This window comes from Triticum aestivum, chromosome 3D (assembly GCF_018294505.1).
Source record: "Triticum aestivum cultivar Chinese Spring chromosome 3D, IWGSC CS RefSeq v2.1, whole genome shotgun sequence".
In the NCBI taxonomy this organism is placed as follows: domain Eukaryota; kingdom Viridiplantae; phylum Streptophyta; class Magnoliopsida; order Poales; family Poaceae; genus Triticum; species Triticum aestivum.
Window position 1 is genome coordinate 104,280,263 of NC_057802.1, and position 72,089 is coordinate 104,352,351.

Consider the following 72,089-nt stretch of genomic DNA (forward strand, 5'->3'; position numbering starts at 1 on the left):
TCTTGGATGCCTTGTTGATGAAGATGGGCCATACGGCCTGCTGGCTTAGCCACGCCGTGGGCCGCAGGCAGGCAAGTCTGGGGACCCCCGTTCCCAGAACGCCGACAGGTGGGTTACCTGACTGGATCCGAGTAGAACATAGATGTGGTTGAATCTGTGGTTGCGGTGGCGGCGGTTTGAGATGCCGGTAGGGGGAGGCGCGAGGGAGGGCGGGGGGGATACTGAGGGGAAGGGGATGTGGTGGGAGGAATAAATTCTGAAATCGCGCGCCTAATGAAAATTTTGGTGCGAAACTTGAAACTTGGGCGGGGGAAACACACAACACAGACGAAGCGCGTAAAATATTCGTGTGCGAGAAAAAAGAAAGTTGGCAGATCCCGTCTCCAAAAAAATGTACACGTGTACTTTATTTTTTTGGGTCAATGGTACGCCTGGTTTATTAGGAAATATCGCACAGGTAACTGACTTATGGATCATTAACGCAAAAACGCAGACGGGTACGGCATAGAAACCGTGTGTTTTGTGATCTTCTAATGGTTAACGCAAAAAAACGCATACGGGCACACATGCTAATCAACGCTCAAAGCCCTCAAAGGATGCTCTTACTGACATTGTACGTTAATACTACAAACTTAAAGTACTACTGGTAATTTGCTCTAATACTACAAACTTAAACTACTTCTCACATGCTGCCATCAGGGCATGCTGGCCAGACGTCGGCGTTCTCCTTCCCGGCCTTGTAGGCGGCAGCCCACCATGCTTTGATCTCCGCCAAGCTCTCCTCACCACGGTGTGCGGCCTCTTTTTTCTTGCGGCGGCGGGACTCTCTTTTCTTGACTGCTTTCTGCCTTTTCGGCTCCTTTTGTGCGGCTTTGGCCGCCTCTAGATCCACCACCCATTCGGCCATGGCAGCCTCAAAGTCCGCCCATGTAACTGTCTGGCCGCCGGCGGCGATGAAATCGGTGCGGCGAGATGCCATCGCTTCCTTAACATGTGTGCGGTCACGGGCGGCGAGGAACGCGGCACGCTGGTAAGCCATCGGTTCCTTACTAGCTACTGTGCACCGCGGTGCCATGGACGACGCCTGGAGAGAGCTCTGGGACGGAGGGGCCGGGCAGCCGTACAATGCGATGGTATTCAAAGCTCAACCACAAACGACAACAGAAATTTGGCTTCCCTTACAATTTTGCTCGTTCATTATCGCACACGGTTCATCTCTGTCGCTTCCGGAAACAGTGTGTGCTGAGCCTATTGTGTGTTGCGTTATGATTGGCCGGAACCCCAGCCACGCGGATCACGCGTGTGCACCGTTGGATGCGCCGCGATCGAACGGCAATCCACGTCCCTCACATCACACCCGTGCGCCTGTAGCTGGATTGGATTTATATGCGCTAAATGCCTAGAAAATGCACATAATCCCCTAAATATGGTAAATGAGCCCGGAAAAATGCCAAATTTGAACACGGTGCTTTGCAGGGTGTATGTTCGTCGTAGAAAAAAACTCCAGGGCAAAGAACGAAGAAAATTTGGATTCCCCTTCAATCTTGAGGATTTCCCTTTCGAAAGCATGGAACTTCCTCCGTGATGGTTCGATTTATGAAGGGCGTGCATGACAACATAAGCCAAACCTTCTCAAATTTGTAGCAGGGCATGGTGAGGTCATACCATGGCACCATGCCAGGCGTCATGTTTTTAAGTATTTATTTCATTTTTTCTATAGTTGAAAACCCAACAAACAAACATTTGTGGTTGACTATTGCCACACATTTCATCAAAATATCTATCCATTATTCCTTGTGAAAGGCATGGGAATTTACTAAATGGCACGAGCATGGTTTTCTAGGCCGTTCTTGTGGACCCTTTCATGCATCGATTGTTTGAACTTGAATTATGCGCATTAATGCCTAAGAAATGCACATAATGCCCTAAATATGGCAAATGAACCCGGAAAAGTGCCAAATATGAAAACGGTGATTTACAGGTTGTATGTTCATCGTAGAAAAAAAACTAGTGGACAAAGGACAAAGGAAATTTGAACCCCCTTCAATCTTTGTGATTTCCCCCTTGAAACCATGAAACTTCCTCGGTGATGGTTCGATTTATGAAAGGCGCGCATCACCACATAGGGAAAACATTATCCAATTTTTACCAGGGCATGGTGAGGCCATACCATGGCACCACCCCAGGCGTCATGTTTCCAACCATGTGTTTCATTTTTTGTATAGTTGTTAACCGAGTAAATGACGCGTTTATGGTTGACTATTGCCACACATTTCCTTGAAATATCTACCCATTCCTTGTAAAAGGCATGAGATGTGCTAAATAACACGATCATGTTTTTCCAGAAAATTCTTGTGCACCTTTTCATGCATCGATTGTTTGAATTTGAATTATGTCCATTAATGCCTAGAAAATGCACATAATCCCTAAATATGGTAAGTGAGCCCGGAAAAATGAAAAATTTGAACATGTTGCATTTGAGGCGGTATGTTGATCGTTGGAAAAAAACTGAATGACAAACTAGGACGGAAATTAGGATTCCCCTTCAATCTTGGGGATTTTCCCTCTCGAAAGCATGGAACTTCCTCGGTGATGGTTCGATTTATGAAGGGCGTGCATGACGACATAAGCCAAACCTTCTCAAAATTTTACGAGGGCATGGTGAGGTCATACCATGATACCATGCCAGGCGTCATGTTTTTTAAGCATTTATTCATTTTTTTCTATAGTTGAAAACCCAACAAACAAACATTTGTGGTTGACTATTGCCACACATTTCAACAAAATATCTATCCATTATTCCTTGTGAAAGGCATGGGAATTTACTAAATGGCACGAGCATGGTTTTCTAGGCCGTTCTTGTGGACCCTTTCATGCATCGATTGTTTGAACTTGAATTATGCGCATTAATGCCTAAGAAATGCACATAATGCCCTAAATATGGCAAATGAACCCGGAAAAGTGCCAAATTTGAACACGGTGATTTACAGGTTGTATGTTCATCGTAGAAAAAAAACTCGTGGACAAAGGACAAAGGAAATTTGAACCCCCTTCAATCTTTGTGATTTCCCCCTTGAAACCATGAAACTTCCTCGGTGATGGTTCGATTTATGAAAGGCGCGCATCACCACATAGGGAAAACATTATCCAATTTTTACCAGGGCATGGTGAGGCCATACCATGGCACCACCCCAGGCGTCATGTTTCCAACCATGTGTTTCATTTTTTGTATAGTTGTTAACCGAGTAAACGACGCGTTTATGGTTGACTATTGCCACACATTTCCTTGAAATATCTACCCATTCCTTGTAAAAGGCATGAGATGTGCTAAATAACACGATCATGTTTTTCCAGAAAATTCTTGTGCACCTTTTCATGCATCGATTGTTTGAATTTGAATTATGTCCATTAATGCCTAGAAAATGCACATAATCCCCTAAATATGGTAAATGAGCCTGGAAATCAAATTTGAACACGTTGCATTTGAGGCGGTATGTTGATCGTTGAAAAAAAACTGAATGACAAACTAGGACGGAAATTTGGATTCCCCTTCAATGTTGGTGATTTCCCTCTCGAAAGCATTGAACTTCCTCGGTGATGGTTCGATTTATGAAGGGCGTGCATGACGACATAAGCCAAACCTTCTCAAATTTTTACCAGGGCATGGTGAGGACATACCATGGCACCATGCCAGGCATCATGTTTTTTTAGCATTTATTTCATTTTTTCTATAGTTGAAAACCTAACAAACACACATTTGTGGTTGACTATTGCCACACATTTTAACGAAATACCTATCCATTATTCCTTGTGAAAGGCATGGGAATTTACTAAATGGCACGAGCATGGTTTTTTAGGCCGTTCTTGTGGACCCTTTCATGTATCGATTGTTTGAACTTGAATTATGCACATTAATGCCTACGAAATGCACATAATCCCCTAAATATGGCAAATGAACCCGGAAAAGTGCCAAATTTGAACACGATGATTTGTAGGTTGTATGTTCATCATAGAAAAAAAACTCGTGGACAAAGGACAAAGGAAATTTGGATCCCCCTTCAATCGTGGTGATTTCCCCCTCGAAACCATGAAACTTCATCGGATGATGGTTCGTTTTATGAAAGGCGCGCATGACAACATTTTTACCAGGGCACGGTGAGGTCATACCATGGCACCACACCAGGCGTCATGTTTTTTCAAGCATATATTTCATTTTTGTATAGTTGTTAACATAGTAAATATCTGCCCATTCCTTGGAAAAGGCATGAGAATGTACTAAATAGCACGAGCATGGTTTTCCAGACCGTTCTTCTGCACCTTTTCATGCACCGATTGTTCGAATTTGCATTATGTGCATAATTAATGCCTAAAAAATGCACGCAATCCCCTAACTATGGTAAATGAGTTTAGAAAAATGTCAAATTTGAACACGTTTCATTTGAGGCGGTATGTTGACCGTTGGAAAAAAACTGAATGACAAACTAGGACAGAAATTTGGATTCCCCTTCAATCTTGGTGATTTCCCTCTCGAAAGCATTGAACTTCCTCGGTGATGGTTCGATTTATGAAGGGCGTGCATGATGACATAAATCAAACCTTCTCAGCTTTTAACCAGGGCACGGTGAGGCCATTGTCGGTGAACGTAGTAATTTCAAAAAAAATCCTACGCACACGCAAGATCATGGTGATGCATAGCAACGAGAGGGGAGAGTGTTGTCCACGTACCCTCGTAGACCGACAGCGGAAGCGTTATCACAACGCGGTTGATGTAGTCGTACGTCTTCACGATCCGACCGATCAAGTACCGAACGCACGACACCTCCGAGTTCAGCACACGTTCAGCTCGATGACGTCCCTCGAACTCCGATCCAGCCGAGTGTTGAGGGAGAGTTTCGTCAGCACGACGGCGTGGTGACGATGATGATGTTCCACCGACGCAGGGCTTTGCCTAAGCTCCGCGACGGTATTATCGAGGTGTAATATGGTGGAGGGGGGCACCGCACACGGCTAAAATATCGTATATCAAGTGTGTGTCCATGGGGTGCCCCCTGCCCCCGTATATAAAGGAGCAAGGGGGAGAGGGCCGGCCAAGGGGAGGTGGCGCGCCCAAGGGGGGAGTCCTACTCCCACCGGGAGTAGGACTCCTCCTTTCCTTGTGGGAGTAGGAGAAGGGAAGGGGGAAGGAGAAAGAAAGAAGGGGCGCCCCCCTCCCTAGTCCAATTCGGACTAGCCCATGGGGAGGGGTGCGGCCACCCTTTGGGGTCTTTCTCTCCTTTCCCGTATGGCCCATTAAGGCCCAATACGAATTCCCGTAACTCTCCGGTACTCCGAAAAATACCCGAATCATTCGGAACCTTTCCGATGTCCGAATATAGTCGTCCAATATATCGATTTTTACGTCTCGACCATTTCGAGACTCCTCGTCATGTCCCTCATCTCATCCGGGACTCCGAACTCCTTCGGTACATCAAAACTCAATAAAAATGTCATCGTGACGTTAAGCGTGCGGACCCTACGGGTTCGAGAACTATGTAGACATGACCGAGACACCTCTCCGGTCAATAACCAATAGCGGGACATGGATGCCCATATTGGCTCCCACATATTCTACGAAGATCTTTATCGGTCAGACCGCATGACAACATACGTTGTTCCCTTTGTCATCGGTATGTTACTTGCCCGAGATTCGATCGTCGGTATCTCGATACCTAGTTCAATCTCGTTACCGGCAAGTCTCTTTACTCGTTCCGTAATACATCATCCCGCAACTAACTCATTAGTCACAATGCTTGCAAGGCTTATAGTGATGTGCATTACCGAGTGGGCCCTGAGATACCTCTCCGACAATCGGAGTGACAAATCCTAATCTCGAAATACGCCAACCCAACAAGTACCTTTGGAGACACCTGTAGAGCACCTTTATAATCACCCATTTACGTTGTGACGTTTGGTAGCACACAAAGTGTTCCTCCGGTAAACGGGAGTTGCATAATCTCATAGTCATAGGAACATGTATAAGTCATGAAGAAAGCAATAGCAACATACTAAACGATCGGGTGCTAAGCTAACGGAATGGGTCAAGTCAATCACGTCATTCTCCTAATGAGGTGATCCCGTTAATCAAATGACAACTCATGTCTATGGCTAGGAAACATAACCATCTTTGATTAACGAGCTAGTCAAGTAGAGGCATACTAGTGACACTCTGTTTGTCTATGTATTCACACATGTATTATGTTTCCGGTTAATACAATTCTAGCATGAATAATAAACATTTATCATGATATAAGGAAATAAATAATACTTTATTATTGCCTCTAGGGCATATTTTCTTCAGCCATGCCATGGCAGCATGCCAGCCGTCATGTTTTTCAAGCACATATTTCATTGTTATAGTTGATAACTCAGTAAATGATGCATTTGTAGTTGACTATTGCCACACATTCCATTGAAATCTCTGCCCATTCCTTATAAAATGCTTGAGAAATTACTAAATACCACGAGTATGGTTTTTCCAGACCGTTCTTGTGCACCCTTTCATGCACCGATTGTTTGAATTTGAATTACGTGCATTAATGCCTACAAAATGCACATAATCCCCTAAATACTGTAAATGAAGTGTCAAATTTGAACACGTAGATTAGCAGGGTTTATGTTCATCATAGAAAAAAACTCATGGATGAAGGACAAAGGAAATTTGGATTCCCATTCAATCTCGGTGATTTACTATCGCACACGATTAATCTCCGTTGCCTCTGCGAATCATGTGTGTTCACTCACACATGCAAAAGGAAAAGAAAACCCTCGCCCACTTCGTCCCCACTCACTCGCCGCGGACTCCTCCACAACTCTGCACCCTAAGCTCGACGGCTATTGGCGGCGGGTGTAGGTCGCACTCCAAACGGCACCGGATTTCGCCTCCACCGCTTTCCGCCGCCTATCTGCACCGACATTATAGACTCTGGTCGACTGGGGTTTTCTGCGGGATTGGGCCTGGGATTTTTCTCATGGAGAAGGTAATCAACTTAATTAGCGAAATATTCACTCATCTCTTATCGCAGTCCGTCCGTCGCTGTTAATCAATCGGTAGAAATCACCGTGGAATCATTTTTGTTCTAGTTGATTCGTGGGTGTTCATTCATGTGTGCACAATGTGAGCACAAATCGGGCAAGTGTGGTCGTGGCCAGTCGGAAACGAAGTTCTATCTCACCATTCCGGATGACTCCAGGGAGCGCTCGGTATGTTCAATCTCAACCTACCACGGTCGGCATGGCCTAAATTTGTGAACATATACCGTCTGTTGCTACATTATCTATATATTTGCATCAAATCTTTGTTACATTATCTACTTTTAATTCTATATTTTTGTACTTTACTTGCATCTATATATAGATATGTTCTATCAGTTACTCCCATATTTGCATCTTGCTCGGTTATTTCAATATATCTAATTTACGAACTTAATTTTCATTTCAAGCAGTACATCCCTTTCTTTGCAAGAACAGGAGTAGAAGGAAATCTTGGGTTTTACTTTGCTGATGACTCCCAGGATGTCATATTGACAACGCAACATGGATTTACAATGACGGTTAGCGTAAAACTTGATAAAGATGGTCACTCCTATTTTAATGCGGACCTTTGGAGAAAAATTTCTAAGTGTTATGAACTGAAAGCTGGCAATAAAATTCTAGTGTGTGCACCACAGCCTGGTCTAATTAACATGGATGTTTACTTCCCCAACGTCATCAGCCGATCAAAGTCTGATCGAGGTTAGTGTCCTTTCAACTTTCTCCATGCTGTCATATTACTATTTAAGCAACCAATTGATCACTATTTAAGCAACCAATTGTGATATCATATTCTGACTCCGTTCCTAGGCAGTAATAAATTCTGTTTACCAATTTATGCGCACTATATATTCTTATGCCATGTTCTGAATAAATAATACATTTCCACCTTTTAAGCAGGATATGTTGGATGCATACTGAACGATCTGTATGTTACTAAGCGTACCAAATTTCACTAGAAGGACTTGAAGCATGTCATAAACTTTGTTGATAATCTGACAGAGATAGCACAGCCTATGAACGCTGGGTTTTGGAGGGGATTAATTAGACCTATGGTGCACACACTGAACAAGACCAATTATGTGCACAAAGCGCTGGTAAAAAGTCTTATTTTAATGTTGATGCTCATAAACTATATATATCTTCAACAATATGTTACAATTCTTTTTTATTCTACATGTCAACAGAAATTGCCCCCTGCAGCAGTTCCTGGATCGATTTCCCGGCGTGGTCGAATTACACTTGTGCCTGCTAATAACGCCAAAGTGATTGCAAGGTACTGCATTTCCCGCAAAAATAGAACCATTCAAATTAATAAGTTCTCGCTTCTCGTGGCAATGCCCATATTGGAAAATTGGGGACACTATTCTACTCCTGCTCTACCAAGGCACAGGAGGGCTCTTCCTTTTCATTGACAAGATGCCGAGTCGCCGTGATCAAGCTGCTCCAGTGGATAGTTGTGTTTGTTGGCCCTCAGCCTCTTAAAATGTGCTAGCTGTTACTATATGTGTTAAGTATGTAGATATAGACCATATGGTTGTTGGCCCTTAGCCTCTTAAAATGTGATAGTTTTTACTATGTTAAGTATGTAGATATGGACCATATGGTTGTCAAAACCGTGTTACGAAGATCCTCCTTTTGTAGAATAGTGTAACCACTATATATATGTTACTCAAATGCTGTTACCCAAGTTCATAAATTTTCATGGAAAGTATTAGTATCGTACACAGTTCATTGAGTTTAAGCGTGTACCCGATGTCCATAAGGCATTTTCGTATTAACTGTCCATATTGCAAATTCACACACATGTTTACATAAGGAAATGTATGTGTAAGATACTAATCATCGCACACGAGTACTCACAGACGCATCGTGTGCGATACTCCTAGCCACCGCAAGCAACTAGTTTGCATTTTTCAAAGTTTTTTGTACACACGAAGTAACTGTATTGACCGTCTGTGTTGTAATTTCTCATCGCAAACAGTTCATCCGAGTCAGCTGTTTGCCACGTATCACACACATCTTGTTTACACGACTCGTTTGTGTTCTTTTGGCTCATCGCAAACAGTTCATCCATGTGAACTGTATGTTGCATATCACACACATCTTGTTAAGTTGAACCGTTTTTGTTGTGTTCCCTAATCGAAAACAGTTCGTCCGAGTTAACCGTATGCCATATATCGCACACACATTGATATGGCTACCCGTTTCTGTTGTTCTACCTCATCGCAAACAGTTCGAATGGATTAACCGTGTGTCCTGCATCGCACACACATTGTTATGGTTGCCCGTTTCTGTTGTTCTGCCTCATCACAGACAGTTTGAATGGATTAACTGTATGCCCTGCATCGCACACGCAACTAAAATCTTCACCGTGTTTAATGCATCCATCATCGCAAACGTTTTGCACCTTTTTGACGGTTTTTTACACCACCGTTTGCGATTATTGCATCGCACATAGTTTCGGCAAAGGGTCTCTGATCGTAGTGTCGCGTTAGTAGTCTCCTGCAGTAGTGAATGGTGAGTCCACGGATTATACGCACTCTCACCCTTCCATCATTGCTAGCCTCTTCGGTACCGTGCATTGCCCTTTCTCACCTCGATAATTCGTGCAAACTTCGCCGGTGCATCCAAACCCCGTGATACGATACGCTCTATCACACATAAGCCTCCTTATATCTTCCTCAAAACAACCACCATACCTACCTATTATGGCATTTCCATAGCCATTCCGAGATATATTGCCATGCAAGTTCCATCATCTTCATATACATGACTTGAGCATTTATTGTCATATTGCTTTGCATGATCGGAAGATAGCTAGCATGATGTTTTCATGGCTTGTCCGTTTTTTGATTTCATTGCTACGCTAGATCATTGCACATCCCGGTACACCGCTGGAGGCATTCATATAGAGTCATATCTTTGTTCTAGTATCGAGTTGTAATATTGAGTTGTAAGTAAATAAAAAGTGTGATGATCATTATTAGAACATTTTCCCATGTGAGGTTATCAAAATAAAAGTGGCCAAAGAAGCCCAAAAGAGAGAGAGAGAGAGAGAGAGAGAGAGAGAGAGAGAGAGAGAGAGAGAGAGGGAGAGAGAGGCCAAAGAAGCCTACAAAAAAGAAAAAAAGAGAGAAAAAAAGAGAGAAAATAAAAAAATGAGAGAAAAGAGAGAAGGGACAATGTTACTATCCTTTTACCACACTTGTGCTTCAGAGTAGCACCATGTTCTTCGTATAGAGAGTCTCTTGCGTTATCACTTTCATATACTAGTGGGAATTTTCATTATAGAACTTAGCTTGTATATTCCAACGATGAGCTTCCTCAAATGCCCTAGGTCTTCATGAGCAAGCAAGTTGGATGCACACCTACTTAGTTTTCAGTTTGAGCTTTCATACACTTATAGTTGTTAGTGCATTCGTTGCATGGCAACCCCTACTCCTCACATTGACATCAATTGATGGGCATCTCCATAGCCCGTTGATTAGTCGCGTCGATGTGAGACTTTCTTCCTTTTTGTCTTCTCCACTCAACCTCCACCATCATATTCTGTTCCTCCCATAGTGCTATATCCATGGCTCACGCTCATGTATTGCGTGAAAGTTGAAAAGGTTTGAGAACATCAAAAGTACGAAACAATTGCTTGGCTTGTCATCGGGGTTGTGCATGATTTGAATATTTTGTGTAGTGAAGATGGAGCATAGCCAGACTATATGATTTTGTAGGGATAACTCTCCTTAGCCATGTCATTTGAAAAGACATGGTTGCTTTATTAGTATGCTTGAAGTATTATTGTCAAATGATAGACTATTGCTTTGAATCACTCGTGTCTTAATATTCATGCCATGATCAAGATTATGCTAGGTAGCATTCCACATAAAAATTTAACTTTTTTTATCATTTACCTACTCGAGGACGAGTAGGAATTAAGCTTGGGGATGCTGATACGTCTCCATTGTATCTATAATTTTTTATTGTTCCATGCCAATATTCTATAACTTTTACATACTTTTGGCAACTTTTTATACTATTTTTGGGACTAACATATTGATCCAGTGCCTAGTGCCAGTTCCTGTTTGTTGCATGTTTTTTTTGTTTCACAGAAAATCCATATCAAACGGAGTCCAAAAGAGATAAAAACTTACGGAGATTTTTTTTTGAAATATATGTGAATTTTGGGAAGTGGAATCAACGCGAAACGATGCCCGAGGGGCCGATGAGGGTGAGGGGCGCGCCCCAGGGGGTAGGGAGTGCCCTGGGCCCTCATGGCCACTCCGTAAGGCGGTTGGTGCCCTTCTTTCGCCGCAAGAAAGCCAATATCCGGATAAAAATCGTGTCAAAATTTCAGCCCAATCGGAGTTACGGATCTTCAGGAATTTAAGAAATGGTGAAAGGGCCGAATCAGAGAGCACAGAAACAGAAGGAAACAGAGAGAGAGAGATCCAATCTCAGAGGGGCTCTCGCCCCTCCGCCGCCATGGAGGCCATGGACCATAGGGGAAACCCTTCTCCCATCTAGGGGTAAGGTCAAGGAAGAAGAAGAAGAAGAAGAAGAAGGGGGGCCTCTCTCCCCCTCTCTCCCAGTGGCGCCAGAACGCCGCCAGGGCCATCATCGCGACAACGATCTACACCAACAACTTCACCGCTATCATCACCAACTCTTCCCCCCTCTATGCAGCGGTGTAACCCCTCTTTTACCCGCTGTAATCTCTACTTAAACATGGTGCTCAACGCTATATATTATTTCCCAGTGATGTATGGCTATCCTATGATGTTTGATTAGATCCGTTTTGTCCTATGGGTTAATTGATGATCGTGATTGGTTTGAGTTGCATGTTTTATTATTGGTGTTGTCCTATGGTGCTCTCCGTGTCGCGCAAGCGTGAGGGATCCCCGCTTTAGGTTTGCAATATGTTCATGGTTTGCTTATGTGGGTGGCGTGAGTGACAGAAGCACATACCCGAGTAAGTAGGTTGTTTGCGTATGGGAGTAAAGAGGACTTGATGCCTTATAATGCTATGGTTGGGTTTTACCTTAATGATCTTTAGTAGTTGCGGATGCTTGCTAGAGTTCCAATCATGAGTGCATATGATCCAAGAAGAGAAAGTATTTTAGCTTATGCCTCTCCCTCAAATAAAATTGCAATAATGATTACCTGTCTAGTTATCGATTGTCTAGGGACAAATAACTTTCCTGTGACAAAAAGCTCTCTACTAAAACTAACTTAGTTGTGTCTTTATTTAAACAGCCCTACGTGCTCTTTATTATCTTGCACCTAGTCTACAACACCTACAAAGTACTTCTAGTTTCATACTTGTTCTAGGTAAAGTGAACGTTAAGCGTTCGTAGTGTTGTATCGGTGGTCGATAGAACTTGAGGGAATATTTGTTCTACCTTTAGCTCCTCATTGGGTTCGACACTCTTATTTATCGAAAGAGGCTACAATTGATCCCCTATACTTGTGGGTTATCACTGGCGACCAATGAGCCCGTGCAAGAGGCACGACACTGTCAGGTCGGCCACACCCCGACAACCAGGTTCTCGGGGTTTTGCAAGCCTGTGTGGGCAACACGGCACTCTTCGACAAGCCTCAACTGGGAGGCGATGAAGAGACGGTCATGGGGCGACAAGGCCCCGACCATGACTATGGCGACCGTCGAGACCGTGCAGGAGCCACGGTGCTCCATGGTTGGCCACACAACGACCTCGACACGCTCGGGGTCCATCGAGTTCGTGTGGGAGGCACGACACTCTCTGGTCGGGCCCGCCTCGATCACGCTGGTGGCGACTGTCGAGACCGTACAGGAGGCACGGTGCTCTGTGGTCGGCCACGCCGCAGCCCTGACGTGCTCAGGGTCCATCGAGTCCGTGTGGGAGGCACGAATCACAACTGTAGGGGGAGACCCGACAAGCAAGACTATTGGGAAGAGCGACAAGGAGTCCGCTAGCTTGGGAGAAGCCACTCCGGTTAGTGCGGTGTCCGACAAGTCATCCCCGGGAAGGGAGTTCCCGGGTAGCATGACGTCTGACACGACGACCCCGGGAAGAGAGTTCCCGGGCAGTGTAACATCAGGAACTACGACCCCAGTAACACTGACGCCCAAGAGCGAGGTGGTTCCTGGGCAATTTGTGACCCCGCCTACAAAGCGGTCAGACCTGTTCGACGCCAACAACGTTGGCAATCCACACAGGTTGCTACGCCTAGGGGGGACCTTCTCGGCAAGCCTGCAGGACGACCGCGACACCCTGAGATCAAGAAGAACGAGCACGGCGTCATCATCAAGCACAAGGTGAGGCTAGTCGCGGAAGGTGGCAAAGCACGAGCAGTGCGTACAGGCTACACAAAGCCCGAGGTGGCGGACATCCTGACGAAGACTCTTGGTCGCGTCCAGTTCCAGGAGTTGTGCGACAAGGTCGGGATCGTCAACATCCAACCCGTTCGACAGGGTTGAGGGGGAGATTGTGGGATTCAACCCTGTCTCCTGGTAATTACTTGGTAGTTTCCTAGTAGGCTTCTAGACATGCAAGTACGTGGTAGTAGTTGTGCATGTTCCTGGTAGTTTCTTAGTGCATGGATAGGAAAGTGCTATGCACTTACGTGGTGGTGATCATGCAAGGGCTGTGCATGTAGGTAGTAGTTCCTACGAGTTTACTTTAGCTTGATCAGGTAGCCTATAAAAGGACATGTGCTCCATCGGTTGTAAGCAGGCTATTCCATTTCAATCCATCTATGCCTCAAGTAGTATTACTACATGTGTACGTGTGTGTGTAAGCAGCACTTGCGAGTGTGTTTTGCCATTCTGCTTGTTGCTTCGGTAGTATACTTGAGTGCAAGTAGTAGTAGGCTAGTACCACACAGCCGCTACTCTGTGTAGTTCATCTCTTCCTCTGACTTCGTCTGATCCTGGGTAGCCAGCTACTCTGTAGTTTGGGCTGACAGCCTTTGCATGGAGGGGACGCAAGCGCTCCAGCTTTGCTACTACTACGGAAATGTAATTCTAACAGAACGATTTAACGGGCTGCCTCCACGGTAAAATCCAGAGTTTTGTGGCTTGTTTGAGGGATGTACTGTACTATTATTGCATCTAGGACAAAAAAAATTTCGATCAGAGAGGCCACACGGCCACCATTTTCATTACGAAAATGGAGTCACAGCATACAAATCAAGTTCCATGCAGACTTAATTTTTTTCGATGCCTAACATATGCATCATGAAAAAAAAAATACTCCTACATCTTGAGGCACTTCGACTGCACCTACAGGATGCTACAACAAAAGACCGCTACAAAGCACCGTCGCTACATTTTTTGCCTAACATTTTTTGCATCAGGTGAATAAACTCCTACAACCTGAGATACCAAACTCTGCACCTACAGGGTGCTATAGATAAAGAACAAGAGAGATCATCGCAAATGCTACATCTATCACCACTTGATCAACAGAGCCTCCGTACAGCAGGCCCCCAGCTGTAAGCACGCCTGAAGACGTCCCTCGCTATCTGGGCCAACCTCTTGGTCACTTTCTTAAGAGTTTTTTGCACTCCTCTTTTCTGTAGCACACCCCACGAATCCAACACAGAACATAAGGAGAAGATAACATCAGTAGGATCTTTAGGTAAAGAACTTTGAAAGCAAGATTTATTTCTTGTTTTTCAGATCGACCATAATAAAGCAGTCGTACCAATAGCTATAACCACTCTATCTTTCCCAGTATACTTAGGAAGCCAATTCTGGCAAAAGTCAAAGAATGACAGGGGTGTTTGGGGATTTCCCAAAGCACTCCCAACTACATTCCAAAGAAACCGAGCAAAAGAGCAAGTGAAAAACAGATGGTCAATACATTCATTGGCATCACAAAATTCACATTTGTTGGTGCCTTTCCAGCCTTTTTTACACAAGTTGTCCTTGGTCAGGATCCTCCCTTTGATAACTAACCAAATAAAAGCCTTAATTTTCAAAGGTACCTTCAGTTTCCACAGAAACTTAAAAGGGAACACTACTCTCCTAGCAATAATATATTGATAAAGAGATTTAACAAAGAACTGGCCAGAGCTGGTCAAAAGCCATTTGACTTTGTCAGGTTCCTCACTTAGAACAACCTGACTGCACATATCTAGAAGTTTATTCCATATATCCAATGTCTCCCCATATAAACATCTCCTAAATCTAATGCAGTTAAAATCTTGTTCAAATGCTTTAGCAACCGTAATGTTTTGATGGAAAGTAAGTTTGTACAAGCGAGGAAAAAGTTGACAGAGAGGCTTGTTGTGGATCCAAGCATCTTCCCAAAATCTAGTTTTATACCCATCTCCAACAATTCTCTGACAACAGTTGTAAAAGATATCTTTAACACTCATGATACCATTCCAGAAATGAGAGTTGGCAGGAGATGACTCACATTGAGACAAAGTTTTCCTCTTCAAATACTTTGCTCTAATCATCTCCTGCCAATCCCCATCTTCATTCTCAAGTCTCCAGAGCCATTTACACAAAAGACTAATATTCTTGATATCCATATTAGTAACACCCAACCCCCCTTGGTCTCTAGGTTGACAAACATCAAGCCAGTTAACTAAATGAAACTTCCTAACCCCCTCTTTCTCTTGCCAAAGCACCTGAGCTCGAAAGAAATCGATTCTTTTGCCTACTCCCTTTGGTAGACGGAAAAAGTTAAGTAAATGACAATGACGTTACTCAAGCAAGTTTCAGTACGGATAAGCCTACCACCCATAGATAAAAGACCCCCCTGCCACGATGCAGCTCCTTTCTCTACTTTTTCTTCCGCTGGCTTCCAGTCAGCATTACAAAGCTTTTTATAATGCAGGGGAAGACCTAAATACTTAAAAGGGAAGCCCCCAATAGCACAAGTAAAAATGCCGGCGTAATCAGCTTGTTTCTCCAAAGCTTTACCGAAATAGAAAATTTCACTTTTTAAAAAATTAATCTTCAGACCGGTCAAATGCTCAAAAACACATAGAATTATTTTGAGGTTCCTAGCCCCCTCAAGGTCATCTTCAAAACAGAAAATAGTATCGTCCGCATATTGCAAAATATTTAGACCTCCTGAATACAACCTAGGCAACACTCCCTTGATAAATCCTTGTTCTTGCGCCCTTTGCACCGGGGTAGCAAGAACATCAGCCGCCAAATTGAAAAGCAAGGGGGAAAACGGATCCCCTTGCCTCAAACCCTTCCTTGTAACAAAATATGGGCCAATAACATCATTAATAGTGATGGCAACCTTTCCATTACTAACGACATCTTTTGTCCACTGGACAAAACGTTCAGGGAAGCCTTTCATTTTTAGGACATCAAGCATGAAACTCCAATTAATTTTATCGTAAGCTTTTTCGAAATCAACCTTAAAAAGCACAGCAAAACATTTATTTCTATGTAAAGAGTGGATAGCTTCATGAAGCATAAGCACATTGTCCAGGATGTAGCGACCCTTTATAAACGCAGATTGCGCTTTAGAAATTGTTTTATCAGCAATTTTCATGGCTCTATTGTTAAGAACTTTTGTAAAAAAATTAAAAGGTACGTTCAACATGCAAATGGGGCGGTACATTTGAATCCTATCAGCCCCCTGCCCCTTAGCAAGCAAAGTGTCTACACCATAGTTAAGCCTTGAAATGTTAATCTTGCCCTCATAAAAGTCATGAAAAAGCCTAAGGAGATCGTTACAAATGAGGTTCCAGAAAAATTGAAAGAACTCGGCAGGAAAGCCGTCCGGGCCAGCCGCTCTGTTGCGCTTCATAGAAAATAACGCATTTTTAACTTCATCCATAGTAAATTTGCAACTGAGCTCAACCTTATCCTCTTCTGACAAAAGGTCATCAAGAGGGATACACAGAGATATAGGAGGTAAATCTACATGACCAAATAAGTCCTTATAAAAATTAGTTGCATATTTAAGTCATTAGATGCAGGCTCATCCATTGCATGCATGTAATAAGCATAATCAATAGGGATGATTTAGTGTAATAATTAGCATTATTTGGTGCTAAAAAATTGACGGAAAGTTTAATTTTAAATTACCCTTCGTTCCTAAATATTTGTCTTTCTAGAGATTTTTAACAAGTGGCTACATACGAAGCAAAATGAGTAAATCTATACTCTAAAATATGTCTATATACATCCGCATGTGGTAGTCCATTTGAAATCTCTAAAAAGACAAATATTTAGAAACTGAGGGAGTAGTTTGTTACTGTAAGAACAGGAAATACGAAATGTTGCTATTTAGTTTGGCATGTCAATATAGATATTCTCAATATTTAAGATTAGCCAAAGGGGGACTTGACGAGGGTGCGGGCAGTGGCTGCCGGGAGGAAAATGCCGCCGCTGCCGACCTCCATCGAGAGGTCTCCACCGGCAGAGTTCATCATGGGCGAAGTTTATTTAAAATTAGCATTGCTCGAAAATGGTTGCATAATCATCATCATTGATCTCATCACAGCATCATCCCATCGTCCAAATTAACAAACACTAGCGTGAAATATCAAATTATAAAACATGGTTGGAACTTGGAACTGAAATTTAAAATCATGGTTATCAAATCATCGAATTGAGCTTCGGTGGTTTCGGTAGGTGTCGACTGAAATTTGAAACCATGGTTGGAATTGGAACCAACCAAATCATCAAGCTGCATACGCATGGTGTGAGTCATGGCTTGGTGAAGACCCGGACGTTCCTCCACCGTGACTCCATGCGGTGCGACGGGTTGTGGTGTGATTGCTTGTACACCCCGAACTTGAAGTAGTGCTCGGCGTGCGGCGCGCCGTGGCTGCTCGAGCGCAGCTTCTCGGCGCCATCGACGAAGACGGTGACGTTGCGCGCGCCCACGTCATGGACGACGTTGAGCCGGAGCCAGCGGTCGTAGACGTCGTGGGCGAGCACACTCTGCAGGCGGTGGTAGAAGGTGAGGTTGCCGTCGTAGACGTGGAGCATCAGCGTCGTCGCCTGCCGCTCCGGCTTGGCCCCGAAGATCTGCATGATGGACGCGCCGGACGTGCCCGCCGGCACGTACACCTCACCCTCGAACTGCCACACCCCCGACGTGTACACCTCCTGCGTGCATGCTCCATGGATCAACAAACGAATTAATATAAGCAACGTGCGAGCGTGAGATGGAGCGTGAGATGCCCGCATGCATGGGCGCCTACATACGTTGATCTTGATCTCAGTGCGCGCGCCACCGGGGTGGGTGGCGCTGCCGGGCTTGTCGGTGGAGAAGACCCACATCCGACGCACGCCGCCGGCGAACTCGTAGCGCGCGTCGAGCGGAACGTTGTAGGGCTTCTGCACAACAAACTGGGACTCCGTGAGCCTCACACGGGTGAAGCCGGCGGTGAGATGGTCGCCGGAGCCGCGAGCCGTGCCGATCACCACCGCGGTGACCACTACAAGTACGCTACACAAGATGGAGCAAGCCATCAGGTCGCTCGCTCTCGCACGGACGCACGCAAATGACTTGGAGTCTAGAACACTTAGTTGTTGGAACAAGAGTTACGTGCATGATGTATTTATATAGTGCTTAAGGAGTATAAATGTTGATCACTTGCACCAAAGTCCTAAAGGGTCTTGCATTCGGGAAGATAGTAACATCTACTGTCATTTATTCTTCAGCGGCCAGCCAGTGCTTTTGTCCTAGATGCATACAAACGGAATTACTTATGCATGTGGATGCACTTCGTTGTTATAATCAAGCCTCTCTATCTCAAAACAAACATAATCAAACACACCACATTGTTTTTAGAGCGCCACCATATGTATTTGATCTATCTACCTTTGTATCTTATCTACATATCTATATATTACTTCCCCAGTTCACAAATACGTAGTATAAGATGTTTTGCATATTTCAATATGGACTAAATACGAACTAAAATAAGTGAATAAGCACACTAAAACATGTGTATATGCATCCAATTCAGAAAAATGTTAGAGCATCACATATTTGTGAACGGAGGAAGTATATTAGTAAAACAACTCATCGAATAAATATATATATATATTAAAACAACAATTAAACAAGCCACCATATGCATCCATGTATGCTTAAATTATCTCTTCCTTTGATTAAGCAATGAGCCCTAATTATAACCTCCAAGATTGAAGTTTAAATATAATTAAAAAAAGAACGTGACAAAGGAGTGGCACTATGAAGACTCAAAGAGCAGACGGGTTTCACAATGGTTTAAAGTGACAAAAGAGTGGTACTAGGAAGAATCAAGGATTAGACGGGATTCACAACAACTTAAATAAAGTAACAAATGAGTGGTACTAGGAAGAATCAAGGGTACATACATATATAACCGCACATACAAGACATGTGTGCCATTGGGTAAAAAGAATAGGTGGATCAATGACAACATGCTATTGTGAAGTGATCATATCATACCACAGAAGCAAATATGTTTCATTAAGGAATCATTGCACTAGATTTCATAGCAAATCTACCATCCATTCAAAGCTCCTTTTTCAGACCCCTTTGTTTTTTCTATGATGAATTCAACCAAAGTTTGGTTTATGAAATCCAGAAGGATCTGAAGTGTAGATGACATTGCAATTCTGCGTTTTCTTCTACTCTCGCCTTTCCCGAGTTTTCCTATCCTGCGAATCAAAGAGCTCGTGAGCTTTGATGGCACATGAACCTTCCACAATGAAAGTCCATTGTTTCCTAGTCCGATCAAACATGTGACGAAGCAGACTTGCCCTCTAACCATGCTTCTCCTCTCTCTCCTTTGTTCCAGCCAACACTCTCTAGGCTAAGGTGGCGCTAAAATGTTCAATTTCTATCATAGTGCCAAGGCCACATTATCATCCCGGTGGTGTGTTCATATGTTCTTAAGTTCTCGGTCCACCAATAATTAGCTTAGAGCTCGGTTGACTCTTAAACCTCTAGATTCGCATTGTTATTCGTGCGTCATATGAGTAGCAACTGGGTAGCAACCGAGTGTTTCTCAGTTGCAAGTGGGCCGCAACTGAGGAAACTTGCCCCATACTATTTGATTTGCCTCATGATTCATGCTGACTGGGAGTTGCAACAAGTCGCTCCCCAAAAGTTAACCTTAGTGGAAAAAAAACTTAACTTTTTTAGACCAGAAAAAGAAATGTCACTTTTTTGAGGGGTAAACACCAAGTTTATTACTCAAAGTCCATGTAGTGGGATACATCTTGGGTCACGGGCTCACCAAACCAAACGTGGTGACCCGGGCCTCTAGAAAGAGAAAACATAGCTAAGCTAAGCTATGTGCTTCATAATTGACAGCACGACTTTCATAAAAAAAATTACAATGAAAAGTAGAAGCTTCCAGGTTTATCTGACTGACAATTGCTCTGTATCTTCCGCATGCACTCCTGTTGATATCTGAGACGACTTGTTGACAATCTGAAGCAATGACGATGCTGTGAATATTCAGATCTTCTGCGAGAGAAAGGGCCTCGTGACACACTACAGCTTCCAGGGTGGCTGGATCAAGTACTCCTTCAACAACTAATGCTGAACTCCCCATAAAGTTACCCGCTTCATCCCTGCAAACAGTCGCTGCTGAGCCTTCTCTACCTGCTAGAACCCCTGCGTCAATATGGATCCTGCTGTGAGAAGAGAGGCTGGAAGCGCATACCGGGGCAGGGGCGCATTGCGTGTTTATAAAGGCCAGAGATGCGGCGCCAAGATTACAAGGAGGTTAGGGTTAGGTTATGTGTGGATTGATCTCCAAGCTAACTACCAAGATCTAATCACAACAACCTAACCTAGCCTAACTACAACACACACGCCACATATCTAACCAGCACGGTTTATAACACACCGTGGCATACAATGATGTTTAACACTCCCCCTCAATCACAACTATCTAAGTTGAGATTGCGTCGAAAGACCTCCAGCTGCCGCAGCGATAATGCTTTAGTAAAGCCATCTGCTACTTGATCACCAGTAGGAACAAACCGAATATTCAAAAGCTTGTTAGCAACTCTTTCACGAACAAAATGATAATCAATCTCAATGTGCTTTGTTCTAGCATGAAAGATAGGATTGGCAGAGAGATAAGTAGCTCCAAGATTGTCACACCACAGTGAGGCTGCAGGCAAATGACGAATACCCAATTCTGTCAGCATATTTTGAACCCAAATAATCTCAGCAGTGGCATTCGCTAAGGCCTTGTACTCAGCTTCTGTGCTTGACCTGGACACGGTGGCTTGCTTACGTGCACTCCAAGAAACCAGATTGCCACCAAAGAACACTGCAAAACCTCCAGTGGACCGCCGATCATCGGGACAACCTGCCCAGTCTGCATCTGAAAAGGCACTAACAAGTATAGAGTTTGACTTGGCAAGTTTGAGACCATGACTCTTGGTTGCCTGGAGATACCGAAGAATTCTTTTTACTGCTGTCCAATGAGTACTAGTAGGTGCATGGAGAAACTGGCAGACTTTGTTGACTGAAAAACATATATCTGGCCTGGTTAAAGTCAAATACTGCAAAGCTCCTACCACACTTCTGTACCTGGTGGAGTCCTCGGCTCCAAGTGCCTCTCCATCATGAAGAGACAACTTCTCTGAAGTGGACAAAGGGGTTGGAGAGGGTTTGCAACCTTTCATGCCTACTCGCTCAAGGATATCTTGTACATATTTTTCTTGGGACAGAATGATTCCACGAGCCACATGCTTCACCTTGATTCCAAGAAAAAAAATCAAGATTACCCAAATCCTTGAGAGCAAAATCCATGCGCAGATCCTGAAGAAGGGCATCAACTGCTCTAGTGGAGGAGCTGGTGACAATAATATCATCAACATAAATAAGCATAAAAATGGTCACTCCATGCCGATGATAAAAAAACAGCGAGGTATCTCCCTTGGAAGCAGCAAAACCAAGAGACTGTAACTTGGAGTACAGACGATAATACCAGGCTCTGGGTTCTTGTTTCAAACCATAGATTGCTTTATCAACCTTGCAGACATGTCGTGGTAAAGCTGAATTCTCATACCCAGGAGGCTGCCTCATAAACACCTCTTCTTCCAGAACACCGTGCAAAAACGCGTTCTTTACATCTAGTTGTCGCATGCACCAGTTTCTAGATATTGCAACTGAAAGAATCAATCTAATAGTAGCAGCTTTTACCACAGGGCTAAAGGTATCCTCGTAATCAATTCCGTACCTTTGCTTAAAGCCTTTTGCCACAAGACGTGCCTTGTACCTGTCAATCGTGCCATCAGACTTGCGTTTTACCTTGTACACCCACTTGCAATCAATCACATTTCTCCCTCTGACCGGTGGAACCAAGTGCCATGTCTTGTTTGCTATGAGGGCTGAAAATTCTTCGTCCATAGCCTGCTTCCACTTGGAGTCAGCAAGAGCATCGTGCAGACTCTTGGGTTCACCTGTGGCACAAAAAGAGCCCCAACGAACACAACCATCTTTATATACCTTGGGCTTGGCAATACCACTTTGCGACCGAGTATGTGATCGGGCAGGAGGCGGCGGAGCTGGTTGAGCTTGCTGAAGTTGTAGACGATTTTGCGTGGAGGAGACCGCGGAGTCAGACGCAGAAAATCCTGAATCTCCCTCTGGCGGCGACCCAGGCTGATCCGGTGCGGCAGCCGATGACGAACTGCCACTTGGCAGTTCCGGAGCGGCCACATCCCTCGAGGAAGATCGCGCCACGCCAGAGTCTGTGCGTCCCGCCTCGTGGGGGCCAGGTGGGCCGCGCCCGGCCGGGTTGGCCAACCCACCAGGAGACCGCACGCCCTCCCAGGCCGGGAACAGCGCGGGAGTGCGCCTAGCTGGCCCACCAGAAGAGAGCGGGACAAGGCGCCCGCCTGGCCGCCTGTTTGCTGGCGCGGATCCCGACGAGGATTCGCCTGGCGCCACTGCGGACGCGGATCCCGCGGCCGATTCGCCTGGCGCGGCTGCAGCCGCTGATCCCGAGGCCACCGGATCTTCTGTGGCTGCATGAGAATCCTCAGTTTGCTGCATAAAATCATAAGAATTTTTACCAAAGTCTTCAATGTTTGCCTGCCCTGTTTCCTGCACACTTTCAGCTGGGTCATTAGCATTGGACAAGGAGATATTATCAGCAGTAAAATCAGCTCCCCCTTGAGCGAAAACAGGAGACGGCAAGAGGTGAGAGGGCAGGAGAAGCAACTCTTTGCGAAGTTGAGCACCGGCATCTGAGTGAAGGCTTGCGAAGGGAAAAATTTGCTCATCAAAAATGACATTACGGGACACGTACACACGACCAGAAGAGATATCAAGACATTTGTAGCCTTTATGAAGGGTATTGTACCCTAAGAAGGCGCATTGCTTGGACCTAAATTCAAGCTTGTGCTTGTTAAAAGGGCGCAAGTTTGGCCAGACGGCACACCCAAAAATGCGGAGAAAGGAGTAGTTGGGCTTGGTGCCAAAGAGTCGTTCTAGGGGTGTTTGGTTCTTGATAACTCTACTGGGGATACGGTTAATAAGATAGACCGCAGTGAGAAACGCTTCGTCCCAAAACTTAAGGGGCATGAATGCCTGAGCAAGTAAAGAGAGACCAACTTCCACGATGTGCCTATGTTTTCTCTCTGCGGAGCCGTTCTGCTGATGAGCATGCGGACAAGAAACATGGTGTGTGATGCCAATGCGTTCAAAAAATGAGCTCAACCGTTGGTACTCCCCACCCCAATCGGTTTGCATGGCAATGATTTTACGATCAAAAAGATGTTCCACATGAGCTTGGAAAAGGCGAAATTTCTCGAAGACATCAGATTTATTTTTGAGCAAATATATCCAGCTAAACTTGCTAAAATCATCAATAAAACTGACATAGTATTTCTGTCTTCCTACAGAGACGGGTCCAGGACCCCAAACATCTGAAAAAATCAGCTCTAAAGGAGTTGTGGATTCACTAGTTGAACGAGAATAAGGTAACTGATGGCTCTTGGCCATCTGACATGCATCACACACCAGAAGGTGGTCTTGTTTATTTGAAACAGGAAGATTGAAATCACGTAGAATCTTTTGAACTACCGGAAGGGCAGGGTGCCCTAGGCGCTTGTGCCACCGAGATGTGGAAGGCTTGATGGCAGCAAGAACTTGGCGTGGAGGTGCACTTTGCCGTCCGGTCACGGGGAACAAGCCCCATCTACTCTTGTTTTGCAGAATTGTTCTCCGGGTAGCCTGATCCTTAACAAGAAAGAATTCAGGATGAAGTTCAATGAACACATCATTATCTCGCATAAGATTATAGGCAGAAAGGAGGCTTTGGTCGGCACTAGGAGCATGAAGAATGTTGTTGAGATGTAAGGAACCAGAGGGAGTAGATGGTACTGAATGACCAATATGCGCTATGTCCATACCTTGCCCACTTGTCGTGTGAATTTGGTTGGTGCCGGTGTAGCGATCACGGACGGCTAGCTTCTCCAATTCGCCGGTAACGTGATCTGTGGCGCCAGTGTCGAGATACCAGTTGGTATCCACGCCGTAGGAGTGGGCAGAGTTGGCGGAGCGTGGGTTGCCACCACTACCGCCGCCGCCACCGCGCCCACCACCGCCGCGTCCGCCACCACCGCTGCCTGCAGGGTTGCGTACATTGTTGTTGAAGCCTTTATCGAACCGCTTCTTGCAGCGCCACGCACCATGGCCTTCTTCCTTGCAGATTCGACAGCGCTCGCGGTCACCGCGGTCACCGTTCTGCTGGCGCGGCGCACCGCCGCCACCACCATTGCCTGAGTTGTCGGGGTAGTTGCCCCCGCCGTAGCCACCGCGTCCACCACCCTGACCACCGCGTCCGCCACCGTAGCCACCACGACCACCTTTCGCAGCGAGGTTGGCGGAGTGATGAGCGGAGAAGGCGGCGTGCTGGGCGGTGATCCGGGCCTCCGCAGAGAGCAGCAACGAGAAGAGTTCGCTGAGACCGATCGGCCGATCGGTGGCAGCGTGCGTGGAGATGGAGGTGACGAACCCGTTATAGTCGGGCTCATGCATGAGGCCCTCGAGGATGTGCAAGACGATATCATCCTCCTCGAGGGGCTTTCCTGCAGCAGCCAGTTCATCTGCTAACCCCTTCATCTTCGTGAAGTAAGCAGAAGCGGAGAGGTCGCCCTTGCGGGCGTTGCCGATCGCCGAGCGAAGCTGAATTTGGCGTGCTCGGGACTGCGCGGAGAAGCTCTCTACCAGGGCTTGCCAGACGCCCGCGGCGTGGTGTGATTGGACACCTGCATCAGAATTTCACGGGACAGAGATGCGAGCAAAAAAGTGAGGACCTGTTGATCTTGAGTAACCCAGATTGCATGCTCTGGATTGGGCATCTCGGTGGTCTCCTTTTTCCCGTTGGTCTCCTTCTCGGTGACGATGACAGCAGCGGGCTCCTTGATCGAGCCGTCAAGGTAGCCCATCATCGCCGCGGCCCTGACGTGCGGAAGGACTTGGACCTTCCACACCAGGAAGTTGTCACGGGTGAGCTTCTCCGTGATGGTGTGGCCGAGGGAGGCGAGCGAGGGCATGGCCATGGCGTGGGAGGAGGAAGATGACATGATCTAGATGTGTGGAAGAACTAGGCTCTGTATACCATGTGAGAAGAGAGGCTGGAAGCGCATACCGGGGTAGGGGCGCATTGTGTGTTTATAAAGGACAGAGATGCGGCGCCAAGATTACAAGGAGGTTAGGGTTAGGTTAGGTGTGGATTGATCTCCAAACTACCAAGATCTAATCACAACAACCTGACCTAGCCTAACTACAACACACACGCCACATATCTAACCAGCACGGTTTATAACACACCGTGGCATACAATGATGTTTAACACTTGCAATATCCCAAAGACGGCCACTTTGGTTTGGACTGCGGTACATGTGGTATGGCAGCGTTCCGGCTAGTGTTAACTGTACTAGCGGTTTTGTTACTCAAGCCAAAGGATAGGTTTGGCCTCTCCTAAAAGCATATTCTATTGTCCGCTTAGATTTTTTTTTTTTAGGGGAATTCTCCGCTTAGACGGGGGAATAGCGATCAAATACGTACACTCTTGCGCAACTCGTCCTCCGTATGGGCCAGTCCATATAGCGATCAAATTGTTTTATCTTTTTCCTTTTTTTCTTCTAGTTTTTCTTTGTCATTGTTTTCTTTCTTTTTCCACTCCCCAAACTTTTTTCAAACTCGTGAAGTTTTTCAAAATCTGTTAATGTTTTTCAAATTCACAAAAAAACTTCAATTCGTGAACTTTTGTTAAATATGTGAACTTTTTTGAAATACATGAACATTTTTTGGAACTCAAGAAGATTTCTAAAAAGTTGTACAATTTTTGAAATTGCAAATCATTTTCGTTTCATGAATGTTTTTTACATTTCATGAACATTTTTTAGTGGGTTGAATTTGCAAATATTTTTGAACTTGTGAACTATTTTCAAAAACACAAACTTTTTTGAATTCACAAGCATGTTTTAAATTGATAAACATTTTTTGAAATCATGAAAAATATTTTTTAGGAAATTACATTCAAATATTTTATGAATTTAAATAATAATTTTTGAATTCGCGAACATTTTTGGAATTTGTGAATTTAAAAATTGTAAAAAATTGCATTGTGGAACAATTTTTCAATTTGCATATTTTTGTGAAACTACAAACATTTTTTCGAATTTGGCATTTGTGAACATTTTTTAAAGTAAAAAAAGCAAGAAAAACAAAAAGAAATGAAGAACACGAAAGTAAACACAGGGCGCCCCGCCCCCGCACTTGGGCCATCCGAAAACACTCGCACAAAGGGGGGGTGGGGTTGCGGTGCCGCAATTCTTGACTTTCCATCGCACAACCCGAGGAATAGGGGGGGTAGTATTTCGTGCACCAGTACCACCGGCACACGTGCCGCCGTAGCGCATTTTAAAATGTTTCAAAAAAGCTGGAAAAAAATCTAGCACATTGACACAATATCAATGTATGTTGTCACAAAACTTTGTATCAAAATTTGAAACATTGCATGAGATACAAAATTGAAAATTTTGACATCAGTGTGATAATGTGCCAAAAACCCACCTTATGTTTGTACTATTCATTGTTGAATTTGTTATTTTTGTAAGTCGTACAATGTTTCGGATTTTGCGACAGCATAGACCGATGTTGTGTGAATGCACCAGATGCATCACGTCCCTCCCCTAAAAAAAATATCCCCGACCACAACAACTTCACGCCTGTGATCGTCGATCAGATGGCGATGCCGCAGAAGAGGCGCCGCCGCCGGAGGAGGCCTCTTCAAGAAGGAGGAGCGCCCCGCCGGCGCCTTGGTGAAGATGGCGCATCGGTGTCTGGATCCCTTGTCGATTCGGATAGCAACAGCCGTGTGGATGGAGGCTCTCCGCCGCCCGGATTCCCCGACGAGCTTGTTATGTCCTCAACAGTGTCAAGGTACCATGAAATTATTGCCTCGCGCCTCGCCCAGTTGCAGTTACCAGTCGGCGACGACGGCTCGGACTTGGCCGGTTTTTCAGATCTCCCTTCCCGTGAAATCCTCGAAGTCCTTACTCGTAAATCTTTCCCCGATGACTATTCGCGAGCTGCTCTGCTAGAATACCAATGCCAGAAGATCTTGAACGAGACCCAGGGACGAGATAGAGATTCTGTAAAATCTGATTCGGCCGTTGTTGATACTGAACCCGGCGATGTTATCACGGAGGTGGAACACATGAGAGACTGTGAATTGCTAGGGGCTGACAAGGATGAGATTGACACTTATACCAAACTGGACCAAGAGCAGGCCAACAAGCTCCATCTCAAGTATGCACTCTATCGCATCAAAGCTTGCCTGGTTAGTTAGTCCCATACTAATGCTCCTATCTGTTTATTGTTGATCTATCATACATACATGAAAATTTATGCTCTCTTATGTGCCTACTCCATCTGTGTAGCTGTTGAAAGGGAAGCCGGTTGACGAGCTGGATGATGTTGCATTGGAACGCAAGTACCCTCCAGAGCTTATCGTGAAGAACAACTACTTTTTTCACTATGAGGATGACTTCTTTGGTTGGTATTTTGATTCCGAACTCTGTTACAAAGCGTCCTTGAGCGACTACCAGCGGCTAGTCCTTTTAAATGATGTAAGTGCTATCGTATTCGCTGCATTTATTTCTGTAATGCATCTACATTTAATCTGTATCCATGCACTCAGTAACCAGTTTCTTGTTGATTTTCCCTTTGAATGGGCAATAGCAAAAAATTGCTTAATAAGAATGTGACTTCTTGTGTCATGCAGACTTTTAAGTGAGTAACCTCTCAGTGTAAGTGGCATTAGTTTCTTGGAGAAACTCAACACCTAAACTAAGAAAATAGTAGCATTTGGGGATTAAGCAAATATTAGAATATGGGTGCTTGCAATAAATTGTGGTAAAATATGCAATCTACAACAAAAGAAAAGCCAGACTTTTTTTTAGCGGGGTTTTCAATTAAAAAACAAACAGAGATTAATTTTTAATTGTTATTTGGATGGAACAAGTCCTAAAACCTCAATTGGGCGTTCATGCTATAGGCTGCTCCCAGAATACAACTACTATCCTGTTTTTGTATGCATATACAAAGTTTGCCCGTTTTTCCAAGTCCCCATATATTTTTGACATGTTCGAGTACTATCTGTTATTTAGGTCTTCTTGAACTGCATAAGTACTCTATAATCAATACTCATAGGAGCATCCCGTTCACTTATGTCCAGTGCTTGTTATTCTCAGGGCAGCTGTACCATGTTGTTTTATTTGGGTGCAGGGTGATGAGTATTCGAGTTGGAGAAGATACCAAACATTTTATAGCACCCCTGAAGCTGATAGAGATTATCTCAACTACTGGGAAACAATTGTGAAGGAACTTAAAGTATGCCTTGTGCAATAATCAGCTAGTTCAAGATTAGAACTTTGATCAGTATTTTTGTTTTCTTGGACTAACAACGTTTGTTCTTGACAGTGGCTTGAGCAGTATCTGCTGACAAACGAGTCTTCTATTGAGGTATGCATATTTGACCTCTCAAAACCATGGAATCGCAAAAAATCTCTATATAAATATTGCAGCACCACAATAACTTTTCTGTTCTATTATTTAGTGGGCGCATAAACATTCAAAGGCTATGTTCCAAGCAATTAGGATCGCTTCTAAGTTTCCCTGCATGACTCTGAAACTAGCAGCTGTTGGTTTACATGTACGATTCCTCTGTCCTTTGCTCAGTCAGATGTTCGGCCCTAGTTATAGTTGTGTCTAACAATTGCATTCTTTCGATTCAATTCAGGAGTATATATGGAATGCGCGCATACATCTCATGTTTGTGAAAGATCTTGATGGTATCTTGTGTCAGATTTGGAGGCGGCTCAATGCGGGCATCAGGTCAGCGCTACACACCAGCCTTTTCAAAACTCAACATTGTTATTTTTATGGATGATTGTGTTTTGTGAATGCTTGCTCTCTACTTATGCTTGGCGATGTTGTTTATTTTCCCCTTGGACAATGTTCAGCTGCGTTTCAGAGATGCTCTCAAGCAAGTTTATGAGGCTAACTTGTTTCCAGCACACGACCGCAGTATGATGTATGAGCTGGAGTACGGCGATTCCAAAATGGAGCTAGTAGTAGGTTTTTCGTTCCACAGACGTTTTATATGTGCTTTCTTTTGTTATAATAAATCGGTATATCTTTTACAATGCAAATTGATTGATTTGGTCTTCTTTCTTTGTAGTTTGTTAAGTGCACGACAGGCCTTAGTGACGGTGTAAGTATAGTATGGTGTTGTCTTAGCATCCATTGGTCCCTGTTATATTCTGTGTGTGATTTCTTTCTTTCATGTCCCTAGGTTCCAGAAGATAGAGCCCGTGAGCTGATTAAACAGGAAATTCACTGGACGGTATGTTCGGTAGATATTGTCAAACAGCATTGTATCCACTTGCAGTTTTGTATGTAATATATAGCTTACTCTTTCCATTTTCAGCGTGAGTCGTCAGGAACGTATGAGCGGTACGCCAGGAAGAAGCTCAAGATTGCAGAACTGATAGGATTGATTCCCAAGGACAAGATAGCAGCTGCGTAGTTGTGTTTATTAAGATAGCAGCTGCGTAGTTGTGTTTATTAAGATAGCAGCTGTGTAGTTGTGTTGGTAATGTCTTGGCGCTGGTTCCATAAAGATCCCAGGCTGCATTATTCCTAGCAACACCTGTTAGGTACCTTATGTATGGAAAAAATCAGATCTTGAATTGACTAGCTTTTGTATGGAAGAATTTCATCTTGAATTGACTAGTTGTATCTTGCATTTATTGCGTGCATACCTAGATCAAACTGTTCAAATGCCATCATGAAATGAACAAATTCGATTGATGGAAAATCCTCGTTGAGACTGCGAAATTCAGGAACGCTCGCGACATGGTTTAATTTACGAACTCCGGTTCATCCTGCTGCAGAAGAAAGCATCCTTGACAAACAAACTGATTGCCTATCCCCCAGATTCCTCACAGGACCGAATCCAAATGATTTTGAAATGATAAAATTCCAAAACAATATGGAGGAGCCAAGGAGTGGGAGGCCCAGAAGACAGCGCCGCCCAAGGAAGCGGTGCCACCTCCTGTCGCCGGTCCGACTGCGACTCCGACCACCAAGAGCTCTGAAGAACGGTGCCTCAACTACAACAATCCAGGTCATTTAGCTCCTCGTTGCCCTACCATTCGTTGCGAGAAATGCAACAAGCTTGGTCATATGGCTCAGTTATGCCAATCTCTAAGGCCTTGGGAGTGTATCCCTTTCCTATGTGGTTTTCAGTACCCTGGACAGGGTTTCTTCTATATCCCTGATCTGTGTGCATCTAAACAAAATGCTGAGAAAACAAACAATGTGGTGATCACTATTATAGAGGGGGCTGCTAGTGTTAAAGAGATTGAACATGAGTTTAATGGTTTTTTTGCTCATAAACCTGAAAAAAAAAGTGGCGCTGTACTGCTCGTTCCATTAGCCCTACGCAATTTGTTATGTGGTTCCCTAATGCTAGTGAAGTAGAAAGAGCTTGTTGTTATGGCAAACGTCTTCCTTTGAAAGATGGCTCAATCATTGTTTGCATAACTCCATGGTCTGCTTCTGTGGGGGCTAAAGGGGATATGGAAAAAAGCATGGGTTCGAGTAAGAAATGTTCCATTGGAAAAAAGATGTACTGAACATGTTGCATTTGGGGGGGGGGGGGGGGGGGGGGGGGGCTGGTGGGTATAACTTTGGAAGTAGATGAAGCCACTTTGCATAAACCTGAGTATGTTAGAATACTACTGGGGTGCAGAGAGGTGGAAAAAAATCCTCCATCTGCTGAGGGGATGTTGGGTGAACAATTCTATGATTTCTTTTAGGAAGTTGAGAAAATTGTGTCTGTTGGAGGGATAAGAATCAATCCTCGATTGCTGTGGACAGCAGTGCATCCCCCTCATTCCCAAAGAAAGCTAGGGTGGATTCATACCCTACTTCTTCTACTGGGCAAGGGGAGACTAGTGCTTCTACGGTGGGGAATCATTCATCCCAGAGCTATGATAAAGGATCACAATGATTATCTGCTATTGTTGAAAATGAAGACGAGGAGGATAGTGATGAGGGGAACCATACTGAGCTACTAATTGAATCCATCGCCAGAGAAGATGCTAATGAAAATTTGGCTCATTATGATTCTCCGATGAACAACATTTCCTTTGAAAACAATGTTGATAAGGTGGAAAATGATGGTGGGGATGTGTCCCCTACTCCTGCTATCAACACTAAAAAAGGTGCTTGGGAAATCATCCAAACCCCTGTTCCTCCTTCTCTCATGTTTCTTCAACATTATGAAAACCCTCATGGAGTTGTGTTTCCTCCTTTGTCAGATTATGTGATCTGGCCCTCCTTGCCTCATATTGTTCCTCTTGAAGAAGGTTCAGCCGAGGGAGGAGAGAACTGCAGTGAGTACACTGTTGAGTCGCCTTCTGGGTCGCCCATACATGATTCTGTGGTGCCTGAGGACCCGGCTATACACAGACAATTCCAGAAACTGGAGAAGGTGGAAGGTAGGGCTGCCAACAGAATGAAGAAACGCGATTCTGAAGGTAAAAAAATGCTCAATACTAACAATCAGTTCTCGGTTCTATCTAATACTGATATTGTGTTGCGTGCATCCCTTATGGGAGTACAAATTCCTGATGGTAATTTTGCTACTATTGATGTCATTCGCGAACTAGAGACATCTAGGAATTTACTTCTTGATAAGAAAAATGAAAAAGAATCTCCTAGTATAACTCTCAATGATGGGTTGGGTAATAACATTCCCTTATCTTTAACTTGGGATGAGGGCTATAAAGAAGAGGAGGAAGCTTTTACTCCTGTCCAATCAAGGCTAAAAAAGAGGAAAAATCAGCGAAGGAGAACAATGGTCATCTCGTCCCCTATTGACCCTGTTAGGCCTATGACTAGAAGTCAAAAAAGAAAGGGAGATGGTAGGGATGCTATGAATCTTGACAGACCTACCAGGGTGAAAGATAAACCTGAACGATATAAATGATAGGTATCTTTTGGAATTGTTGGGGGGCAGGTAAGAAGGGCATGTCTACCTGCCTCACTAACATGATTAATGCCAATGGGGTGGACTTCCTTGGGTTGCAAGAAACTATGAAAGGCAACTATACCCCTTCCTTCTTTAGGAAATTGGATCCATATCAAAAGTTTCATTGGGAGTGGAACCCTTCTAGGGGGGAATCTGGAGGCATCCTTTGTGGTCTTAATAAAGACAAGTTTGATATCGGGGTTAAACACGGGAAATTTATTTTACAAATTGACCTTTTCGATAGGATCAAAAATTGCAAATGGCCCTTGATGGTTGTATATGGTGCTGCTCACGATGAGCACAAACCTGAATTTATGGCAGAAGTTGTTGGGAAACGCAGTAATTTCAAAAAAATTCCTACGCACACGCAAGATCCATCTAGGTGATGCATAGCAACGAGCGGGGAGAGTGTGTCCACGTACCCTCGTAGACCGAAAGCGGAAGCGTTAAGTAACGCAGTTGATGTAGTCGAACGTCTTCGCGATCCAACCGATCAAGTACCGAACGCACGGCACCTCCGCGATCTGCACACGTTCAGCTCGGTGGCGTCCCTCGTACTCATGATCTAGCTGAGGCCGAGGGAGAGTTTCGTCATCACGACGGCGTGATGATGAAGTTACCGACCCTGGGCTTCGCCTAAGCACTACAACGATATGACTGAGGTGGAAATCTGTGGAGGGGGCACCGCACACGGCTAAGACAATTGTCAACTTGTGTGTCTATGGGGTGCCCCCTCCCCCGTATATAAAGGAGGGGAGGAGGGAAGGGCCGGCCCTCTCTATGGCGCGCCCAAGGGGGAGTCCTACTCCCAGTAGGAGTAGGTTTCCCCCCTTCCCTAGTTGGAGTAGGAGAAGAAGGAAGAGGGAGAAGGAGAGAAGGAAAGGGGGGGCCGGCCCCCCACCACAAACCGGATTGGGCTTGGGGGGAGGGGGCTCCACCTGGCCGCCTCCTCCTCTCTCCCACTAAGGCCCAATAAGGCCCATTGACTCTCCGGGGGGTTCCGGTAACCTCCTGGTACTCCGAAAAATGCCCGAACTCATCCGAAACCATTCCGGTGTCCAAACATAGCCTTCCAATATATCGATCTTTATGTCTCGAACATTTCGAGACTTCTCGTCATGTCCGTGATCACATCCGGGACTCCAAACAACCTTCGGTACATCAAAACACATAAACTCATAATACCGACCGTTATCGAACGTTAAGCGTGCGGACCCTACGGGTTCGAGAACTATGTAGACATGACCGAGACTCATCTTCGGTCAATAACCAATAGCGGAACCTGGATGCTCATATTGGTTCCTACATATTCTACGAAGATCTTTATCGGTCAAACCGCATGACAACATACGTTGTTCCCTTTGTCATCGGTATGTTACTTGCCCGAGATTCGATCGTCGGTATCATCATACCTAGTTCAATCTTGTTACTGGCAAGTCTCTTTACTCGTTCCGTAATGCATCATCCCATAACTAACTCATTAGTCACATTGCTTGCAAGGCTTATAGTGATGTGCATTACCGAGAGGGCCCAGAGATACCTCTCCGACAATCGGAGTGACAAATCCTAATCTCGATCTATGCCAACTCAACAAACACCATCAGAGACACCTGTAGAGCATCTTTATAATCACCCAGTTACGTTGTGACGTTTGATAGCACACTAAGTGTTCCTCCGGTATTCGGGAGTTGCATAATCTCATAGTCATACGAACATGTATAAGTTATGAAGAAAGCAATAGCAATAAACTAAACGATCATGGTGCTAAGCTAACGGTGTTGGGGAACGTAGTAATTTCAAAAAATTTCCTACGCATACGCAAGATCATGGTGATGCATAGCAACGAGAGGGGAGAGTGTTGTCCACGTACCCTCGCAGACCGACAGCAGAAGCGTTATTACAACGCAGTTGATGTAGTCGAACGTCTTCACGATCCGACCGATCAAGTACCGAACGTACGACACCTCCGAAGTTCTACACACGTTCAGCTCGATGACGTCCCTCGAACTCCGATCCAGCCGAGTGTTGAGGGAGAGTTTCGTCAGCACGACGGCGTGGTGACGATGATGATGTTCCACCGACGCAGGGCTTCGCCTAAGCTTCGCGACGGTATTATCAAGGTGTAATCTGGTGGAGGGGGGCACCGCACACGGCTAAAATATCGTATATCAAGTGTGTTCTTAGGTGCCCCCCTGCCCCTGTATATAAAGGAGCAAGGGGGAGGCCGGCTGCCTATGGGGCGCGCCAAGGAGAGGGGGGGAGTCCTCCTCCTAGTAGGAGTAGGACTCCCCTTTCCTAGTCCTACTAGGAAAAGAAGGGGGGGAGGAAAGAGAGGGAGAGGGAGAGGGAAAGGGGGCTGCGCCCCCCTCTCCTAGTCCAACTAGGACTCCTCTGGGAGGGGCGCACCACCTCCTGGCTGCTGCCCTCTCTCTCCCCTCAAGGCCCACTAAGGCCCAATACTTCCCCGGGGGGTTCTGGTAACCCTCCGGCACTCCGGTTTAATCCGAAACTTCTCCGGAACACTTCCGGTGTTCGAATATAGTCGTCCAATATATCAATCTTTACGTCTCGACCATTTCGAGACTCCTCGTCATGTCCGTGATCACATCCGGGACTCCGAACAACCTTCGGTACATCAAATCACATAAACTCATAATATAACTGTCATCGTAACTTTAAGCGTGCGGACCCTTTGGGTTCGAGAACTATGTAGACATGACCGAGACACCTCTCCGGTCAATAACCAATAGCGGGACCTGGATGCCCATATTGGCTCCCACATATTCTACGAAGATCTTTATCGGTCAGACCGCATAACAACATACGTTGTTCCCTTTGTCATCGGTATGTTACTTGCCCGAGATTCGATCGTCGGTATCTCGATACCTAGTTCAATCTCGTTACCGGCAAGTCTCTTTACTCGTTCCGTAATACATCATCCCGCAACTAACTCATTAGTCACAATGCTTGCAAGGCTTATAGTGATGTGCATTACCGAGTGGGCCCTGAGATACCTCTCCGACAATCGGAGTGACAAATCCTATTCTCGAAATACGCCAACCCAACAAGTACCTTTGGAGACACCTGTAGAGCACCTTTATAATCACCTAGTTACGTTGTGACGTTTGGTAGCACACAAAGTGTTCCTCCGGTAAACGGGAGTTGCATAATCTCATAGTCATGGGAACATGTATAAGTCATGAAGAAAGCAATAGCAACATACTAAACGATCGGGTGCTAAGCTAACGTAATGGGTCATGTCAATCACGTCATTCTCCTAATGAGGTGATCCCGTTAATCAAATAACAACTCATGTCTATGGCTAGGAAACATAACCATCTTTGATTAACGAGCTAGTCAAGTAGAGGCATACTAGTGACACTTTGTTTGTCTATGTATTCACACATGTATTATGTTTCCGGTTAATACAATTCTAGCATGAATAATAAACATTTATCATGATACAAGGAAATATATAATACTTTATTATTGCCTCTAGGGCATATTTCCTTCAGTCTCCCACTTGCACTAGAGTCAATAATCTAGATTACATAGTAATGATTCTTACACCCATGGAGTCTTGGTGCTGATCATGTTTTGCTCGTGGAAGAGGCTTAGTCAACGGATCTGCTACATTCAGATCCGTATGTATCTTGCAAATTTCTATGTCTCCCACCTGGACTAAATCCCGGATGGAATTGAAGCGTCTTCTGATGTGCTTGGTTCTCTTGTGAAATCTGGATTCCTTTGCTAAGGCAATTGCACCAGTATTATCACAAAAGATTTTCATTGGTCCCGATGTACTAGGTATGACACCTAGATCGGTTATGAACTCCTTCATCCAGACTCCTTCATTCGCTGCTTCCGAAGCAGCTATGTATTCCGCTTCACACGTAGATCCCGCCACGACACTTTGCTTGGAACTGCACCAACTGACAGCTCCACCGTTCAATGTAAATACGTATCCGGTTTGCGATTTCGAATCGTCCGGATCAGTGTCAAAGCTTGCATCAACGTAACCATTTACGATGAGCTCTTTGTCACCTCCATATACGAGAAACATATCCTTAGTCCTTTTCAGGTATTTCAGGATGTTCTTGACCGCTGTCCAGTGATCCACTCCTGGATTACTTTGGTACCTCCCTGCTAAACTTATAGCCAGGGACACATCAGGTCTGGTACACAGCATTGCATACATGATAGAGCCTATGGCTGAAGCATAGGGAACATCTTTCATCTTCTCTCTATCTTCTGCAGTGGTCGGGCATTGAGTCTTACTCAATCTCACACCTTGTAGTACAGGCAAGAACCCTTTCTTTGCTTGATCCATTTTGAACTTCTTCAAAACTTTGTCAAGGTATGTGCTTTGTGAAAGTCCAATTAAGCGCCTTGATCTATCTCTATAGATCTTAATGCCTAATATATATGCAGCTTCACCGAGGTCTTTCATTGAAAAACTTTTATTCAAGTATCCCTTTATGCTATCCAGAAATTCAATATCATTTCCAATCAGTAATATGTCATCCACATATAATATCAGAAATGCTATCGAGCTCCCACTCACTTTCTTGTAAATACAGGCTTCTCCAAAAGTCTGTATAAAACCAAATGCTTTGATCACACTATCAAAGCGTTTATTCCAACTCCGAGAGGCTTGCACCAGTCCATAAATGGATCGCTGGAGCTTGCACACTTTGTTAGCTCCCTTTGGATCGACAAAACCTTCCGGTTGCATCATATACAACTCTTCTTCCAGAAATCCATTCAGGAACGCAGTTTTGACATCCATTTGCCAAATTTCATAATCATAAAATGCGGCAATTGCTAACATGATTCGGACAGACTTAAGCATCGCTACGGGTGAGAAGGTCTCATCGTAGTCAATCCCTTGAACTTGTCGAAAACCTTTCGCAACAAGTCGAGCTTTATAGATAGTAACATTACCATCAGCGTCAGTCTTCTTCTTGAAGATCCATTTATTTTCAATGGCTTGCCGACCATCGGGCAAGTCAACCAAAGTCCATACTTTGTTCTCATACATGGATCCTATCTCGGATTTCATGGCTTCAAGCCATTTTGCGGAATCTGGGCTCACCATTGCTTCTTCATAGTTCGTAGGTTCGCCATGGTCTAGTAACATGACCTCCAGAACAGGATTACCGTACCACTCTGGTGCGGATCTTGATCTAGTTGACCTACGAAGTTCAGTAATAACTTGATCTGAAGTTTCATGATCATTATCATTAACTTCCTCACTACTTGGTGTAGGTGTCGCAGAAACTGATCTCTGCGATGATCTACTTTCCAATAAGGGAGCAGGTACGGTTACCTCATCAAGTTCTACTTTCCTCCCACTCACATCTTTCGAGAGAAACTCCTTCTCTAGAAAGGATCCATTTCTAGCAACAAATATCTTGCCTTCGGATCTGTGATAGAAGGTGTACCCAACGGTCTCCTTTGGGTATCCTATGAAGACACATTTCTCCGATTTAGGTTCGAGCTTATCAGGTTGAAGTTTCTTCACATAAGCATCGCAACCCCAAACTTTAAGATACGACAACTTTGGTTTCTTGCCAAACCATAGTTCATAAGGCGTCGTCTCAACGGATTTCGATGGTGTCCTATTTAGAGTGAATGCAGCCGTCTCTAAAGCATAACCCCAAAACGATAGCGGTAAATCAGTAAGAGACATCATAGATCGCACCATATCTAGTAAAGTGCGATTACGACGTTCAGACACACCATTACGCTGTGGTGTTCCGGGTGGCGTGAGTTGCGAAACTATTCCGCATTGTTTCAAATGTAGACCAAACTCGTAACTCAAATATTCTCCTCCACGATCAGATCATAGGAATTTTATTTTCTTGTTACGATGATTTTCAACTTCACTCTGAAATTCTTTGAACTTTTCAAATGTTTCAGACTTATGTTTCATTAAGTAGATATACCCATATCTGCTCAAATCATCTGTGAAGGTGAGAAAATAACGATATCCGCCACGAGCTTCAATATTCATCGGACCACATACATCTGTATGTATGATTTCCAACAAATCTTTTGCTCTCTCCATAGTTCCGGAGAACGGTGTTTTTTGTCATCTTGCCCATAAGGCACGGTTCGCAAGTACCAAGTGATTCAAAATCAAGTGTTTCCAAAATTCCATCAGTATGGAGTTTCTTCATGCGCTTTACACCGATATGACCCAAACGGCAGTGCCACATATAAGTTGCACTGTCATTATTAACTCTGCATCTTTTGGTTTCAACATTATGAATATGTGTATCACTACTATCGAGATTCATTAAAAATAGACCACTCTTCAAGGGTGCATGACCATAAAAGATATTATTCATATAAATAGAACAACCATTATTCTCTGATTTAAATGAATAACCGTCTCGCATTAAACAAGATCCAGATATAATGTTCATGCTCAACGCTGGCACCAAATAACAATTATTTAGGTCTAAAACTAATCCCGAAGGTAGATGTAGAGGTAGCGTGCCGACGGCGATCACATCGACTTTGGAACCATTTCCCACGCGCATCGTCACCTCGTCCTTAGCTAAACTTCGCTTAATCCGTAGCCCCTGTTTTGAGTTGCAAATATTAGCAACAGAACTAGTATCAAATACCCAGGTGCTACTGCGAGTATTAGTAAGGTACACATCAATAACATGTATATCACATATACCTTTGTTAACCTTGCCATCCTTCTTATCCGCCAAATACTTGGGGCAGTTCCGCTTCCAGTGGCCAGTCTGCTTACAGTAGAAGCACTCAGTTTCAGGCTTAGGTCCAGACTTGGATTTCTTCTCCTGAACAGCAACTTGCTTGCTATTCTTCTTGAAGTTCCCTTTCTTCTTCCCTTTGCCCTTTTTCTTGAAACTAGTGGTTTTACTGACCATCAACACTTGATGCTCCTTTTTGATTTCTACCTCCGCTGCCTTTAGCATTGCGAAGAGCTCGGGAATCGTCTTATCCATCCCTTGCATGTTATAGTTCATCACGAAGCTCTTGTAGCTTGGTGGCAGTGATTGAAGAATTCTGTCAATGACGCAATCATCCGGAAGTTGAACTCCCAGTTGAATCAAGTGATTATTATACCCAGACATTCTGAGTATATGCTCACTGACAGAACTATTCTCTTCCATCTTGCAGCTATAGAACTTATTGGAGACTTCATATCTCTCAATCCGGGCATTTGCTTGAAATATTAACTTCAACTCCTGGAACATCTCATATGCTCCATGACGTTCAAAACGTCGTTGAAGTCCCGGTTCTAAGCCGTAAAGCATGGCACACTGAACTATTGAGTAGTCATCAGCTTTGCTTTGCCAGACGTTCATAACTTCTGGTGTAGCTCTTGCAGGAGGCCTGGCACCTAGCGGTGCTTCCAGGACGTAATTCTTCTGTGCAGCAATGAGGATAATCCTCAAGTTACGGACCCAGTCCGTGTAATTGCTACCATCATCTTTCAACTTAGCTTTCTCAAGGAACGCATTAAAATTCAACGGAACAACAGCACGGGCCATATATCTACAATTAACATAGACAAGCAAGATACTATCAGGTACTAAGTTCATGATAAATTTAAGTTCAATTAATCATATTACTTAAGAACTCCCACTTAGATAGACATCTCTCTAATCATCTAAGTGATTACGTGATCCAAAGCAACTAAACCATGACCGATTAACACGTGAGATGGAGTAGTTTCAATGGTGAACATCACTATGTTGATCATATCTACTATATGATTCACGCTCGACCTTTCGGTCTCTGTGTTCCGAGGCCATATCTGTATATGCTAGGCTCGTCAAGTTTAACCCGAGTATTCCGCGTGTGCAACTGTTTTGCACCCGTTGTATTTGAACGTAGAGCCTATCACACCCGATTAACACGTGGTGTCTCAGCACGAAGAACTTTTGCAACGGTGCATACTCAGGGAGAACACTTTTATCTTGAAATTTTAGTGAGAGATCATCTTATAATGCTACCGTCAATCAAAGCAAGATAAGATGCATAAAGGATTAACATCACATGCAATCAATATAAGTGATATGATATGGCCATCATCATCTTGTGCTTGTGATCTCCATCTCCGAAGCACCGTGCTTGTGATCACCATCTCCGAAGCACCATCATGATCACCATCGTCACCGGCTCGACACCTTGATCTCCATCGTAGTATCGTTGTCGTCTCGCCAACTTATTACTTTTACGACTATCGCTACCGCTTAGTGATAAAGTAAAACTATTACATGGCGATTGCATCTCATACAATAAAGCGACAACCATATGGCTCCTGCCAGTTGCCGATAACTCGGTTACAAAACATGATCATCTCATACAACACATTATATCACATCATGTCTTGACCATATCACATCACAACATGCCCTGCAAAAACAAGTTAGACGTCCTCTACTTTGTTGTTGCAAGTTTTACGTGGCTGCTACGGGCTTAGCAAGAACCGTTCTTACCTACGCATCAAAACCACAACAATAGTTTGTCAAGTTGGTGCTGTTTTAACCTTCGCAAGGACCGGGCGTAGCCACACTCGGTTCAACTAAAGTGAGAGAGACAGACACCCGCCAGTCACCTTTAAGCAACGAGTGCTCCGAACGGTGAAACCAGTCTCGCGTAAGCGTACGCGTAATGTCGGTCCGGGCCGCTTCATCTCACAATACCGCTGAACCAAAGTATGACATGCTGGTAAGCAGTATGACTTATATCGCCCACAACTCACTTGTGTTCTACTCGTGCAAAGCATCAACGCATAAAACCTGGCTCTGATGCCACTGTTGGGGAACGTAGTAATTTCAAAAAATTTCCTACGCATACGCAAGATCATGGTGATGCATAGCAACGAGAGGGGAGAGTGTTGTCCACGTACCCTCGTAGACCGACAGCGGAAGCGTTATTACAACGCAGTTGATGTAGTCGAACGTCTTCACGATCCGACCGATCAAGTACCGAACGTACGGCACCTCCGAAGTTCTACACACGTTCAGCTCGATGACGTCCCTCGAACTCCGATCCAACCGAGTGTTGAGGGAGAGTTTCGTCAGCACGACGGCGTGGTGACGATGATGATGTTCCACCGACGCAGGGCTTCGCCTAAGCTTCGCGACGGTATTATCGAGGTGTAATCTGGTGGAGGGGGGCACCGCACACGGCTAAAATATCGTATATCAAGTGTGTTCTTAGGTGCCCCCTGCCCCCGTATATAAAGGAGCAAGGGGGAGGCCGGCTGCCTATGGGGCGCGCCAAGGAGAGGGGGGGAGTCCTCCTCCTAGTAGGAGTAGGACTCCCCTTTCCTAGTCCTACTAGGAAAAGAAGGGGGGGAAGGAAAGAGAGGGAGAGGGAGAGGGAAAGGGGGCTGCGCCCCCCTCTCCTAGTCCAACTAGGACTCCTCTGGGAGGGGGCGCACCACCTCCTGGCTGCTGCCCTCTCTCTCCCCTCAAGGCCCACTAAGGCCCAATACTTCCCCGGGGGGTTCCGGTAACCCTCCGGCACTCCGGTTTAATCCGAAACTTCTCCGGAACACTTCCGGTGTCCGAATATAGTCGTCCAATATATCAATCTTTACGTCTCGACCATTTCGAGACTCCTCGTCATGTCCGTGATCACATCCGGGACTTCGAACAACCTTCGGTACATCAAATCACATAAACTCATAATATAAATGTCATCGTAACTTTAAGCGTGCGGACCCTTTGGGTTCGAGAACTATGTAGACATGACCGAGACACCTCTCCGGTCAATAACCAATAGCGGGACCTGGATGCCCATATTGGCTCCCACATATTCTACAAAGATCTTTATCGGTCAGACCGCATAACAACATACGTTGTTCCCTTTGTCATCGGTATGTTACTTGCCCGAGATTCGATCGTCGGTATCTCGATACCTAGTTCAATCTCGTTACCGGCAAGTCTCTTTACTCGTTCCGTAATACATCACCCCGCAACTAACTCATTAGTCACAATGCTTGCAAGGCTTATAGTGATGTGCATTACCGAGTGGGCCCTGAGATACCTCTCCGACAATCGGAGTGACAAATCCTATTCTCGAAATACGCCAACCCAACAAGTACCTTTGGAGACACCTGTAGAGCACCTTTATAATCACCCAGTTACGTTGTGACGTTTGGTAGCACACAAAGTGTTCCTCCGGTAAACGGGAGTTGCATAATCTCATAGTCATGGGAACATGTATAAGTCATGAAGAAAGCAATAGCAACATACTAAATGATCGGGTGCTAAGCTAACGTAATGGGTCATGTCAATCACGTCATTCTCCTAATGAGGCGATCCCGTTAATCAAATAACAACTCATGTCTATGGCTAGGAAACATAACCATCTTTGATTAACGAGCTAGTCAAGTAGAGGCATACTAGTGACACTTTGTTTGTCTATGTATTCACACATGTATTATGTTTCCGGTTAATACAATTCTAGCATGAATAATAAACATTTATCATGATACAAGGAAATATATAATACTTTATTATTGCCTCTAGGGCATATTTCCTTCAAACGGATGGGTCAAGTCAATCACATCATTCCCTAATGATGTGATCCCGTTCATCAAATGACAACTCTTGTCCATGGCTAGGAAACTTAACCATCTTTGATTAACGAGCTAGTCAAGTAGAGGCATACTAGTGACACTATGTTTGTCTATGTATTCACACATGTACTAAGTTTCCGGTTAATACAATTCTGGCATGAATAATAAAAATTTATCATGATATAAGGAAATATAAATAATAACTTTATTATTGGCTCTAGGGCATATTTCCTTCAGAAATGTCCTCTATGTGCCGTAATACCCCTATTCCTTACTTAGTGGGGGGGGGGTATTTTAATATTCTGCGTCATAGTGGGGAGAAGAACAAAAAAAACCATGTCCCATTTTTCTGATGTGTTTAATTCTGTCATTCACTTGCTAGGGCCGAGGGAGATCAGTATGTCAGGAGGTTGTTACACTTGGTCTAATAAGCAAGAACACCCTACCCTAGAAAAATTGGATAGGGTTTTGATGTCCTCTGACTGGGAGGATTTATATCCACTTGTTTATGTTCATAAGTTGGTCAAGGAGATTTTTGACCATAACCCATTACTTCTGGATGGGGTGGCATCATCTAGGACCCCGGGGAATAGGTGCTTTAAATTTGATAATACCTGGTTGAATAACACAGACTTCCTTCCCTTAGTGGCTGAGATCTGGTCTAAGCCACTTTATACTAAGGATCCTATTGAAATTTTAAATATTAAATTGAAGAGGTTTAAAAAGTTCTTCAAAGGTTGGAGGTCCAATATTTTTGGGCACAATAAAATCAGGAAGAATCTTATTAAACTTGAGTTGCAAGGATTAGAAAAACTTTAGGAAACTATTGGTCTATGTGGGGAGGCTTATACTAGGAAGCTGGATATCCTAGTTGAGCTTAATGATATATATGTAGAAGAAGAACTTCATTGGCATCAATTCTCTAATGAGAGATGGCTTCTGAAAGGAGATAATAACATCGATTTTTTCATAAAGTGGCCAACGGGCGACATAGGAAACACTCTATGATTTCGCTTGAATGTGGTTCTGTGATTGTAGAAGGGACCAAAACTTTATTGTCCCATGCTACTAACTATTATAAAGATCTGTTTGGACCGGCCCTTGGCAATATTTGCCACATTGATGCTTCTCTTTGGTCCCAGGATGAAAAAATCTCACCTGAGGATAATGAGGACCTGACTCGACCTTTTTCTCTTGAGGAAGTTAAAAAGGCTTTATTTGAGATGAAATCTAATCGAGCCCCTGGTCCGGACAATATCCCTGTTGAAATCTACCAACATTGTTGGGATGTGGTGGGCCCGGACCTTTTCAGCTTGTTTAAATGGTTCTATGAAGGCAAGCTGGATGTGTAGCGCTTGAACTATGGTATTATTACACTGCTTCCTAAATCAACATATGCTAAAAAAATCCAGCAGTATAGACGTATCTGTTTTCTACATTGCCCTTATAAATTGATCACTAAAGTCATGGATCTTAGGGCCGGCAAGTTTGCTAACAATTTTTTTAGCATCCAACAAAATGCCTTCATTAAAGGGAGACATATAGTGGATGGTATCTTATCTTTACATGAGGTGTTGCACTATACTCATGTGAAAAAGCATGTGGGAGTAGTTCTTAAGATCGATTTCGAGAAGGCCTGTGACAAAGTTAATTGGGAGTTCCTACTTGATTGTCATGTTAAACGTGGTTTTAATTCCAAGTGGTGCGGGTGGGTATCGCAAATCCTTAAGAATGGTACGGTGAGTGTGAAGATCAATGATGAGATAGGACCATATATCCAAAGTGCCAAAGGGGTGCAACAAGGCGACCCACATTCTCCTTTCCTGTTTAACCTTGCAGCGGAGTGCTTTACTAAGATGGTACTTGCTGCTCAAAAAAATGATCTCGTCAAAGGACTGGCTTCTGAGCTAATTGAGGGAGGGGTGGGCATCCTTCAATACGCTGATGAAACAGTTTTGAGTTTCGAGCATGACATTGACAAGGCTGTCAATGTCAAATTGCTGTTATATCTTTTCGAGCTTATGTTAGGGTTAAAGATAAACTTTGAAAAGAGCGAAGTATTTGTTATTGGAGGGGATAATGAAACCGACTTGGTATATGCTAAGATGTTTGGTTGTCGGGTGGGCACTTTACCTATGAGGTATCTAGGAGTGCCAGTCACCTATTCCACTCTTAAGAACATCGAGTTGGACTTCCTAGATGTTAAGATGATCAAAAAGCTGGATGCGTGGGTGGCCTATGCAGCCTCATCCAGGGCTAGGCTTACCTTATTAGACTCCAGTCTTGATGGAGTCCCATCATACTTGTTGTCCATGTTCCTTTTTAACAAAACCTTTATTGAAAAAATGAATAAGCACTGTAGACACTTGTTTTGGAGGAGGAAGAATAAGAAACATGCTTACCATATGGTTAAATGGACTAGGTTTTGTCGATCCAAAAAAATTGGTGGTTTGGGTATAAAGGATCTTCATAAGCAGAACATCAGTCTCCTTGTGAAATGGTGGTGGAAGCTCGAAACTAGTGATGGGCTATGGCAACGTATTATTCGGGCGAGATATTTTGGAAACAAAACAGCTGCGAATATCCGTAGCCTTTTTCTGATTCTCCCTGCTGAAAAGCCATCATGAAGGTCAAGGAAACTTATATGGCTGGGAGGAAAATTAACATCAATAGTGGGGATTTGTCCAGGGTCTAGCATGACCCGTGGTTGGATAGCAGTATATTACAGGATCGTTTCCCTGTTCTGTTTGACATCTGTCATAACCAAGATTGCACTGTTGCCTCTTTCGTGGCAAATAACTATGAACTTACCTTTGGGCATAGGCTTTTTGGTGAGTTGGAGGAACAATGGAAGTGGGTGGTGTTCGAGGCTAAAAAAAGACCTCTGAATGAGGATCCAGATTCAGTATCCTGGTCTTTGACTAGTAAGGGTAAATTTACCACTAAATCTGTATACGAATGGCTGGAGAGAAATTTATCTGGTCCCAATTACAAATGGGTGTGGAAAGCTGCAATCCCCTTGAAAATAAAGATTTTTCTGTGGCAGTTGTTTCAAAACGATGTGCTTACGCGCGACAACATGCACCATAGGAATTGGGCGGGGAATCATGTGTGTTCGTTCTGCATGAACATGGAAACTGCTAACCATCTTTTTTCACCAGCCCGCTCGCCCGTACGGTGGGGTGTGCTAGGATTGACAGCAGGGGTCTCCTGCTGCCCTCGATCTCTCTGGCAAAGCTTGGCTTGGCTATACAAACTCTTTCTGAGAGGGAAGAAATTTTATATGATGATAATTGCCGCCATTTGCTGGGGGATTTGGTGCCTACGTAACAAAGTTACTTTTGAAAAATATGATGCTCGCACTCCCTTGGAGGCTGTCTTCACCGCTTGCTCGTTTATGCTATATTGGGCAGGGTTGCTTAAGGAGGACGACAAGACTAAGTTCCAGTCTGGTGTGAAGAGGCTAGCTCATGTGGCGGCTGCTCTGGCGGACAGATCATACTCGTGCGGCAGGCTTCTTCTGGGAGATGGTGATGGTATCCAGATTGTCTAACTCTTCATCCTATTTAGCGCAGCCTTTATCCACTGGGGTCTGATGCCCGCTGGATTATATATGTTGTCTGCTGGTCCTCTTTTGCGGAGTCTTATTCCCTAGACGGTCCTATGTTTGAGCAGTGGTTAGCAGTGTCGTCGGGTTTTCGCCCATAGCTGATGGTCCGTTTCAGGCTCATCATGCAGTGGGTTTCCTGACGATGCACCAACTCGCTCCCCCCTTTCAGTCCCTTTTGTGCTGGTAGATGTCCTATATGGCTTCGTGCTTAGTAAGTGAAAAGTTGTGATGAACTAATACTCCAGACAGACTGATGCATTTTCGTTGATTGCAAAATTAATGAAAAGGGGTGTGAGCCCGGTTGAAAAAAACGTATCTCTTCTGTTTGAGTTACTGGGTGACCTTTGGAGCAGAAATTAATCGGCCAGTTAACTGGTTTTTTCGACAAAGGGTGGATTTTATTAACTCAAAATGAAGCATCAAGGGGATACAAACACATTGAGCACACACCCGGCCTCTGCATAACCAGGATGCACACAGCCAACACCAACACACACAAAAGAGGAAAAAAAACGCCAGCAAAGAGCAAAGTCATACAAGACTCAAGCTATGCCTAAGCGAGGGAAAAGAAAAAGAAAAAACACTCTGAAACGATCAAAACAACGGTTGATAAACTACATCAACGACCATATCCGCACCAACCATCTCTTGACAGAACAAGCGCAACGAGAAAGTTTCTTCAACAGCAACGCCTTCAGGAAGGAAACGACGCTTAAACGTCGCCGTCACTGGACCCGACCAACAAAGGTCAGACTCTAGGTTTTCACCCTGAAGAACAAGTCCGAGCACATCCGAGCAATGCCTTCATCAAGGTAACGACGCAAAAACATCGCCATCGCCAGGTATAACCAATTCAGGTCAGACCTAGGGTTTTCACCTCGGAACTCGAGACCGGGTACTCAAGAAGCACCACCAAATCAAAGTCATCATGTTGTCGCCACCACTTTCCGCGATCCCAGCAGCTAAAAGTGAGGCACAGTCTTTACATGCCGGCATGGCTTGCCGCTGCACAACCATCTCCTCTGCGTCAAGCCGTCGTCCATAGAATTTATCTCACCGCTGAATGCAAACTGGCCAGATTGAGAGCCACCGAAACTCCCAATGGAGCCTTCCGGTTACATCACACAACCTCGCCAGTGCGAGCTGCTGGCAACAACCAGTGGATCCTAAGAAAAAACTCTCATGAAGACCCTTGAATGGCCACTGCAATCTGCGGCTCGAGTGGCCGGACGGTGCCGCCATGGTCAGGACGAAAATTGCCCCCTCGCATCGATCGGACGAACCACCTGCGGCCAAGTGACAAGCATCGGTCAACCGATGTAAGTCCCAAGGCGCCACCACCAACCTCCTTCGGCCTTGTGATCTGCCGGCGGCAACAGCGGCGAGCGTCTTGGGTCGCTTGGGAAGATGACCCTTATCACCAACGCTGCCATGCTCAACGTACTGGACAGCCGGAGGAAGCTTCGGTCCGAACCTGCATGATCTTGACCGCAGGCTGCTGGAGGAGAATGGATGGTCATCTCCACCCAGGCCATTGCCAAGGCATCACCATGCTGCCCAGTTCAGAATCCCAGATCGCTCTAGCCATTGACCTATGCATGTCCCTGTGCACAGATCGCCTGCCGCTGCATGTCCATGCGCAGATCGCTCTAGCCTTCGGACGTTGCATGAAGATCGCTGCTGAGTTGTTGTTCACCTCGCGCGCCGTTCAGCGCCTTGCGTAGAAGCCATCGCCCGGAGCCCCGCCGCCGCCGTCAGCCACACAGGCTTTGCCCGGCAGCGTCGTCCGGCGGCGGCGAGGGAAGCGAGAGAGGTGGGGAGGTCCCGAAGAAACTGGATCGGGAGCCGCCCGTGCCGTCCGTCCATTAACTGGTTAACCGGTCGATTTCTTGAACATGGATCCCTAAAACACCCTTCTTGTGGTTTTCGGGTCGGATCTCCCTTATAAACTAGATCAAATCTTTTCTTCTATTATGAATACGCGAGAGCTCCCTGGTGTGTGACGAAGTTTTCATAAAAATTAAGGGTAACCGCATCCAAGTGACAACCAACAACAAATAACGACACGAGGTGGAGCAGGATTTAGAAACACATGACATCATCTTAGATGTGACGTAATTATGTCTCACCTATGTGTCCTAGACGAACTCTAACCGTAATTGTGTAATTGTCTTGAAACCGTGGCATGTAGATAGGATTCGGTTAGGCCTTGTACACATTCATCGATGATTACGGCCGTTGAGTTCTTCAATTATTTTCCGCAAAAAAAAAAAGAGTTCTTCAATTCTATTTCTACAGCACCGTCCAAATTAACACACACACCAAAGGGAAATATAATGGATGAAAATTGTTTTAAAATGCAACATCTGAGAGTTGCGAATGAATGGAGTTGGAACCAATCAAAACAACCAACTGCCGACCCATCGCGTGATTCAATGCTTGGTGAAGACTCGGACGTTCCTCCATCGCGACTCCATGCGGTCCGACGGGTGGTGGTGCGACTGCTTGTACACCCCGAACTTGAAGTAGTGCGGTGCGCCGGGCGCACCGTGGCTGCGCGAGCGCAGCACCTCGGCGCCGTCGACGAACACGGTGACGTTGCGCGCCCCCACGTCATGGACGACGTTGAGCCGGAGCCACCGGTCGTAGACGCCGCCGGCGAGCACCCTCCGCAGGTCATGGTGGGTGGCGCTCATGGGCTTGTCAGTGGAGTAGGCCCACATCCGGCGCACGCCGCCGGCGAACTCGTAGCGCGCGTCGAGCGGGACGTCGTAAGGCCTCTGCACAACGAACTGGGACTCCGTCAGCCTCACAGGGGTGAAGCCGGCGGTGAGGGGGTCGCCGGCGTGAGCCATGCCGATCACCACCGCGGTGCCCATCACAAGCAGAGTGCACAAGATGGAACAAGCCATCAAATCACTCGGGCACGCACGGATGCAGCCAGATGACCGGAACAGTTGGTCGTTGGTACAAGACGTAGGATCATGCTGTATATATAAGTGCTTATATAAGGAGTACGGTGACTTGGATAGTAATTAACGCTCACACGGTGGTGACTAACATTCATTCATCGGCCAGCCAGTGCATACAAACGGACAGAATCAAACGAAATACATTATTATTTTTCTAGACAGAAGGCTCTCGTCCGGCCTTGTTGCTACTCAATCAACAAGGAAAAGGAAATAAGTTGGATGATACAAGGCCAAAAGATGACCAAATGGAGCGGAAGGCAGCAGCTAGGGAAAGTTTCGAAGCACTTGACTTGAGTACTACTCCCTTTTGTACTAAATCAGTTTGTACTAAATCAGCGACAAGTAATATGAAACGGAGTGAGTACACTGCTACGCCCGTTAAGGGAGTAGGCCTTTCTTCTTCAGCAGAAACCGCATAGGCACTTGCCTTTCTCGCAGCCGCCGGGGCCTGGGAAGAGCTTCATGCATTCAGCATTGCACAGCTCGTCTGTGCAAGGTTTATCGAGCTCAATGTAGGTCGTTGAACAAAAGTCAGGCCGCACCCTGCTGCCCGGCGACGGTTCCTTGGCCGAGACTCCTGCAGCTGCATCAGGTCGTCGTCGACGGAAAGAAGATTCATCAGGCAGAATAAACTGACACAGAGTGATATGCAGCGAACCGGCCGTGATTCAAGAACCAAGAGACGAGCAGAAGGGACGCAGCCGCGTCTTGTCTCACCGTGGGTGACGAGCGCGCCGGCCGTGCAGACGAGCAGCAACACCGCGGCGGCGCACACCGAGTCCATCGCTCTTCTCTCCCGCCTAAAGTTGGAGCTGCGCTTCGAGTCTTCAAGCTCAAGCACACACTGGTTGTTGGCTAGCTTGGGGCGACGTACGTACGTACGGGATGGATGAGACGAAACAGACCAGCTGAAGCATGGCTGCACTTATAGAAGGGCGAGCGATGAAGGCAACGGTGGCAATGCATCAGTCAGGCGCACGATGGATGGGGGCAGGCGAACATGGCGTCTGGCGTGGAGAGGATGATAAGACCCAGCGGCCGGCGGCTTTACTCCGCGTTAGACCAATGTCTGCCCATTTTCAGCATGCTCTCCAACGGCGCACCGCGGTGGGAGATCGAGAACCGACACGTACGCTTTGCACCGGCCTCGGCGCTTTACTCCTGCCCACTAGCTCTTTCCGGTTTTGGAACCGGCTTTTATTATTACTAGCAAAAATGCCCTTGCGTTGCAACGGAAGAAAAATAATATGGTACACCCCTTTCCTGAAGCATGGCTCAGAACCCACCACAACTTTACTTCTTCTATTTGAACATGGCACTCCATGTAGAAATAGTAGCTAGTTCAAAATTATTCGGCCCATATACTATCTTGTTAATTCCTATAAAAATAGATTAAGAGTTAATTAATTAGTCAACCCTTTGAATAGTAATGCTCACCTTTTGTGATATTTGGATTGAATGGTGAACTTCAGAAACTCACCTCATCTCCCCTTCTTCCTAACCTATACCCCCTTCGCTAGTCTCATGAAGACGAGATCTCTGAAGAATCAACATAGTACTTGTACAAAGAAAATAGTTATGTACCAGTAGGAAGCAACAACCCTATGCATGTCTTCACTCTCATATGCCCGTGCGTTGCAACGGGAAAAAACAAATCATCGCATGTTCCAAGTGACCCATTGGTGTTACCACTCTCTTCGCCATCATGGTCATGTTGTCCATCTATTCATGACGAACACGATCAATCTCAGGTAATGAGCCTGATCGTCACAATCTAGCACACACCTTTAGCAATCCCATCATGTGCCTCGCAACGAAAAAAATTATCCCTACACCCTCCTACCAGAATAGAACACATCTAAGTTATGCCTACAAAATTGTTATAGTACAAAGCAAGCCAAATTTGCCATGCCTCTATGCTAGCAATTTTTTAGTTAAATTGAAAAATAATATAAATTTATTTTTAAGCTACCAAAACTTTGATTAGCTGTTACCACTGAGACAGAAAGTCTGGAATCGAGACACGTATTATTCAGTACATCAAAATATTCAGATTAGTGGTGTAAAGAAGAAAAACAATAAAAGTAGTCTTTAGAAAAGAACTACATGGTTCACATGGTGGCTCTATTTTTATGCATGTAATGCAGTACAAATTTTATCACATTTGCAGTAAGAGGTTAAAATTTCATGGTAGAGTCGACCTCTGAGTATTTAACTTTCTGTTATTTGTTTAATCCTAATGTAACGCATGGCCGCAACTTGAGTAATCAGACAGACATAAACCATGCGTTGTGAGCTGATAAAAAGAGCAGGTTGAAGATGCTCGCACGGATGTCCTCATGCCCAAAAGTGAATCGCAGACCACTAACCTTTTTCAACAATCCACCTATCTTCTGCTTTGATGGCTGGTTGTAACCATATTGAAACAAAACTGCTGATTCACTGAGCAGTTGTGGCGCAAAAAAAAGAAATATTTGAAAAATATAGGGTTTTGCTCACCGTTCGCACAGTATGTTGACTCCTGCTAATGCCATGTCCTTCATCGATTACATTAGACAGATTGGTAGTCAAGATCAATTTATCAGATTCGATAAGGTGGATGAATGCCAAGGGGAAAATAAATTATCAAGGAGAAATATTAATGGAAAGCATTCTCTGTAGAAAAGTGTCAGTAAAAAATTGAATTTATGTGTGGGTCTGCATCTGTTAAATAGAATTGAACAACAACAAAACTGAACTATTTATGTTGTGTCTTCCTAAGCATTCACATGCATGGCTGAAAATGCAATGATATATATTTGATTAAGAAAACGTATGCTCATAGTATAGAAAGTACACATACTTCCTATATTCCAAGCAGACCAGGAAGGAAGTAATGTGGATAACTTATCTTGTCTGGCAATAAATATGGTGCCAAGCCTTTAGCCCAATCATCTCATCCTCGTCCAATGTAGTGGTAGAATTGTGTGATACCCACTGAATAAAATAGCGCGCTATAACGCCGCTAATAGCACGCTATAGCGTGTAGAGAATTGTCTCGCTAAATCCTTCAATGTATAATGTCTCGCTAATAGCACGTTATAGCGCGCTATAGCACGCAAATAGCATATTTTTAGGGGTGACGCTATTTTCTGTAGCGCGCTATTTTTTTCATTGGTGATAACACACAGACACATCTTAATATAATTATTATCTGCATGCATATATATTGGCGTAAGTGTGGATGGCCGGAAAGAAATCCATACCTGAACATCCATGCTGATGGTCCTGAAGAAATCATATGCAGCTGCAGAACTTGCCATGCAAGTCAGAAAAGGGCAGCTCCTCACCCACACGCACGCGTGCACTTGATAGATCAGAATAAGATGTACCTGTGAGTTTTGAGTGATTGATCACCCCATGGTGGAGGAGCGAAGAGGCAGGGGATGAGCTTGAGTAGCAGGCGGCCGTTTAGAATTATACAATCCCCTGTTGTTGGATTCATGCTAATCTGGATATACACAATGATTGAGCGCCTTCGCTCAGGCTCGTCATCTCCCTCAACGAAGCAGGTAGACATGGAGACAGAGGGGAGCAGTCACTGCACGCCCCTGGAACTGCCGGTCTGTGCCATAGACAGCCCCGCTGCCGCAGTCCACGATCCGTGCGGCCTCGTCTCGCGGGTTGCAGAACCTCGAGACACGGCGATCTCGGACAACGATCCCACCAAGCAGTAGTGGATCACAGTACTGCAACAGTAAAACCTCAAAGAGAAACAACGATCGATCGATCCTAGCTAGAGCACCCGGTCGGAGAGCGACGACAGGCGGCAGAAGAAGTTGAAGCCGGCGGAGGGCATGTCGCCGCGGAATCTGGGGTGACGGAGGTAGAAGAAGCCCATGCCCAGCAGCAGCGCCTTGAACGGCACGGGATAGAGCACAAGCGGTGCGTACCCGGTGGCGCCAGTCGTGGCCAACTTCGTCGCCCAAATCATGGCGCCTACTTGGGCGACCGTGCGAGCGCCGGCGTACATCGCGTGTTGTGTCAGGCCCGGTTGCGAGGGGCTGGCTTTTTATATCGATCTTGAGCTGGAGACATGTTTGGTCAGATCAGGAATCTGCATCTGTTACGGTCCACGTGACGGAACCGGGCGGGATACATATTTAAGTTTTTACAGGCCCAATAACGTAGACCCACCAATGTTCCATGCACGTCGCCTCGTTCCAGAATTAGTACCACTTATCGTATATACGTTTTAAATTCAAACTGAAAGCGTAAATTCACGGAAAGAAGCGTATTGTGACGGTGAACCCGACAAAGTCAATCCGTGCTTTATTATTATTATTATTATTATTATTATTATTATTATTATTATTATTATTATTATTATTATTATTATTATTATTATTATTATATTATTATTATTATTATTATTATTAAAAAATTAGGGAGAGACTAGCAAAAGGGCGCGTGCGTTGCAACGGGGTTCAAATCAAGCTACTGAGATCATATAATGTATAGCCCACCTTGTTTATTCAAAATCAAATAAAACTGACCACTGGTTGCACTTAACAATTATTCATGCTAATATAATACATTTAGTTGATGGCTTACATGAGACAAGCTTGAGAGACAACAGTTTATTCCAAAAATCTTAGTTTAAATTTAGCATTTGAAACTTCCATTATTCGTAGCATAAATACAAATTGTGACTCTGTTTTTGTTTGGGATTTTCATTTTAGACCAACAATACATTAACCATTAAATTAGAAATTGTTCTTCTGAGATTAGTATGACATGTGACTGCTCCAGCAGAATACATAAACCAATTTAATTTAAATAACACAACAAACAATTACAAAAAACAGGTGGGCTGCTTAGCCATGTAATCTACGATCTGCCTTGAGCTGTACTGCAACATGCCCATGCGTTGCAACGAGAGAAATAAAATCATTGGCGTAATAATAATTGTTTAAGACACTCCATGGGTACATGCCCATCACTTCAATATGGTGAAGCACTAATAGCATAAGCAGTGAAAGCTTAATTTACAATTCAACTTTAATAGTGCCAAAAATAGTTACTAAGACATGCATTATTTCATACATAGATTTATAGCTATAGTGTATCTACTGCTAGTGTCGATTTTTAGCATGTTAATTGTAGTCTTTGTGCACAAAATAAGAGAGTTTTTTACTATACAAAATCTCATTGATGACATTTCCAACAAAATTTCTGCATTTTCAAACCTTATTTTTGCTGGTACAATTTTAAATTGAAGAAATCTAAGGAGGCTAATAATTAATTTAGGTTACCTCAAATTCATTCTTTTTCTTAGAGATATTGAAAATTTATTTTGTCATTGTGAGTTTATTTAATTTTCTGACACAAAGTCTATTTTTTACATGCTCTTGGTTGGTCATTGTACCCGAAATAGGATTATCTTTGTGGCAAAACAAAGACTCATGTGTATAGTTAGTTTTTTCATTAAGAGCAAGAGCGTCCTGTGCGTACGTGTACATCTACATTTTTTCTTCCCGCAAAAAAATGTACTACATTTTTTTGGGGTCGCGCTCATGCAGCTATAGCGGCAGTCTTCATCAGGTACCATGAAGATTGTCTTCGTCAGGGAAGACCCAATCCAATCCACCTCCACGTCTCAACAGCGCAGCGACCGCATGCCACAGCTCCCGCGTCCCGCACCGCCGGCTAGCAGCGCCTGCCGCGCCCTTGCGTCAGGTTGCAAGATGGACGGGTCATCCCGCCGCTCCGCCGTCAAACAAAAACCCGCAAAGCTGCCACAGGGCTGACTGCATCATCACAAACGGGTTCAAGCGGACACGCCGCATTGTCCGGCGGGCGTTGCAACATTCCGCGTATGCTCCGTCCAATGAAAATACAGAGTAACTCGTACTACCAGCCTACTCTCTCTGATCGGGAGAATCCACAAGCAGCTATCAAGCAAACTCTTCGTCACCGATTCAACGATTCAACTTGATTGCATGGAGTTAAACCGCATACAACGCTGGCCGTCGATGTCTTGTCAGGCGTCAGTACATCCCCTGTCCATCCTCAACAGGATCACATACCACTACCAGATTCAGATGCCCACCATGTACGCCTTCGCCGACGCCGGCTCCGCCGCCATCGAGAAGGGCCGCGCGGCTGTGCTCGCACAGTACTGCGCCTTTGCAGGCCAGCTCCTCAAGTGTCCCGGCAACGTGCCGGTGTGGGGTCCTAAACGACCGCAGCGTGCGTGCGCTCTTCCAGTCCTCAGTACGTGCCCAACCGAAAAGTCTGCGGCTGTCCGCAACATGGAAAGAGAGAAGCTGGTGGCGGACTGTGCTGCTGGTACCTGAGTTCCTCTGCTCTGTGTTGTGTTCGTCGCCAACAGCACCAGCGTCCAGCACCCCGCCGACCGACGAACCCCGCCATCCGCCGCGTCCGGAGCTGGCCTCCACTCTGGATCTGTCGTCCCCATCAACACAAGCCACCGCACCCTCCTGATCGCCAGTCCCGATGTGCAGCCGCCGCCGACATAGTCTACCTCGATCACCGCCCCGGCCCCTCCCTGCCTGCCTCTATGTGGTGTGTTCATCGCCGGCAGCACGAGCACCCTGCCGGCTGCCGACCGTCGAATCCCGCCATCCGCCGCGTCTGGATTGTCCCCTCCTTGCCTCTATGTTATCTTTTCTTTCTTTTTGAGTGGGATTTATCGGGTCTTTCTTGGCTGATTTTATTTAAAGAAGCGATATGGGACTAATAGAAATTGAATCTCATGCTATCATAGTACCGTGCAGCTGGCTACTTCCCCATAGATGGAAGCCGAGGTTGGAAGTTTGATTCACAAGTGGATTGGATTAGTTTTCATTCTTTTTCCGCCCTGACGGTGGCAGGAGCCGGCCATCAGGAATCGTTTTTCCATCTTGACGATGTGGCCGAGGCAGCGTGCGGAACATCAGGTTGAGGCCCAGCCTGTTGGGCGCGTAGCGGCCTTCGGACTAAATTTTCTTAGACGATGGATAAAAATTCCATAAAATTAGTACCACCTCGTTTATATTACGATTTTGTCTATACAAATCGTAAAAGCGTATTATGACATGAGAAGAAAGCGTATTATGATGGTGAACCCGACAAAGTCAATCCGTGCTTTATTAGTAGGGATAGATTACTACTATTTTTCAGCTTTTATTTTTTTTGTTCTTTTCATTTTTTCATGTTCTTTTTTATTTTATTTTTATTTTAAATTTCCCTTTTCCCTTTTTTCTTGAGTTCGAGAATATTTTTTGAAATCATGAATATTTTTTAATTCTCAATTATTTAATTGAAATCTAAATTTGTGAAGATTGTTTTCACATTCCTGAACATTCTTTGAATTCACGAACATTGTTTGACACTCTGTATTTTTTTAAACCTGTGAACATATATTTTTTGAATCGATGAACATTTTCCGAAATTGGGGAATTTTTTTTGAATCCACCAATATTTTTATTTTTGACAAACATTTATGAAATGCATGAACTGTTTTACATGAACGTATTTTAAATCAGGGACTTTTTTTTGAATCAATGAACTTTTTATGTAATCCCAGAGTATATTTTTTAATTCTTAGAACATTTTAAAAAAAGTCATGAACCTTTTTGAATTTGCGAACATTTGTTCAATTTCACAAATATTTTTTGAAAATAAGAATATTTCTTCAAAATTTTCGTCAAATGATAAATATTTTTTATTTCCTGAACATGTTTTCAAAATCATGACAATTTTTTTAATATGTTAAAAAAACCAGGAAACTTTTTTAGAATGCACAAATATTTTATGATTTTTTGATCTTTTTTAAAAGTTTTACAATTTTCGAAATTTCAGATTCTTTTTGAAATCCTGAATCATTTGAAGAAGGAGAACACAGAAAAGAAATAATAACAATAAAAATGAATGAATAAAAACTGGGGCCCCATACATGGGCCGGCCCAACTCCTCCCAGCAAATAGAAGCTGGCGCTAGCAATTCCTATTTAGCGCTGCAGGCGCCGGTTTGTACTGTTTTTGCTAACCGGCGCCTGCAGCAGCTACTCGCGGGCCGGCCCGTATTTAATCTTTCTTCTGTTTCCTGAACTCTACAAGAGAAAGAAAACTGCAAACAATTCGCTCAAAATAGGATTCGAACTCCGCGTAGTGGGTTACAAGCGATCGACGTCTAACCAACCTGTCCACCTCACTAGGTGTGATGACTTACACGTTTTTCATCCATTTCTCTTTTCCCTTTTTTCTTTTTTTCTTTTTTCACAGTCCTTTTCTTTTTTATTTTTCCAAATTCATAATTGTTTTCTTCAAATAGACGAACTTCTTTTCAAAATAGATGAACAGATTTTTTTGAAACTCATGAACGTTTTTTAAATTGATGAACCTTTTTCAAAATCGATTAACTTATTTTTCAAATTTGATGAACTTTTTTTCAAGATTGATGAACTTTTTTCAAAATTGATACTTTTTTTTTTCAAAATTGATGAACTATTTCCAAATCCGATGAACTCTTTTTCAGATTTGATGAACTTTTTTTTTCAGATCGATGAACTTTTTTTCAAAATGGGTGAACGTTTTTCAGAATATTCGGTGAACCTTTTTCAAATCTGGTGAACATTTTTCAAATTTGGTGAACGTTTTTTCAAATTCGCTGAACTTTTTCCATTTTTGCGAACTTTTTAAATTGGTACAAACCTTTTCAAAAATTGGATTTCTATCAATTCGTGGTTTTTGTGAATGCCTTTTCAAATTTATATTTTCTTTATTCAATAATTTATAGCGGATATATAATAGTACTATATGTTTAATGTTTGTGGTGACAGAGGTCAAATAGAGCTACTCCCTCCGTCCAGAAATACTTGTCATCAAAATGGATCGAAGGGGATGTAGCTAGATGTATTTTAGTTCTAGATACTTCTCTTTTTATCCATTTTGATTACAAGTATTTTTGGACGGAGGGAGTATCTCCTTTCGAAGTCAACAAACCGTGCTTGGTCGAGTGGTTTGGTGTGCTTGTCATTGAATCATGCGTCAGGAGTTTGACTCTCACTACTCCCTAATTACATGACCTTTTTCCCTTCGCGTTTTGCACTTTTCAAATTGCTGGGCCGGCCGTTGCACATCGCGTGCGAGCGCCAGCAACGACAACTGGCGCTTGCAGCACTGAATAGGAGGTCCCGCTGGCTCTTCCTCCCTGCCCGCTGCGGAGAAAAAGCTTGAAGCTGCTTACATGGACCGACCATGACTTGGCCCATTAAGACTACGATTTTTTTTTCTGTTTAGCTAAAAAAAGGTAAAAAATATTTTTCAAGGTTTTACAAAATGTTTTCATAAATCGATTCTAAGAATTAAGCATATGGCGGAAAATTAAATGAAACGTATAAATTATATAGTATAGTATATAATAAAGATTCTTCCCATGAAACAGATGGCGCATAACACGACATGACATGACACGACGAGAGAGCCAAGATGGGATTGGCCCCCTTGCGACAAAGTAAACGAAACATATAAGAGGTGTATATGTTGGTAAGCGATCAACATGGGACAAGACTCACGTAGTTGGTCGTGCACTCCGCGGATTATCTCCCTTCTTACATGGGAGGGAAAGGACTCGATGACGCTCCAAGATCAGTGCCCCAATGCCAACCGAACCCAAGATCAAAGGGTTGCATCGTGTCACCGCCGGAGTAGCCGGCACTGGAGGTGGTGCTTGCTGCGTTGTGGCTACCAGAGTAGCCACTACAAACAAGAGCACCGAGGTCCCCTCCGGACCTCACCATGTCAAGCCAGCCCTCCTGTGTAGGCGGCGACTGATATACCGCCAGAGATCCCATGTCCATGTTGCCAGTCATGTATGGAGCCGGCGGCCGTCCGTGAAGTTTGGCGGTGCGATCACCGATGCCCTTGAGGAGCATTTCTACCTTCCAGGCCATGCTGATGAGCTCCTCAATGTTAAGGCCGATGAGGCTAGGGAGGTTGCCACACATGGCCTTGTGCAGGAGGATCTCTCGTGGTCCCGGCCTCGCGCCCGAACTTGCGGAGCTGGTCCCGGAGCTTGTCGATGCGCTCGCGGAGAAAGCCCTCCTGGTTCATCATCTTCTTATACTGCTCTAGCTCCGGCATGTTCTTGAAAATGTTCAGGATTTTCACCGCCCCGACGTGGGATGGGAACACCTCCGGCACCATCTCGCCCTCGTCGTATACCAGCACGCAGGCCCTGACGTCACACAGGATGGCCAACTCGCTGGCCTTCTTCATCAGGCCTCTGTGGCGCTTCTTGAAGGTACCACGCCGGGTTGAGTCATTGGGGGTGTACTGGAGGGTCACCTTCTTGCGAGCCATTGCCGACCGACCTCCAGCAAGCAAGCATGCAACACAAAGTTAGCTTGTTTTGGTGAGTTGAAAACATGGGTGGAGAGGTGGTTTTATAGTGGAGGACCGGCCAGGATGAGGAGGTTGGAGGGTGCCAAGAAATGTTGATATGATAAGAGATTACTGTTACAGATATGGATGGGATCGCATGATTTAGTGCTTGTTAATGTGATCGAATAGCTAGCACATCTTCAACCCCGGTCTTAATTGTGCCAATCTGTTCTTTCGCATCCACTTAAAACTTTTAACTTTAATTACACGCGCATAACATAGGAGATGCTAGCTAATAGCTTGATGAACACATCATCACACCACGGATTTTTGTTCTGATTAACACAGAGATGCTCGTAAGGGACTTCCCTACGTACATTTACAACTTCAAGTATATACGTCGATAAGTTGATGCATGATCACATTACAAATCTTCTTTTCACATAATTGCTCAGAGCTAATCAAAATGTTCGACAAGGAAATACTACACCATTTTCCATTATAAGAAATTCAATATAAATGTTGACCCTATGATCATCAAGATTCAAGATCCACTATCAGAACCATATATAGTCCGTGTGTATAGAAGTTCAGAAAGGCATGTAACCTTGTGTTATTGTAATAAACTGGATAAGCTATAGGAGTATTCTCTCTCAAGTGTCAAGGTGATGCATCTTTATTAATAAGATATGCTTGTTTTAGCTGATATTACCAAATTAAGTTTGTAGTTTAATTTGATCCAAAGTTAGCTGCTTATTCAAATGTGTATGTCGCCCCATTGTCAATCCATTTACTTGTAACCATGTTAAGAAAATATTGATAATTTGCACGTAAATTATCCCATAAATGCAGGGATAAAGTAAAATTACTAATTTGCAAAAATATACACTCTATTAAACCGATTAATCATGCATGTGTTGTGTGACTAAAGTTCTGCCAAACTTTCCAATATGTGAATTAAATGTGGTTCCATATACCCAGGGTTGGCAACAGTTGCTCGATGATCTCATAGAACGGTACTTGTACTCACCAACACGTTCAAACAAAATATGCAAGCAGGCTCATACTAAAATGCTTAGACTTGCATAGTCCATGGCCAGTAGCTACACACTCCCTCCCTGGTAAACATGCACGCCACAGGGAAATTAATTTATTAGTGGCAAAGCTCCGAAGAGGAACTCTAGCAAATTTCTTAAAACTTGCGAGCAATTCCTTAGCAGCGTTTGGTACATGAATTGACCGTGCCATGGTGTGGTTAGGGTCAGGCCCTCATGAGGTCATCAAACTTTATATTTCTGATAGCGAGGCTACGTAAGTAATATACGTAATTTCTCGCAAAAAAAAGGCACATTTCAAAAACTTAAAGAATTCAGAACAAGTTTGCAAAGTCAGACTCTGTAAAACTACAACCTTCATATCTTTCTTGCCGCCCCCCTCCCAATCACGCCAGCACACTCCCTCATCCCTCCGGCTGAGCGAGCTTGCCACAAGACCCGTCTCGCCCGACTAGACCGTGTATGAAGCTCCTCTGCCTCAAGTGCGATCTTTTGTAAGATGGTAGGGTGCTAAAAAATTGTGGCAGGCCACAAGTAAGGAAAAGAAGCCTACACTAGACCAAGAGAGTGTGGTTATGCCTAACAAGTGGTGTCGAAAGGTGTGATTTTCATGGGAACATGCCCTTAATCATGGATGGTTTGACTTATGAAAATAATATTATAAATATTAATTATTAAAACATAGGGCTCCAACGTACATAATAATACCCTCGCCAAGTCCATCCAATCTCCTTCGCCTCCCCGTGGCGTGTACTCCCAGCGCCCCCTCCGTCTTCACCTCGTGTCATCTTCTCCAAACATCTACGATTTATATCCTCTCCAACAAGATCCCCATTCCCCTCCCCGTCGTCTCCCTGTTGATCCCATCTCTTCTTCTGCACCGCATCACCTTCCTCTAACACCATCCCTGAGGTGATCTCCTTGTGCCACACACCAACTCATGTGGCCTCCTCGACTAGTGCTGCCATCCCGGAGTTATACTGTTGGGTCTCTTGATACGTCTCCAACATATCTATAATTTATAAAGTATTCATGCCATGTTTACAACAATTTTATATGGTTTTGGTATGATTTGATTAGAACTAACCCGGATTGACATTGTTTTTAACAGAACTACCATGGTGTCGTTTTTTGTGCAGAAATAGAAATTCTCAGAATGGGCTGAAAATTTACGGTGATTTTTGATAGACCAAGAGAGACCCCGGCCCGAAGCACCGGAGCTGGGCCAGGAAGTGGCCAAGGGAGCCACAAGCCTGGGTGGCGCGCCCCCCGAGCTTGTTGCCCCTTCGGGCACCCACCTGGCATGATACCGATGCCAAAAATTCCTATAATTAAATACTCCAAACATCTCTCTTCCTCTTTCTCCCGCTTGAAGTTGGAGGTTGAGCTGCGTTTCAAGCATGCTGGCAACCGCTTGAAGATGGATGAGACGCGGACTTATAGTAGGGTGGCATCAGAAGTGGGATGGAGGCAATGGTGCGGGGCCGGGGCACATGGCAAGGGGATGATAAACACCGGCGTCTTTATTCCGCGTCAATACCTTGCCTGGCCATTTTCACCACTCTCCAACTGTGCGATCGCACCCACGTGCGCACCGCAGTGAGAGAGAGCCGACACATAGGTGTGAGCCGACCGCGCGTTTACTCCCTTCCCCATTAGCGCCATTAGAGGCCTTCGATCGAGCTTTTCTACCATCAAGCAAGCACGGGGAACAGGATTGCATGCGTACCGGTGCTGGTTTGTGCGTCCATCCATTCAGTAGATTGTGTGTCCCTCCATCACAAAATAAGTGTCTCAACCTTAGTATAACTTTGTACTAAAGTTAGTACAAAATCGAGACAGTTATTTTGGGACAGAGGGAGTAATTGTTACCGGTTTGCATTTTTTGTTGTTGTTAGGGGACCTTAAGCCAAAAAATGCTTTTGGAGGCCTCCATTTGCAATTTTCAAAATTCATCAAGATTCATATTTTTTAAGTTCCAAAAATACAGAAAAAAATACACATATACAGTGAGGCATAGCACACATGTGTGCAAATTGTCAGGATGAAATACGTTGGAATGAGGGCTGTGAAAATAATTCCGGGGCTTTTTAGCACATGATACTATTCATCCTCAAAGTCCATGAATTTGTTTTTTTTGTACATGCCGCATTTCAACGTATTACATTATGTACATTTGCACACATACACATCACTTTGTCATGCCTCCTAAACTTTGTCATGTACTATGCTTATTATAATTGCTACATGTCAGAGATGTTATGTTGCTATATATTAGATTATTCATGTCAAATATGTTAGAAGTGATATACGGTCATGTGTCCTAAACTCTACCTACTAGTATATGCTTCTTTGTTAAAACTCACCCAAAAATTATCATATTCATGTCATGCTAAATGATAGAACAGATACTATGCTTGTATGTTATGATTTAATTTGGATCTTATATGTTTTTTATTAGAATTTATTAGAACATGTAATAGGCTTGTTTGAAAAAAAACTACATTGCTAGAACAAATAATATATGGGTATTCCCTTTCACATCATCTGAGCAGATAAATAATTTTTTTCTCTTCTTATAATTCCTTCTCATCTGATCTGGGTAGATACTACTCTTGCTCTTCACTCCTAAAAATCAAAACTGGTAAGAAACAAATCCGATATCCTACATCCTATATACGTAAGAGAGTGATCCCCACTATCTCTATTTATCTCAACATGCAGCTATGCCACCTCAACATACACTCATGGATGTAAAAAAGCCCACCTCAACATGCTACATTCATGAAAATGATCCACCACAACATGCACCATGCATATGAAAAATATTAGACTACTTATATCCCACAATTATTTTATATCTATACAGTAATCAAGTATTCATGTTTCAACTTCATCAAAGAATATATCAACCAACTCTTACAACAACGTGTGTTGTATTATCTAGTCTATATATATATAATTTAAGCCGAACACCTTACTATGGTTGCAATCAAGAGTTTTTTTTATTGATGGGGCTATATGCTATACTTGGCGGCTTTCTATGTTCGATCCTTCCAAGAGCCCTCTTATGTTATTCTATTTTGAGAGCCCCCTTCTCTTGTGGGCACCCCTAGAACTTTATCACGAGTTTGTTTCTCTTACCGATGATGGAAAAGGATAATATGTTAACTGGGTTTATGCGTATAGAGTCAAGCATTTAGTTCTAATATTACTTAAAACTAAGCGCTTGACCCTATAGTTGTTGGGTAATTCTGAGTCATTTCTATAACTTCGAAAGAAAATGTTTTTTCAATCCTGAAAACCCCCACAATAAGACAAAACATTATAGGGTTTAGGATTGAGGATTTTGTTCTTATTTCATTAGACTACAAGTTGCGTAAGATCTAATACATGCACTATCGGGGGATGGACCCCGGGCAAGCAACGGAACCCGGATCCCCTTCAAAAACAACGGGGCTGGCACCACCCCTCATTACCGGCGCGCGCTTGGCCGGGTCGCTCGACCCAGCCAAGCCCCGCAAGCCGGCCAGATTAGCCGACCCGGCAAGACACGTCGACTCGGCCCCAACAACTGGCGCAAGACAGCCGAACCTGGCACGGCCAAAGCCTCCTCACCAAGCCAGCGCCACCCATGGCGTGCTACGCAATCCAGCCACGGGTCAACTCCCGTCCCATCCAGGCCGTATGATGGGGACGAGACTTCAATCAACGATGACCGAGGCAACAGTGCCCCGCCCATGCCTCTGGTCAGCATGAACGCGGCAACAGTGCCCCTCACCTACCCGCTGACCAGGGCCGGCATGGCAACAGTGCCCCCACCCTCACTGCTGACGAAAGCAAGCAGCAACCTGACGGAGAGCACTGTACGCGGCTCGACTCGGCCACGCCCTGACGATCGACAAGACGGCGCACAGTCCCCCTAGGCTTGCGGGGCCCGCACCTAGGGGAACCCAGCGAACCACAAGCCCTCAGCGGGGCCCAGCCCGGGACCCCGGACACCAACAACCCGGACCCACCGACTTATAACATTACCATTGTACCCCCAGGGGGTTGGACTATAAAACCCCCCGGGAGCCCCCGATCATGCAGGAGGCGAAGCAGGAGGACTAGCCACCAAATAGCAACACCGGAGAGAAGGAGCAGCCCAAGCCTTGGCCAGCTTCCTTCCTCCTTCATACAGCTCCAGGAGCAACATTGTACTATCGATCATCCAACTACACTCGGCAGGACTAGGGGTATTATCTCTCCGGAGAGCCCCGAACCTGGGTATGTCCGGCGTCCCGCGCCCGCTCATGCCAACCTTGCCTCTGGAGCCCACTAGCGCCCTCGAGCCTCCTCCTCTTTTTAGCCATCCCTTGGTATCTGTCGTGCGCCCACCGTGGGGCAGCTCGAGGAGCTGGCCGAGAGCATGCTTCGGACGGGGCCCTTCTCCTACGCCGACGAGTCCATCGCGCTGGCGGACGACGTCGTCGGCGCGCTTGTCGCCTCCTTCGCCGCGCTGCGCATCTCTGATGCGTTCGCGGCCGACGAGTACCCCAGCGAGGTGCTCAGCTACTCCGACTCTCCCCTCTCCCTCGGCGGCGGCGTTTCCGCCGGGGCAATGGACGTCCATGTGGAGGTCTTCGTCACCGGCGACGATGCCTCCTCCTCGTCGAGCAAGACGTGGAAGGCTGCCGAAGCCAGGGCCGCGGCGGATCGGATCGAGCCGTCCGATCCGTTGCGCGCGCGATGCAGAGCCTCCGTATCCCCATCGGCACCGACGTCGACGCCACCAACGTCGCGGAGGCCCGAACCCAGCTCGAGGAAAGGCGCCAGCAGATGCTGGACCTATCTGAGACGCTCGCCGCCACCCAGCGTCACCTGGATGCCGCTCAGCTGGAGCGCGACGCGCCTACGGATTCACGCCCACCGCGGCCGAGCCAAGCCGGGTCGCCGATGTGCGTGCCCGGGGAGGAGCGATCGGCCGGGCCCTCGGCGCCGTCCCAACCGTCTACGAGACCCCAACGAAGAACATGCGCGCTGCCCAGGCAGCCGCGGTTGGCCTGGACCAGCTCGCGGGTGAGGAGCTGAAAGAGCGCATCGGGCGGATGCGCGAACTCCTCCACGCCGCATACACCCAGCAGGACCGCCTCAACCAGCTCGACAAGCCGGCGGGATCCGGCTCCGCCCGCCTTGGCGGACCTGGCGAACTTCTGCACACCGCTTCCTCGCCACCCGGCGAGGCGCACTCCGGCCGAGCCCGGACTCGGCGCGTTCCGGCCGCTACAGCCGCCGGCGGATTGGGCGACGAGCCCGTCCTAGAGACCCAGCGCGGACCCGGTTAGCATGGCCGGCGTCCGGCTCCAACCGACCTGCCCCCGTGGCCTGGCCGCGAGTCGACTCGGCCCGCGCGCCATCGACGACACCGACGCTCGCCACCGCCTCGATCAACTCGCTCGCTCCCTAGAGGTGGAGGAGAGCGGCGCTATCGGGCCAGCGTGCTTCGGCCCGCGCATCCAGGAGGAGCCCTTCCCCAAAGGATTCATGCTCCCCCGCGACACCCCCAAGTACAACGGGACGGTGAAGCCAGAAGACTGGCTCACCGACTACACCACGGCCATTGGCATCACCGGTGCCAATCGTCGTCTCGCCGTGCGCTACGCACCGCTCATGCTCCAAGGGTCGGCCCGCACGTGGTTGAACAGCCTGCCGATGGGTAGCATCAACACGTGGGTGGATTTCGAGGAAGCCTTCGTCCGCAACTTCACGGGGACCTACAAGCGACCCGGCCGCCCTAGCCAGCTCACCATGTGCGTGCAAGGGCCTACGGAGACCGGTCGCGAGTACCTCACACGCTGGACCGAGCTCCGGAACAGCTGCGAGGGCGTCCATGAAGTCCAGGCAATCCAGTACTTCGTCAGCGGGTGCCGAGACGACACCCTCCTCAAGCACAAGCTCTTACGCTCCGAGCCGGCCACCATGGCCGCGCTCATGGTGACGGCGGACAAGTACGCCAATGCCGACTCCGCCATGAAGATCCAGGTGGCGCTTGATGAAGCCGGCAAGGCGAAGCCGGTTCCCCTTCCGAAGCCGGCCGGCGAAAGCAACCGGCAGCAGCATCACCAGAACAACAAGCGCAAGGCCGACCAGCCGGCGCCGCGTCACGACAACCGGCTCGTCGAGCCCACGGCAGACCCGGCGGCGAAGCGCCGGCAAACCGGCAAGACGGCGTGGCAACCCACCATGAGCTTCGAGCAGATGCTCGACGCCCCCTGCAAGCACCACAACGGCGCAAGACCGTCCACACACACGCTTCGGCAGTGCACCATCACCAAGCGCATCATGAGGGGCGACGTCCCGCCCCCTCCGGCTCCGGCTCCAGGCGCGGGACAGCCGCCTCCGCCTCTGCCGCCACGTCCAACTGGCGGCGTGATGTGCGATGACGCCTACCCGGACCAGAGCGCGGCCTACGTCGTCTTCACCAGCCTCGGCGACGACAAGCGCAGCGAGCGCCTCCTTTGGCAGGAGGTGAACACCGTCGTCCTAGCCAAGCCGGAGTTCATGCATTGGTCGGATCGCCCGATCACCTGGACCCGGGAGGATCACCCGGCAGTCATGCCGAGCCCGGGTGGTTACGCCCTCGTCCTCAACCCCACCATCGTCGCGCGGCGCACATGCAAGTTCTCCCGAGTCCTCATCGACGACGGTAGCAGCATCAACATCCTCTACCGCGACACGATGACCAAGCTCGGCCTCAAGGCCGAGGACCTGGAGCCAACCCAAACGATCTTCCACGGCATCGTACCCGGCCTCTCCTGCTCCCCCATTGGCCGGGTCCGGCTAGATGTCCTGTTCGGTGACAGCTGCCACTTCCAGCGCGAACAGATCTGGTTCGAGGTGGTGGACCTGTCCAGCGCGTATCACGCACTGCTGGGCCGGCCCGCGCTCGCCAAGTTCATGGCGGTTCCCCACTACGCGTACCTGAAGATGAAGATGCCGGGTTCCAAGGGCCTCATCACCGTCACTGGCGATTACCGCAAGTCCCTGGAGTGCGCCCGAGACGGCGCCAAGTTGGCCGAGTCGCTGGTCATTGCCGAGGAGCGGCGCCAGCTCGACCGGATCGTCGCCCTGGCAGGCGAGGCCTCCACCGCGTCAATCCTGACCCCAGACCCGGCCGACGAGGCCGCCTTCAAGCCCTCCAAGGAGACCAAGAAAGTAAAGCTCAACCCAGAAGACCCCAGCTGCAGCAAGTACGTTGTCGTAGGCGCCCGCCTCGACAGCAAATCGGAAGGCGAGCTCGTCGAATTCCTCCGTGAGAATCGGGATATCTTCGCATGGACCCCCAAGGACATGCCGGGTATCCCGAGGAAGTACGCCGAGCACAAACTTCACGTCCGCAAGGACGCCAAGCCTGTCCGTCAACCCCTACGACGATTTTCCAAAGAGAAGAGAAGAACCATTGGTGAAGAGGTCGCCAAGCTTTTGGCGGCCGGCTTCATAATGGAAGTGTTTCACCCCGAGTGGCTGGCCAATCCAGTCCTCGTCCCGAAGAAGAACAAAACCTGGCGCATGTGTATCGACTACACCAACCTCAACAAGGCCTGTCCTAAGGATCCGTTCGCCCTCCCGCGGATGGACCAAGTCATCGACTCGACCGCCGGGTATGAGCTCTTGTCCTTCCTGGACGCTTACTCCGGCTACCACCAGATCAAGCTGGACCCGGCCGACGCCCTGAAGACGTCCTTCATCATGCCCTTTGGGGCGTATTGCTACATCACCATGTCGTTCGGCTTGAAGAACGCCGGCGCCACCTTCCAGCGCTGCATGCAGAAATGCCTGCTACCGCAACTCGGCCGCAATATCCACGTATACGTGGACGACATCGTGGTGAAGACCAAGCAGCACCTCACACTCCTCGACGATTTGAAGGAAACCTTCGCCAACCTCCGCGAATACAAGGTCAAGCTTAACCCGGAAAAATGCGTCTTCGACGTCCCGGCCGGAAAGCTACTCGGCTTCCTCGTCTCGGAACGCGGCATTGAGGCGAACCCGGAGAAGATCAAGGCCATCGAGCGCATGCGCAAGCCGGCTCGACTGCGCGATGTCCAGAAGTTCATCGGATGCTTGGCCTCGGTCAGCCGGTTTCTAAGCCGGCTGGGCGAGAGGGCGCTACCCCTGTACCAGCTGATGAAGAAGACGAGCCTGTTCGAATGGAACGGCAAGGCAGACGAGGCCTTCCAAGACCTCAAGCGCATGCTCTCCACCGCACCAGTCCTGGCCGTGCCGACCGATAAGGAGCCGTTGTTGCTCTACATAGCCGCGACCTCGCGTGCGGTCAACATGGTGCTGGTGGTCGAGCGACCAGAGAAGGGCAAGATCCAAGCCGTCCAGCGCCCAGTCTACAACCTGAGCGAGGTGCTCTCCTTCTCCAAGCAGAATTACCCGCACTACCGGAAGATGTGTTACGGCGTGTACTTCACTGCCAAGAAGCTGAAGCAGTATTTCCAAGAGCATGTCGTCACCATGGTCAGCACGGCGCCTATCGGAGAAATCATCGGGTGCCGGGATGCCTCTGGCCGGGTTGCCAAATGGGCGATCCAGCTAGTTGGCCACACCATCCTCTACGAGCCCCGCACCATGATCAAGTCTCAAGCCCTGGCCGACTTCCTCGTCGACTGGACCGAAACCCAGTACTTGCCGCCGCCTCCCGACTCGACGCATTGGCGCATGCACTTCGACGGGTCCAAGATGCGACTCGGCTTGGGGGCCGGCATCGTACTGTTGTCCCCAAAGGGCGACCGGCTCCGCTACGCGCTCCAGATCCACTTCGCCGCCTCCAACAACGTCGCCGAGTACGAAGCCCTTGTGCACGGCCTCCGGTTTGCCAAGGAACTCGGCATCCGGCGCATCCTGTGCTACGGCGACTCGGACCTGGTGGTGCAGCAATGCTCCGGCGAATGGGACGCCCGCGACTCCAACATGGCAAGCTACCGCTTCCTCGTCCAGAAGCTGTTCGGATCCTTCGAGGGCTGCGAGTTCCTCCACGTCTCGCGCGCGAAGAACGAAGCAGCCGACACGCTCGCAAAGATCGCCTCGTCACGACAAGCCATCCCGTCTGACGTCTCCCCCGAGCACCTGCGCAAGCCGTCCGTCAAGCCATCGCCGGACTCCGAGCCATCCACGTTCTAGACGACCCAGCCGCGCCTCAACCCGGCCCGGGGACTGTTGAACCCGGCCCGGGGGCTGCTCAGCTCGACCCGGCCACCGTCGTCCCGGACCCGGCCGTCGCCATCCCCGACCCGGGGGCTGCTCAACCCGGCTCGGGGGCTGCCGACTCGGAACCCACCCTGGTGACCGTCTTCGCCGTGGTTACGGCTCCATCTTGGGCCCTCCCAATATCAGAATTTTTGGAGAATGGGGTTCTCCCCATGGACGAGACCGAAGCTCGGCAAGTGCAGCGCCGGGCGTCCGCCTACAGCATCATCAACAACGAGCTCGTCAAGCGCAGCTCCACCGGCGTTTTCCAGCGCTGCGTCGAGCAGGAGCGGGGCATCGACATCCTCCTCGACATACATCAGGGCGAGTGTGGGCACCACACCGCATCACGATCCCTGGTGACCAAGGTGTTCCACCATGGCTTCTACTGGCCCACGGCCCTCCAAGATGCCGAGTTGCTCGTCCTCAAGTGTGAGGGATGCCAGCGCTTCAGCAAACGCAGCCACCAGCCGGCGTCAGCACTCCGCACCATACCGATCGCCTGGCCCTTCGCGGTCTGGGGACTCGACATGGTGGGACCCTTCAAAACCGCTCGAGGCGGCATGACGCACTTGCTGGTGGCAGTAGACAAATTCACCAAGTGGATCGAGGCAAGACCAATCAAGAAACTGGACGGGCCAACAGCCATCCGGTTCATCAAGGACATAGCGGTGCGCTACGGCATGCCGAACAGCATCATCACCGATAATGGCACCAACTTCGCCAAGGGCGCGCTCGAGCAATACTGCTCCGTCTCCGGCATCCGCCTCGACCTGGCCTCCGTTGTGCATCCGCAGTCCAACGGGCAGGTCGAGCGGGCCAATGGACTCATCCTGTCCGGCGCCAAGCCGCGACTCGTCGAGCCACTCATCCGCTCACCCGGCAGCTGGCTCGACGAGTTGCCAGCCGTTCTCTGGAGTCTACGCACCACACTGAATCGGTCGACCGGGTTCACCCCGTTCCTCCTCGTCTATGGAGCCGAAGCCGTCATATCGACCGACGTCGAGTTCGACTCGCCGCGCGTCGCGATGTACACCGAAGCCGAAGCCAGAGAAGCCCGCGAAGATGGCGTCGACCTGCTCGAAGAAGCACGCCTCCTGGCGCTCAGCCGCTCGGCCATCTACTAGCAAGGCCCGAGGCACTACCACAACAAGTGTAGGAGATATGCCCTAGAGGCAATAATAAATGTTATTGATTGTCTCCCTGTTCATAATTATGTTTATGTTCCATGCTATAACTGCTGTGGTTCCCGGGCCCGTATATCCATAAAGGCTCTGGGGAGAACCCATATGCACGTGTGGAATAATAAACGGTAAAATGTATTCCTAGTCGTGCCTCTAAGACTAGCTCAAGTGTTGCATGATGATTATGTTTTCCCAATCATGGGCATGTCTATGCCAAGCAACTTTGAGGGCACAATGTCAGGAAGGACATTTGTGTTGAATCGACCCGAATTGATGTTATGCTATGAGATACATTAGTCACAAGTTAATGGTTTAAAACACAGAGATAGTTAATGTTTGCATAATTCCTTAGACCATGAGAGTATCGAGTTTCTTCATGCTTGCTTCATGAACTTTGGGGTTTGTTAAACGTCATCCGTAACTGGATGGCTATTACGGCGGCTTACGGGTTCATGGGAAAGTATGTTAAGTAACTTGA

At 46.2% G+C, this 72,089-nt stretch overlaps 1 protein-coding gene, 1 long non-coding RNA gene and 1 pseudogene across 5 annotated transcripts; 1 reads left to right on the forward strand and 2 right to left on the reverse strand.

The window, feature by feature from the left end:
- Positions 1 to 27,183: 27,183 nt before the first annotated feature.
- LOC123074269 (uncharacterized) lies at positions 27,184 to 30,295 on the forward strand. 2 transcript variants are annotated; one of them, XR_006435915.1, is made up of 10 exons: positions 27,184 to 27,846; positions 27,947 to 28,135; positions 28,794 to 28,898; positions 28,989 to 29,030; positions 29,125 to 29,220; positions 29,308 to 29,402; positions 29,531 to 29,641; positions 29,749 to 29,781; positions 29,863 to 29,913; positions 29,998 to 30,153. XR_006435915.1 is itself a non-coding variant. In XM_044497158.1 (10 exons), exons 1-10 carry the CDS (start codon positions 27,250 to 27,252, stop codon positions 30,094 to 30,096), a joined length of 1,407 nt encoding a protein of 468 aa, XP_044353093.1. In that variant the 5' UTR covers positions 27,184 to 27,249; the 3' UTR covers positions 30,097 to 30,295. The 2 variants fall into 2 exon arrangements, 1 of the variants encoding a protein (XP_044353093.1); XM_044497158.1 differs by having other exon boundaries at positions 29,542 to 29,641; positions 29,998 to 30,295.
- A 19,525-nt stretch (positions 30,296 to 49,820) lies between these two features.
- Positions 49,821 to 53,772, reverse strand: LOC123077711 (uncharacterized). 3 transcript variants are annotated; one of them, XR_006436786.1, is made up of 4 exons: positions 53,140 to 53,772; positions 51,249 to 53,054; positions 50,486 to 51,147; positions 49,821 to 50,351 (listed from the first exon to the last, which is right to left on the reverse strand). It is a non-coding gene; the product is annotated as an uncharacterized lncRNA (long non-coding RNA). The 3 variants fall into 3 exon arrangements; XR_006436787.1 differs by having other exon boundaries at positions 51,249 to 52,173; positions 52,268 to 53,772; XR_006436785.1 differs by having other exon boundaries at positions 51,249 to 53,772.
- A 5,591-nt stretch (positions 53,773 to 59,363) lies between these two features.
- Positions 59,364 to 60,114, reverse strand: LOC123076180 (agamous-like MADS-box protein AGL80; annotated as a pseudogene).
- Between the last annotated feature and the right edge of the window lie 11,975 nt (positions 60,115 to 72,089).

Bases quoted from the DNA above. Each gene is read 5' to 3' on its own strand.
- LOC123074269 (XM_044497158.1), top strand. From the start codon at position 27,250: ATGGCGATGCCGCAGAAGAGGCGCCGCCGCCGGAGGAGGCCTCTTCAA. The intron at 28,136-28,793 runs GTAAGTGCTATC...ATTTGGGTGCAG, and splicing joins GGCTAGTCCTTTTAAATGAT to GGTGATGAGTATTCGAGTTG. The intron at 29,221-29,307 runs GTACGATTCCTC...GATTCAATTCAG, and splicing joins TAGCAGCTGTTGGTTTACAT to GAGTATATATGGAATGCGCG.